The 72,089-nt window shown below is 38.7% G+C and overlaps 1 protein-coding gene and 1 long non-coding RNA gene across 3 annotated transcripts; one reads left to right on the forward strand and one right to left on the reverse strand.

Moving 5' to 3' along the window:
- Positions 1–10,388: 10,388 nt before the first annotated feature.
- LOC138755186 (uncharacterized) lies at positions 10,389–39,875 on the reverse strand. Of its 2 annotated transcripts, XR_011352090.1 has the most exons (4): positions 39,356–39,875; positions 20,048–20,188; positions 13,119–13,311; positions 10,389–12,776 (listed from the first exon to the last, which is right to left on the reverse strand). It is a non-coding gene; the product is annotated as an uncharacterized lncRNA (long non-coding RNA). The 2 variants fall into 2 exon arrangements; XR_011352091.1 differs by lacking the exon at positions 13,119–13,311.
- Positions 39,608–58,197, forward strand: otulina (OTU deubiquitinase with linear linkage specificity a). The gene is made up of 3 exons (XM_069920656.1): positions 39,608–39,835; positions 57,032–57,153; positions 57,609–58,197. The coding sequence occupies exons 1-3, from the start codon at positions 39,728–39,730 to the stop codon at positions 58,033–58,035; spliced, it is 657 nt and encodes a 218-aa protein (XP_069776757.1). The 5' UTR covers positions 39,608–39,727; the 3' UTR covers positions 58,036–58,197.
- The last annotated feature ends 13,892 nt before the right edge of the window (positions 58,198–72,089 follow it).

Consider the following 72,089-nt stretch of genomic DNA (forward strand, 5'->3'; position numbering starts at 1 on the left):
TGTCCCTCTCCCCCAACAATTTGTTCAGGCACCTGCCTACATTTTGTTCATACCTTCATGAAGAGCTCAACCCCCAAAATATTGGTATTCTATCTTAATGATATCCTTTTTTTTGAGTATTTTATTTATAGTTTTTCAGGTTTAGACACAATAATTTATAGATTGTCAGCAATAGTCATTACAAGTCAACATCAGTTACCACTTATCCATGTCATATCTAAAGAAATTTACAATCAAGTCCAAACCTAAGACCCCTAATCCTCTTTCCTCCTCCCACCCCATTCCCTAAACCTCAAATACTCAACACATGGATGAGTGGGTAACCAAAAGAGACATTTAAACATCAAAACATAGGGATAAATTCTATCAGGGAATTATGGGTCAGGTCTGGAGAAGCAGATAGGAACCAGGCCAATTTCCCTTTGTTCTGACTTTTTCTGGCTGGGCTAAGGCAGGCCCCTTGTTTAGGGCAAGATGAGCCCCAAGACAAGATTGTACTTTTCACAGCCGCACTCCTATGTGGTTCAGGTATGGCTAACAGATTTTTTGAAAGGTGCCGTACCTTCCCCTCGAGTTATAAGTAATCTTCTCCAGGGGAACACAGGCTTGCATCTCCTTCCTCCGTTGCGCAATGCTCAGGTAAGAGTCAAGATTTCCAGGTATCCGCTATGCACTTCTTGGCCACCGCCAATGCAATCATTACAAATTGAATTTAGAATTTGGACAGCTTCATGTTAAGTCTTAAGTCCATCATGAATTCTGAGGGAATTCTTTACCTATGATTTTCCCTAGGACTTCACCTAGCTCTGCCCAGAAGGGCCCCACCTTGGAACATGTCCAGGTCATGTGCACAAAGGTTTCTGTCTCAATGCCGCATCTGAAACATTGATCTGACAGTTCCGACTTGGACCTATTAATCCTTTGTGGCGTTAGATACAGTTGGTGCAAGAAGTTGTATTGCACCAGCTTGTATCTTACATTGATTACCGTGACCATGCTGATCCGACACAAGTCAGACCAGCACCGCTCATCAATTGTTGTTCCCAGATCTGACTCCCACCTCTGACTGGCTTTATGAAGACCACGTTTAGGTCCTTCCACTTGATGCAGGAAATACATTGGTGAAATGATTTTTCATGTGTTTCCCCCTTCGAATTCTGGTCTCTATATCATTGCACCTTGGGCAGGGCCATGGTTGGGCCTAGTTTGTCCTGGAGAAATTATCTTATCTGGAGGTAGCAGTGGAATATTTTATTTGACAAATTATATTTCTATTTAAGCTGCTCACATTTCATTAATTGTCCCTGCTCATAACAGTCCTCTATGCACCTGACACCATTCCTGCACCAAGTGTCTAGGATCTTGTTACCTACCATCAAAGTATTAAATGGTTTGGAGACAGCCCCAATTTTATTCCTAAATATCAGTTAATATCACTCCAAATGCAAATAATTTGTCTTAAAATGGGGCTGTCTGTTTTTCCAGATCATTTTTGGCATCTCATTTATAAATAACGTCATCTGCTACCCATTTTCAGCCCATTTTTTTCCAGCTGGTCCAGATCCCTCAGCAAGCTTTGAAAACCTTCTTCGCTGTCCACAACACCTCCAATCTTTGTGTCATCTGCAAACTTGCTGATCCAATTTACCACATTATAATCCAGATAATTGATTGAGATGACGAACAACAATGATCCCTGAGGCACACCACTAGTCTAGGTATTGAGTCTGAGAAGCAATCATCCACTACCACTCTCTGGCTTCTGCTGTATAGCCAAAGTTAAATCCAGTTTACTACTTCACCATGAATACCAAGCTTCTGAACCTTCCTGACTAACCTCCCATGTGGGACCTTGTCAAAGGCCTTACCAAAGACAACATCTACATTAACTTCCCTGGTAACCTCCTCCAAAAACTCTATTAAGACCTACCACACACAAAGCTACATTGACTATCCCTAATCAGTCCATGGCTATCCAAATACTTGTATATCCAATATCGTAGAACACCTTCCAATAATTTACCTACTACTGACATTGGGCTCACCGGCATTTATTTCCAGGGTTATATTTGGAGCATTTTTCAAACAACGAAACAACATAAACTATTCACCAATCTTCTGGCACCACATCCGTGGCAAAGGACATTTTAAATATTTCTGCCAGAGCCCCTACAAATTCTACATTTGCCTCCCTCAAAGTCCAAGGGAATATCTTGTCAGACCTTGGAGATTTATCCAGCCTTATTTTCTTTAAGAGAGCAGACACTTCCTCCTCTTTAATCTGTACAGGTTCCATGACCTTTCTGCTTACTTCCCACAAATCTGTGCCCTTTTCATGAGTGAATACTGTTGAAAATAAAACATTTAAGACCTCTCCAATCTCTTTTGGCTCCATACAAAACTGACCACTCTGATCTTCAAGGGGATCAATTTTGTCCCTTACTATCCTTTTGCTCTTAATATACCTGTAGAAACCCTTAGGGTTTTCCTTCACATTGTCTACCAAAGCAACCTCGTGTCTTCTTTTATCCTTCCTGGTTTCTTTCTTGAGGTTTTTCTTGCATTTTGTATATTCCTCAAGTATTTCATTTGCTCCGTTGCCTATACCTGCTATACACCTCTCTCTTCTTCTGAACCAGGTCCCCAATATCCCTCGAAAACCAAGGTTCCCTATACCTGCTAATCTTGCCTTTGATCCTTTCAGGAACATACAAACTCTGTACTTTTAAAATTTAGCTCTGAAGTTCCTCCACTTACCTCACACAACCTTGCCAATCCATGCATTCTAGATCCTTTCTCATTTCTCAGAATTATCCTTTCTCTCAATTAGAATCTCAACTCAAAGCCCAGACCTATCCTTATCTATAATTAACTTGAAACTAATAGCATTATGATCACTGGAACAAAAATGTTCCCTTACACACACTTCTGTCACCTATCCTGTCTCATTCTCTAATAGGAGATCCAGATAATACTTCTATATATTGATTTAGAAAACTTTCCTGAACACATTTGACAAAGTCCAAGCCATCCAGCCCTTTTACAGTACGGGAGTCCCAAATCAATATGTGGAAAGTAAAAATCTCTAACTATCACAACCTTATGTTTCCTGCAGCTGTCTGGTATCTTTCTACAGATTTACTTCTCCAATTCCCACTGACTATTGGGCAGTCTATAATACAACCCCATAAGTGTGGTCATACCTTTCCCATTCCTCAACTCCACCCATATAGCCTCAGTAGTTGAGCCCTCTGGTCTGTCCTACCTGACCACAGATGTGCTTTTTCCCTGATGAACAATGCCACACCTCCCCCTTTACTTTCCCTCACACCAACCCCCCCCCCCCCCCCACCCCATTCTATTGCATCTAAAACAATGGAAGCTCGGAACATTGAGCTGCTTGTCCTGCCCCTCCTACATTTGTTTCACTAATGGCTGCAATGTCATAATTCCATGTGCTGATCCATGCTCTAAGCTCGTCTTCCTTTCCTACAATACTACTTGGATTGAAATAGATGCACCTGAGAACATTTCCACCACATTCAACCCGGTGACTTCTAATGGTGCATTCAATTTTACATAATCTTTTCCCTCCTCCATTCCTCTATCTGCTATGCTAGTGTGGTTCCTTATCACTCTCCATAAGTGCCTTGAAATTTACAAAATTCTGATCATTATACCCAAGATGTTCCCCCTTTGGCACTTTCACTACTTAGTTGCCTTGTTACAGTTCCCAAGTTCAGTACAATGCCTTCTCTTGAGAATCACCCAAGTTTTGTGTCTATGAATACTCTTGAAAAGTTCTTCCCTTAGAAGCCTCTTGCATTAGGACACTTCAGGTCGATATTGGGAAAGTTAAAATCCCCCACCACTGTAAACCTTTTGCTTCTACAATGCTCTGTGATCTGTCTACATTATTATTCCAATATATCTTCCCTAACTACTGCCATAATGTTCTCTCTGATCAATATTTTGTTGCTCTATCCTCTTTTATATCCCAGCCCCATCCCCATCTTGTCTGAAACTTCTGCGCTTCTTTCAGCCATGTTTATGTCATTGCAATAATATTGTATGCTGACCAATATGTTAAGTTGACCAGTCTCATCTGACAGGCTTCTTCTATTAAAATAAGTCCAGTCTGCCCATGAACCTTGTCATGCCACATCTAGTCTGCCTATGGGACTTGCTTGATTAATCCTCTATATTTGACTCCACCTGCCCACCTGTTGTGCTACTTTCTTCATAACTTCTGTGCTACTGTTCTGCATCCCACATGTCTGCAAATCTCTCAACAGCATGAGTGAAACACCAATAATACAGGAAAATGGTTCTGAGATTGATCTGCCCTGCTCTTATTGAATGGCAGTAGGCTCAAGGGGTCCAGATAGCTACTCACACTCCCATTTCTTTTGTTCTTATTTCTATGTGCTTATTACTGTCAGTCATTATACATACTGACTTCGGAAATATTAGCTCAACACAGCTCTTTTTTTTCCTGATTTTTGAAATAACACATTATTCAAATGGCGTAATCATAATGCAGGAGGTCATTCACCCCACGATATCTCCATCAGTTCTTCTAATTAATTTTTTAAAATATGATTTGTGACTGGGTCCATGCATTTACTGGCACCACTTGCCTGCATTCTCACTTGGAAGACTTATTCAGTTAGTTTCACACCCTTGTTCTTACCTTATAACATGGTCACAGTGAGCCAACAGGTCTCTTTTTTTCTTTAATCTTATGATCAGCCTGGAATATATTTTCCCCTTGAAAGTTATGAGTGAAACTAATTGCACTGCTCTTTCAGGATGTGTGTTTCAGATTATAAGAATTCCGAATCAGGTTGATTGTCATTGAAATGTGTTGCTTTGCAGCAACAGTAATGTGCAAAGCAAGGTGCAAAATTACTATAAATTACCATTACATAAATAAAAGATTTAAATGAAATAAACAAATAAATAAAGACAGATACCTGTAAATAAATATATAGATAAATAAAAAGAGCAAAATAAGAGAAAAGAAGAAGCTGGTTTTGTAATATTGAGTGGGTGTCTTCAGGCTCCTGTACCTGCTTCTTGATGAATACAGCAAGAAAAGGGAATGGCCTAGGTGGTGAGGGTCCTTAATGATAGAAGCTACTTTCTTGAGGCCCCACCTCTTTAGGGTGTTGAGGGTCCTTGATGATAGAAGCTACTTTCTTGAGGCACCACCTCTTTAAGATGTTCTTAAAGTGAAGACTAATCCCATGATGGTGTTGGCTGTGTTTTCAACCCTCTGTAGCCTGTTCCTATCTTGGGCATTGGCACCTCCATACCAGACAATGCTGTAACCACCCAGAATGCTCTCCAGGGTACACCTGTAGAAATTTGCAAGTCTTTGGTGATATGCCAAATCTCCTCAAACTCACAACAAAATATAGCCGCTGGCATACCTTCATGATTGCATCAACATGATGGGCCCAGGATTGGTTTTCAGAGATGTTGACACCAGGAATTTGGAGTTTCTTACCCTCTCCACTGTTGACCCCTCGATGAGGACTGGTTTGTGTTCACCTGGCTTCCCTTTCCTGTAGCCAACAATTAATTCCTTAATTTTACAGACACTGAGTGCAAGGTGGTTGCTGTTGTGTGTGCACTCACACAATTAAGACTCAGAGATGTGATATATATATATATATATCTATATGTGTGGAAGGGAGACATCATGACATGGGTGTCATGTGGGTGAGTTTATACCCAACATTCTTTCCACGCTCCCCCCCCACCCCCTGTGCAGTAAATGCTGGTTAGGCCCCTTCTAACTAATTAAATTGCATCTGGCCCAGGTCTACAATTGAGAATTCGAATACATCTCATAAAAGGGAAAGTATTAATAATAATCAGGGCACATAGTCCTTAAAGCGTTCGGGTTGTCTTCTTTCTCTTTTGGACCACCTCGGCATTGTTTGCTGTGCCCCAATGGGAAATATGTGATTTTGTGTGTCCAGGAGGCATTTAGAAATTTATTTGTTTTCATTGCTTTTTTTGAATGTTTGTACAAAACATTCTGCCTCCCCATTATTACTTGGATGATAGGATGTAGACAAAATATGTCTGATATTGTCATTGCGCATAAATTTTTTAAAATGTTCTGATGTAAATTAGGGCCCATTGTGCAGAATATTCTCTTTCCCACACCTAGAGCATGCTGCCTCCTTGGCAAGGCAGCATTTCCTCAGGTGCTTGCCCTGCTCACAGAAGTAACATTTGGGGCAATCACCCACCACGGCTGTCGAGGTCAGGTCGCTAGAAGAGTGTGATGATGCCTGCAACCATTTTCTCACAACGCAAGATGGTCCCCCGTCTAAGTTAGTCGTCCTAACTTTGGAGGGCGACCTCCAGCATCTGTTAACTCAACTGCCTCTTGCAGGTCATGTACCTTCTGCTCCAGGAGCTGCTGTCTGATGTATCCAGTCCTGATTCCATCTACACAGGTGTCCTGGATGAGGTCCTCTGCATTCTGGGTGGCCATCTAGGCTTTGCAGTTGCATGCCCTGCAGAGGGCCCTCTGGGCTTAGGTACTCCGCGCTTGACACACCTGGTCACATCTCCTGGTGGCCAGGATATGTCATGCATAGACCTCATTCACCCTTCTGCGATACTCGACCTTCAGTGTACCCATGACCTCCATGTATGATTTGGCGTCGTTGATCGTTGGGAAGACCAGGGGTCCGACTCTTTAGAAGAGGTGCTTCAGTTTGTCCTCGTCCGTGTTAACAACATTCATGGTCATCATCAGGAAGTCCTCAAAGTGTAGCCAGAGTTCAAACATGTTCAGGGCGTCAGAGGATCAGGGTCTATGTTGAGTCAATAAAATTGATGCACCACCAATTACCACAAAAGACTGAGGTTGCAAAACTGATGGGCTTTAACTTACTATAGACTAGAGGAACAACCAACCTCCTCGACTAATCATGGCAGGAAGACTGGGGAGCATGCAAGGGGTAATGGGCAGGATCGGTCTCAGGAGACGTGTCCAGCCAGTGGTAACCAATCATAGTATAACAGCGGTTTATCAAAGTATGTGCTGGAAAGAGCAACAATTCTAATATTGGTAACATTGAACCATCCAACCTGAAAACATCCTCTTTGTTTCCTGTCTACAAGCAGACTTTATAACAGTTAACCACTGCCCCTTCCTTCATCTTCCATTTTGTTATTGTTAATTATGTGGCATGTTGTATATCTATATATCAATAACCACACTACTCTCATTAATTCTTTCAATTACAGCTGCAATTTCAATTACTCCAGCATTACACCTGTTCAGATTACAGATTTCACCTTTATAGATAGTATCCAAAAATTGGAGATGTGGAATAAAATTTGTTCTCACTCAATTGATGTTAAAAAATGCAAATAAACAAACATTTTTCTGTGCTCATTTCCTGGCACATGCTTTGTCTGAAGGAAAATTGCAACACAGACTTGCGGGGGTTGTCTGGACTCCATCAAAGAACTTAATTGGGTTAGTGAAATATTCAGACCATGTAATACTGGTTAGAAGCTATGTTTACAACATGCTACGGGTGCCAGGAAGAAAGGGAGATGCAAGGAGCCAGAAAGAAACCAATCGGGAATGTGTTTTCTCAACCTGCTGCACCTCCCTTTAAAAGAGTATTAACATGCCGTGACTCTCAAAGGGAAATAATTACAGATAAATATTAATTGCCATTTCCAGATGCTGAGAGATACTGATTCCCACTGCATTTTTGTTACTGCAAAACTAGACATTATTATGTTTCCCCTTCAGGGTTTTTGCAAGGAACAAAAGCAGATTATAGTGACATTGGTGAAGGCACGACATCTGTCTGTAATCAAAAGTTGACTGATGGACTGTTCTGAAGTATGGACAGGTTCATTCTATTCTTCAGAGTCTGATGCTATTTCTAGTTTCTGGATGTGGTAAAATGTACCATTGTGGAGATTCAATCATCAGCGTTCTGAGTGAACACCTCACTTACTTCCATTCATCAGTTCAGTTGGTGATTCTCAGAAAATGCTCTGCTTATAAATGACAAAAGTCAAGAATCCCACTAATAACACTGTTTAGCTCACCAGCTGAGCCCATTATGTGACACTAATTTTAACTACTGTTTACATATTTAGTCTTATTTAGTCTTTTTTTCATAGAATTACAGCCAGTTAATTTCTGGCCTGATGACAGATATTCAACTGAACATTTCAGCAATTCGATAATCTGATATTCAAGTTTATTGTCACATGTAACAAAAATGCAGTGATTAAAGTTATTTTGCGGACAGAATAACCTGGTTTACAAGACCTTGGATTATACAACCATAGTGTGCAAGGGAATTATAAGATTTAGTCAACCATGACTGTCTTATAACTTCTTAACAGCAAGTCCAAGAGTAAAACTTACAACCACTTCCTATACCCATCTCCACAAAAAGTGAGTTCTGCCACTGCTGGATGAATACAATCTTCAGTAATAACCCCTTTTTCATGCTTTCAGCAACTTGACTTCCATGTGCTTATTAGTGTCATCCATCAGGATGAGTGGTATTGGAAGTCAGTTTTGATTGCAGATTAAGGGTCAGTCTTTAAGTACAGTACTTGGCTGAGAGGCCATTTAGTGTAACTGTCGCTTTAAGCGTTGGTACAGGCTACAACCATTCACAGTTGTGGAGAGACTGGATGGCACCATCAAGTACAAATTATACCCAAAGATGATACTCTGGAAGAAGAGAAATAACAATGGTTGCTTATTCGGGAAAACAGGTGGTGAGAGAGTTATGTGAGTGGGACACTTAAAGAAACAGGATTTTCATTATAATTGATCTCCAGCCATCTCATGAACATGGAGGTGGAGTGACTCTGTGTGAAATAGACAATTTGGCTTATTCTCCCTGTCAGGGAAATTATTGAATCACCATGACCAAAGGAAAGGACACTTTGATTGACCCATATCTGCATTGAATTGTGACCAAGGTAATGGTCATTTTGACTGACCTGTGTCTGGGTTTTTCGAAGTATCATGGAAGTCACTTGTTTCATTTCCACTATACAAGGAAAAGGGGAGTTATGACAAACATTCGTCTGAAAGGATATTTCTCAGCAAGAAACTCAACAAGGATTCGTGAGTTTTCAGCAGTCCAGTCACTAAGTCTCTTCCACCTCCTTCGTAATTACTTCTGGGCATCAGTTTAAAAGTCTGAGTTTCAACTGGAACTTCGGAATGACCTCACAGAATTGTGCTTAAGTTGGATAACACACACACACACACACACACACACACACACACACACACACACACAGTAAGATGTTATATTTTTAGCAGTTATAAATAAAAATATGGTTTTAAAAGAAAAACAATAAGTCTTTTGGCAAATTTCTATTGCTGCTGGTCTGAGGCGTAACACTTATAAAAGGTAATTGGATGATTTGATTATGGTTTCTAAGATTTTGAAAGCAATTAACACAAACAGAGAAAAACAGAAAGATTAGTGGGGGAATCCAGATGAGGGATCTTATCCTAAAATCAGAACCTAGTAATTCACCAGTGCAGTTAAGAATACTTTTCCCTGCAAGGATTCATAGAAGTTTGAAGCATTTTCCTATGATAACAGTAAGAGATGCAAGGTCAATTAAAAATAGCTTTGAAATTGATAACAACTTTATAATTGCACAGTATCCTATGGTATTTTACAAGAACAATATAAATGGAGGCACTTTCAACATCAAACCACCTTAGATGTTTAGTCAAGGTAACAAGTTTTAAAAGCAACTTAAGGAGAAGTAGATATTTTAATAAAAATGTAATTAGTAATTATTTGCAAATTTCTAAATATAGAACATTTCAGCACAGTACAGCCCTTCAGCCCACAATGTTGTGCTGATCTGAGTAAACCGATTGCACAACAATCTAGTTTTTCCCTGCTTCACCCTCTATTTTTCATGCATCCATGTGCCTCTCTAAAAGTCTTTTGAATGTCCCCATTGTACCAACCTCCACCACCATCACCACCCCTGACAATGCATTCCAGGCACCCACCACTCTGTGTAAAAAAAACCACTTACTTCTGATGTATTCCCTCAACTTTCCTCCACTCACTTTAAACAGATGTCCTCTGGTATTTGCTATTCTCACCCCAGGAAAAAAGATTCAGCCCCTCATAATCTTATATATCTCTATTGTTACTCATCCTTCATCAATCCAAAGAGAAACGTCCCAGCTCTGTCAACTATCTAAATGGCCAAAATACAGCCAGTAGGCCAATTGTGGCCTTTTAGAACAGTCTCTCACAATGTACTGTATGTACATTACACTTCTTAGTTTCAACACTGATGCCGCTACTACGAGGCTACCATTGTACTTCCTTTTCAATATTTTTATTAATTTCATTTAACAAATGTTACATAGGTAAATAAACATGAATAGAACAACAGTCAAACTTATATACAAGTGATAGTAATGACAAAATCTATGTTGCATTTTCTACAAAATCAACCCCCTACCTACAGAGGCTGTTGGCAAAATACATAGACTTCTATCTGATAATGAAGAGAAAAATAAACAATGAGGTCAAAAATCAATTAAACTTACAAATTTGGGAAATAAGCCCACAAACAAATAAAATTTACATTCATTACAGTAATGGAACATCTAATTTTTTTTCTATAAAGCAAACAAGCCATCTTAACAGACAGGCATTTAGAGTGAGTGCAAGGGACACAATTGCACTTCTTAGTTACAACACTAGATAGCACTGCCGAGATTTAAAGAGTTTTATTGCATTCATTTAAATTTAAGGCAGAAATGCCTACTGTAATCTGTAAGCACATCAATACACTACTGTAATATCAACAGTTAAACTGCTCAGTAGTTATTTTGATAGAAAATGAATTTTTGATGGCACAGGATTTTTCTGGTCATTTCCTTTTTACTTTTTAAAATATTTTTATTGATTTTAATAAAGAACCCAAAGAAATAAAAAAGGTACAATTCAATAAGATCGTATGAACAGTTACATAAACTAAATAAGACATTCTGTATATCACTAACATACATAAATTGTAAATCATATCCATAATTCATATTCTAAATAGTATATACCTTTTTTAGAAAAAGAACTAATAACATTAAAAAAGAGGAAAGAAAATAGTAGAGAAAAACTCAAACCCCTTACCTAACCACATTGCCAGATTCTGTGACTAGTATTAAAAGAAATACTTCTACTTTATCTCAAACCCTTCTTTCACCCCTCCTTCTTAGACACCTCCTTCACCATTATTCTCCCTTTCTCCACTCCCTTCACATTTTCCTCTCCCTTGTTTTCTCTCTCTAATTTTTCAGTATTTTTTACTTTCCTCTTTCCCCTAATTCAAAGGAAACAGAGACAGTCAGCCTCTCCAGGTTTCTACTGTCCTTTGTGGAACCAACGATCAGTGAGAGGAACTGAAGATTAAGTAGCATCAGTTAGGTATGTGGGGGTTGGGGGTGGAGAAAAAGGAATTGACAACGTTTTGGATCGAAACCTTCATCAAGAAACCTTGCAATCCTTCGATGGAAACTATACGTTCATATTCTTTTTATTCTTTTTTTTCCTCTGGACTCAAGGGTGATGGAGGCAAGATCATTAAATAATTAAGGTGGAACTAGATAAATATTTGAAAAATTGAGGAACTGAGGGTTGTGGAGAACAGGCACATAAAACGAGTCTAGATCCACTTTATTGAAATCAGTGCCATGTAGCAAGAAGCAAATGTTACCATTCATTGCTTTAATGTTGGCCTGCAGTATCACATACTGAGAAATGATTTACACCTATTACTGTCTATGATATGCTGACCATGTGATTTTTAAGTTCACTCGTAAAATCACAAATTTTGCACTAACCTCAATGGCTGAATTCCTGGTGTATACTCCAGTTATGTTCACAATAGTACAGAGCATTAAAAACAAACCTGTCCACTAGGACAACATGTCAGATCTGAGTCATGCACATCAAATATGAATAAATGTCAAACTGTTCTGTCCTTTCCTTAACTGCATCTAATGTGTAACATGAAAAATAGTTTCATACCAAGAATGAACAGAAAACTTAAAGACAAAAATATTTGGCTATTGGTCTGGTGACAGAACCCCTTCTTTTCAAAAATAAAAACATTTTATATTTGTATCTGTAAGACCAAAACAAAGTACAGTTCCTCCATTGAACCAATGGTAACAGAAATCAATATTCTGTCTCTGTGGATCCAATTGTCAATCCATCATTCTACAATGAAAACTTGATGTGCACATCCTGGGTAGCACACATCAATAAATATTACTTTCAGTCAAAGGTTAGAAGCATTTGTGCACTCTAGAACTATCATCCTTCCTGTGTAGGATTGATGGTGGATCCTCAAAAGGCGAGTAATTTGGATAAGCAACCATTGGCCCCGTCACTGGGCATCATTGTTCTCCATAAGGCAACAAACTCACTAACTCCTCTATCCCTGTGGAAGCATAAGAATTGCTGGATACAGGAAGATCATTTCAAAAAAAAAGCACAGCTTGTTAACCATCATTGAAACTGTCTCCCAGATGATACAATATTCACAGAGCCGCGGACTAATCAGCAGTGAATAGCAGTCAACCCAGGACATTAATTCATAACAGATGCAGACATAATTGGAGAACCATAGACATTGTTTCTTGGAATATCAAGGATAATGAGGGTAGAGATGAGTTTCTTTCTTCCACAGTGTGTTGTAGATGGTTATCACTCCTGGTGAGAATCAGGGAAGAGTATTCTGTAAAAACACTGAAATGCTGGAGGAACTCAGCAAGTCTCATAGTGTCCAAAAGAGGTAAAGTTATAATACTGACATTTTGGGCCTGAGCCCTTCCTCAAGGAATGAGCAAAAAGCAGGTAGATACCTGTATTAAAAGGCTGGGGAAAATGAAAGAGTGGGGGGGGGGAAGATGTAGAGACCAACAGACAAAAGGTGTTAATTGGATATGATGGAGAACAAAAAGGTGAAAATTATTCATACTAAGACTGGAGGTCTTTTCAAAGTAGGCCTTTGCATGGAGGCTGGCTAAAAGCCAAATGAAAAGGTATTCTTACCGTTTCAGGCAGGCCCAGAAAAGTCTGCTTTAATGTCCCCTTTCAGCCTGGAGACGGCTAAGGCGATGATGCGGCGTTCAGGAGGCATGGCTGCTGGTGCCATCTCGCCATAAATATGCGGCAAGCAATGGCCGACTTCATTACCCATAATCCCCCACGCACCTGGAACTGCTCTGTCAATCAACGGTTCGAGCTGCATGGGAGAATATGGGTCACAAAGTCAGCCATTACTCTGCAAAGTGTCAAACGGCCCTGAAATGCCAAAGCTGTTCAACACGCGAGATGTGTGAGCACCAGCAATGAGAAATTTAAACTTTAATGTGTGTCTGCTTATTGAAGCAAGCTGCCAAGAGACTGTGCATGACAGCTACAGTATCTGGCTGCCAGTGTTTGGCCAGGAGGGTATGCTGAGCAGTGGCAGTGGGGAGGGCTGAGTGGCGCAAGGCTGTTGAGCGGTGGGGTGGGGAGAGCAGTGGGGGGGGGGGGGGGTGCCTGTGCCCAGCAGCAGTCATCTGCCTGCCCCTTTTGAACCACTCCAAATGGTTCCCTGCTCATAAATCCCTTATAGGGCCTTTGCCTTGACCCTAACACTAGGATCGGGGAGGATCGCTCGAGGTGCATTGAACGCGAACTTGTAAGTGGTACACTCACTCTTTTCTCCACCATGAAAGACCTTAGGTTGCCTCATGCTCATTTCTTCAATCATTCCATCAGGTCAATTAACTGGCATGGTTCCCAGAAGGAATCATGAATCTTCAGTGTGTTTTTGTTCTAAGCAACTTCTTGTAACTTATAACTTACTCCAAGCATTTTATCATCTCTTTTTTGCATCTCTTTTCCATAACGAAAGACCAGTAAAAATTACTATACCCATATTATGTAGAAAATGTCACAATATTTTTCAAAACAATGATTTTAGATCAATACCATCAATACCTATTGGCACCAGAGGATCACAGAGCTGTGCATTTCGTCACTTTACATGTGACTGTGTGGCTCTGTACAAATTAGCTGATGATACCCCAAGGTAGTGGATTGTATAAAAAGAGGTGAAGATGCAGGATGCAGGATGGAGATTGAAATGGTGAACTAACAAGAGCCTTGCATTCATTGTCACCAAAACCAAGGAACTGATTGAGGATCATAGAAAAGGAAAACCAGATATGTACAATCCAGTGATCATTTGAGGGTGAGCAAATTTAAATTTCTGGGAGTCGCTATCTTGGAGGGCCTTTCCTGGACCCAAAACACTAATGTCATTGTGAAGAAAGCATGCCAGCCCCTCCATTTTCTCATGAGCTTGCTGAGGTTTGGTATGACATTGGAAAGCTTCACAAACTCTATAGATGAGCAGTGGAAAATGTGCTGATTGGCTGCATTACAGCCTGGCTTGGGAGCACCAATACCTTTGAGTGGAAAGCCCTGCAAAATGTAGTGGATACAACCCAGTACATCACAGACAAAACTCTTCCACCAGCAGCAATCATCAAGGATCCATACCACCATCCAGGACATGCTCTGTTCTCACTCCTGCCATCAAGCAAAAGGTATAGGTGCTACAAAACTCATAGCACCATGTTCAGGAACAGTGGCTACCCATCCACCATCAGACCAACAAACTCAGAGACCAATTTCGGGACTCTGACTTTGCACATTATTTATTGCTGATATTTTTTCTGTACTGCACACTCAATTTGTTTACATTTCTTTCTTTCTTTGTATTTCTATCTTTTCAATACATATCTTTTCCTGAGTAATTTTTTTTTGCACTACCAATAAGTAGGAATTCTGCCTGGTCTGCGGGAAAATGAATTTCAGGGTTGTATGTGATGTTATATATTTGTTCTGACAATATATCTTAACCTTCTACAGGCAAAGATGAATAGAGGCACAGATGCTTATTTTTTGAGAAACTTTCGAAGCACAAATAGGTTTTGCATTGTTTATTGTTAATCAGATTTTAAGAAGAATCAGAATTCTTCATTGATCCAGTTTATTAATTTCAGGACAGATACTAACCCACTAAAAATATATGAGACAACATCTCCACTTTAACTTGGAGGAGCTAGTCTGTAAACACCATATCCTGCAATGTCCTGGCAAGCATTAAAGGAAATGACTAATCCTCAAATTTCACCAGAGATAAGCAATCTATGCATTTCATAATCAAGACTTCATTCTGCAATGTTACACTTAATTTCCTGCTGACATCTTCATGGAAGCTTTTTTTTATTCTTGTTTCTCAGTTTTAGTTTCTTCATTGGCTTTTATTTTCAGTTTGACATCATCTTAAGGTCAGCTAGAACTATAATGCCCAAATATTAAATGGCACCATCTCATTCATCCATTAGTTTTGTGGATAGTGAGCATTGGTGACTCATCAAGTGAATCAATCTTACAATTGTCATCAATTTTTCAAATTTAAGGTAAAATTCACCTTTATTCCACAGTTTCCATCTCTTCTTTACTTACTCCTGTTTTGACTTCACCCTTTCCTACTTAGGGTTAAGAAAGGGACCCAGTTGACTGACTATTTCTATCCATGGATGCTCCACAACCTGCTGAGTTTCTCCAACATCTCCTTGCTCAAAATTCTAATAATTGCTTTCAATTCCCTGCTGGGCCTGTCCCCCTCTGCTTCAATAACTTCTTTCAGTCCTGCAGTTTTCTTAGAACCTTGAACATCTCCACATAATTTCTGCATTTGACAGACATGCTTTCAGCTGCTTTGGTCTCAAGCTCTGGAATGCCATCTTTGAATTTTTCTGCCTGTGATCTTTATCTTCTGATTGTGTCACAGTATTAATATTTGGGGAGAATTTATAAGATTTAGAGTAGGTCACATACATACACACATTTTAAAACAGATCTTATTTGAAAGACTGAAGAATTCACATTGCAAGAGCTCTGGAGAATGTAAGCACCTTTCACAAGTAGGTGTTAACTGAACTGATGTCATAAAATGCTTGACCATTGTCTTGCTGGAGTCATGCTGTCTATCAGTACCCTTTCTGCAAAGTGCTCACAGAAAGGTCAATTCTGGATTGTTTACCTAAGATAACAACAGATGGAGCAGAAGAAAGAACTCCTGTTGTTTGCTGGAGAAGGTGGGGGTTTTGCAAGACATGAGTCACATGCTCTCTTTGGAGTTTCAGTTGAAAAGAGAAGAGAGTTGAGTTAACAGCTCAGTCACTCAGTCAGTGTGTGGGACACTGACAAGTAACTGAAAAGTGCAATCCAGGGAAAACAGTTTGAAACTGATGAAAGCAAGTTTCAGAGCAGTAGATGGCTGGAAGTGCTATCTGTCTGATCTCTTGAAATAGAGGAAGGAATGGAACTCTATGGTAGCTTGAAGAAAGAGGTTACCATCTAGAAGACCCTGATGGGGCAAGTTTCATCAGCAAGACGCTGAGGTGACTAGTGGTGGTACCTCAGTTGTGGAAATCCTGAAACAACAAATATCTCTCTGCAAATCCTACAAGAACCTTCCTAAGTGGCAAACATTTACCTTTCAAGCACCAAGCCTGGTGAACTTTTTACATGTTAAATTCTGTACACAGTATGGTGATTACCTGCAACCAGAGAACTTGGAAGAAGGAGAAGTGAGGTTGAACTGTGAACCAAAGAAATTTTCTTGAATTTGCACACACATTACATACACATGCACTTAGAATTAGAAGGGGTTAATTTGGGTTAGTATAGAGTATAGTATAAGAATAGAGTTGTTAAATTTTGATTCTATTTTCATGTTTGAAGTTGATTAAAAATAATTTTTGTTTTTGAAATCCACTTGTCTTGGTGAATGTCTATTGCTGCTCGGTTTTGGGGTCCTTTGGGCTCATAACAATTGAAAAAGAACACTTCTTACAACTTAATTCTTACTCCAAGCATTTTGTGTTCTGTCCTAATATCCATTGAGCCTAGTGTTAAATTTCATTTGAACATTATAAAATGACATTTTTAAAGGTAATATATTGATGCTGTTGTCAGTGAATGACTACCTATTCATTTGCTGATGGAACCTCAATGGCAGTAAAGGAACTCCATTGGTGGCAAATAAACCTTCAACAAAAATTACAATGCCATGGTGAAAAGATTACAATTGTAATTTTTTTTTTCAAAAGAACTTCATTTTCTGTGGAAAATATTTGCTTTGAGAGCATTCTTGAGACTTCATAAATTTGAATCTTGTAATTAAGAAGGTTTCTGAAACTCGCATGATCTTCTTTTCTTGAGGAGGGTGAACAAATCGATTACCTCGTCTTTCTCTTTGAGACACTTGAGGAAGAGCTATTGTTTCCTTCTGGACCACTGTGCAAATTCATCTTCTGTGCTTATAGTGGAATCTGGACTTGAAGATTTTTATCTCATTCCTCTTGACCTTAGTGAAACTTTTGAATTTTTCATTCTATTATCTATCCATCAGAAACACACCCAATTTCTGGAAACGTAAGAGGGAAATCTCAATTCAGTTAGTTGACTAAACTGAATGAAACATGCCAAATGGACTGCCCGTTTTTGGTATCAATTACTTCAAAATTTTCCTTAGGAACCACTGGCATCCAACAAATTAGCAAGGCTTCAGTCATTTGTGATATTTTTATTCTCTTGTGCACTGGAATGCTGGTGGCTGCCTTGAATTCTGTGGGGATAGTGGACTGCTGCAGTGAGATGTTAATTAGGATTCCATCAGCTGGGCCACAGTCCTTCAGCACCTAACCAGGTATATTGTCTGCTCTTGCTGCTTTGTGTGGGATCATCCTGAAAAGGATCTGCTTCACCTCAGGTAGAGCTATGCAACATATCAGCAACATAAAGAGTTCAATGGACTACATTACCACACAAAGGAACAATTGTTACAATGGACATGATGGGCTTAAGGGCCTCTTTCTATGCTGTATGGTTCTATGATTCAATGACTAGATGTAAAAGGTGACTTATATCAATGACTTGGTCAGTGGCACTTGTGTCTACCGTGATGAAGAGCTTTGTTTGTTTCATCAATGAACTTTGAGTTGGTAATGGAACAAGTCAACTCCTGGACCAGAAGGACTGGACCCACTTCAATTCACCTGTTAATCACAATAGGCAATAGCAGATGCCATCTTGCTGGCCCTCCATTCTTAGATCGCCTAGTTGTTCATTAACTACAATTTGATATTCAACACCATTATACCAGCAAAACTCATGACCAAATGAAGTGATCTTAGATCACTGTGTCTCCTTCCTCAACGTCCTCATCAGCAAACTCGAATCAGGGTGGATCAGTAACAATACCATTATAGTGCCAGCAATCAGGACCCAGGTTAATCCCACTCTGCCTGTTAGGAGTTGGTACGTTCTCCCCGTTTCTGCATGGATTTTCCCTAGGGCTCTGGTTTCCAGTCGAAACGTCAAATTCTCCATCAAACTGTTACAAGCATACTGTGGAAAGTATACTGACGTTGCATCATAGCCTTGAGTGATGATTCATGTGCTCAGGAACAAAGAGGGCTGCAGAAGGTTAAAAAAAAATAGCCAAGTCCATCATAAAACAGTAACATCCCACCCATTGAAGACATCTTCCTGAAGGTAGCATCGCAGGTGGCCAGGGTTGTAAAGAAACCTTTTGGCGTCTTAGTCTTTATAAATCAAAGTATTGAGTAGAGGAGTTGAGATATTATGTGGAAGTTGTTTAAGACATTGGTGAGGCCAAATTTGGAATATGGTGTGCAGTTCTGGTTGCTTAACTACAGGAAGGATATCAATAAGATTGAAAGAAGTAAATCACAAAATTCTGTAGACACTGTGGTTGAAGTAAAAAACACAAAATGCTTGAGAAGCTCAGAAGGTCACACAATGACCTTTATGTAACAAAGATAAAGAAACATAATCAACGTTTTGGGCTTGAGCCCTTCATCAAAGTATGAGGAAATGCCAGCAGGGTGCGGGAGGGGGGGTGACAAAGGCAGGAGATGATAGGTAGAGAAAGGAGGGAGGAGTCAGCAGCAGTGAGGGGGACGAGGGATGGCTGGGGGGGGTAGAAGAACTGGAAAGGCAGGAAAAGGGGGAGGGGAAAGAAAAGGCGAGTAGTTTAATGGAAAGCAGAGAAGTCAATGTTAATGCCATCTGGCTGGAGAGTGCCCAGATGGAAAATAAGGTGTTGTTCCTCCTATCTGCAGGTGGTCAGGTTGGGATAGTACACAAGGCCATGGATAAAGATGTGAGTGCAGGAGTGTGGCTCAGAATTGAAATGGTTAGCCACTGGGAGATCGCTGTGATTGCGAACAGAGCGGAGGTGCTGACCTAAGCGATCTCCCAGTCTGCGACTGGTCTCTCCAATGTAGAGAATGCAACAAAGGGTGCACTGGATGCAGCGATAAGTACTCTGGATGAACAAGTGAAGTGTTGCTTCACTTGGACAACCTTCTTTGGGGCTCCAGACTTGGTGAGGGAGGAGGTGTGGGTGCAAGTTTAAGATTGAAAGAGTGCAGAGAATATTTACTAGGATATTGCCAGGTCTTCAGGTGTTGAATGGCCTGGTTTCTGTGCTGCAGCATTCTGTGGGTCTATGTGAGGCACTGCCTCAAGAAGGAAGCCAATATCACCAAGGACCCCATCACCCTGGTCACATTCTCTTCTTGTTGACACCTTCAGGATGAAGAAAGAGAAACATGAAGACCAGTACACTAGTGTTAAAGTGCTGTAATAAAACAACAGCAGAACCAAAGTGTACAACTAACTTCACTGTATTATGCTAGTGGGAGTGAGGGGTGCAAAGGAAGGTAAACAGTGTAACTCATTCTTTGCACTGATCCCCACTCAGAGCACACAGCATCCTTGCACACCTTATATAGTCCTTTAAGCCCCTTTCACACTTGTAAGTGATCTCAGGAATCAAATATCAATCGGCATTTAAAGTGGCAAGTATGAAAGCAAAATCAGCTTACCGGCGTCAGATGACGTCATCTCACGCTGGGGATTGATGGCCTCGACCCCTAGTACAATCCCTGGCGTCTGCAGATGCTGGCGTTGCAATCAGGAAAGTGTGAAAGGGGTAATTTCATTGTGGGATTGAAATGACCTAAGTGCTTGCGTGAAAGCAGGAAGAAAAGATTAAAATTAAGGTATAAATTAGCTGTGGGAAAGTTGCAGTAGGGGAGAGAGAGAGAGGAAATAGCAATAAACAGCAAAAGTGGACCATTTTTAAACAGCGTGGGAAAATTGGTTGCACTATAGTACACAATTTATAAAGACCATGGCAAAAAAGCAATGGCGGACCTGACTTTCCTGAATGCCGTGCTTCAAAGAACCCCTCTATGAATGCTCCTTGTATGCATATAGCCCTTTCCCTGTTGCATGGAATTCTGGGAGGGCAAGTCCACCATCGCTTTCCCCCCTGGTATTTATAAATTGAGCGCTATAGCGCTATGAACTTTCCCACCCTGTTTAAAAATTGTCCGCTATTACTATTTATTGCTCACACTTTCCCACGGTCCCTTATAAAGGTTTATATAGGTTGGCACAACAACAACAGGAGCTGAAGGGCTCATACTGTGCTGTACATAAAGCTTAATTATGTTATAATTATGCATGATTAATTTTGTTCAAATATATTATTCACAATACATTTATTGGGATTTAGGGCAGGTTCACCATTGCTCAATGTGTCATGATGTCACCAGTAAAAGGTAGAACAGTCCTAACCCCGGGATGACTCCTTGCAAGTGTGAAAGCATTCACTGACCCAGTTAGGAGTGGTCAAGTGTGAAAAGCCAAACTCCCATTCCTATCCCAGGATACTTAACAGCCAATTTAGAGGGATGAAAGGGGCTTTAGCCAGATGCCAATATGCAGTTTTCTATATTTTTTACTATTGGCAATCTAACTTTTTGCTATTTCTATCCTTCACAGTTTCTGTGACTTAAGCCCAGCAACTTTCTGATAAGCCATAATCTCTTGCTTAATATTCCCATCCAATTCTAGTCATGCTCTGCTCTATCTACTAAAGCATTATCTCTGTTGGCCTGCTGACTCCAGCAGAAGCCCCTTTCCCAAAGTTCTTTACACTGGCACAACAAAAAGAACCTCTGCATTATTTTCATACCATTTTTTTGTTTTGTACTCTAGCAACTGCAAATGTTTATTATCTGTCCTCTGTATGTTTTATCTCATTATATGCTAGGAGAATTGTTTTTTCTTTGGCTGCAGTAAGTACAAATCACAGTGCACATGCAGATCGTACAATATACGACCATAAAATCATTATTACCATTAAAACCAACACACTAAAAACAGTTTAATTTCACTGACTCCAGTAATTATTTATTGCAGCACACAGATCAACTCCAGTAAAAAAGTAGACAAATCTGCACCCCGACATACTTCATACAAACTAAAAGCTGCTATGTGTTGACTTCAAATGCCTAAGTAACTGATTATTTCTACCTTTTGGCGCAGCCTAGCACGTGGGACCTTGTTAAAGGCCTTGCTGACATCCATATAGATAATGTTCAATACCCTACCTACACTTTTGGTAACCTCTTCAGAAACTATCAGGTTTGTGAGGCTTGATTTCTAATGCATATTCATGCTGACCTTCCCTAGTCAGTCCTTGTCTATCCAACTGTTAATAGATCCTGTCCCTCAGCATCACTCCAGTAACTTACCCACAACAGATGTCAGGGTCACTGGCCTGCAGTTCCCTGGCTTGTCCTTGGAGCCTTTCTTGAATAAATGTTCAGACTTTGCAAACCTCACCATGCCTATAATGATGCATATCTCTCTGCCAGGGCCCCAAGAATTTCTTCCATATCTTCCATCCACATCAAAAGATACATTTGTTCAGATTCTGAGGATTCACCCACCTTAATATATGCTCTGACTGCTAGCAACTCTTATTCTGTAAGGTCAAAGACATATTTGTTCCAATTTTTTTGCTTCCATGACATTTTCCACAATAAATATATTCATTTAAGCCTGCATCCATCTTCCCATGTTCAAGTTTATTGTCACATGTATCGAAAATGGGGTGACAGAGGTTGTTTGGCGAGCAGACTACTAGACATCTCATACATAGTACAACAAACATGACAGTACAAAAGTGAAGAGTAACAAAGAATGATCAGTTGGTATGGAGCAAAGGCAACATCATTTCACTATTTTAGGATTCCTTCAGTCATGAGTATGATAATGGCAGGAAAGAAACGCTTGAACCTGGCGGTACATTAAAACTGTACATGAACAGATGTCGGCCCGGGAGTGGGACACGAAATAGAGACATGGCCTCATGCACTACCAACAGCTAATATTCAATCTAGGCATTCTCCAACTGAATGGCATTAACATTGACTTCTCCAATTTCCTTATGGGCACAACCCTGTTTTCCTATCTTCATCCCCCTGCCTCCTTTCCTCCAGCTCTCTATCCCCTTCAGAGAGCTATCCCCTCCCCATTTCACTTCTCTTGTGCCCTCCCACTCATATCTTGATTGTGGGCCTGTGCTCCTCACCCTGCTCCTACCCCACTCTTTTATTCAGGCACCTGTCTGCAATTTGCTCCTACCTTGATGAAGGGTTCACCCCCAAAACATTGGTTATGTATCTTTATCTTTGCTACATAAAGAACACTGAATGATGTGCTGAGTTTCTCCAGCATTTTTATGTAATCTACAATCACAGTGACTAGAGATTTTCTTGTTTAACTTCACAAATCTGTCTATTTAGTGACTCAAAGAACCTCTTGCCCAAGGGATTCCAGTCAGCCAAAGTGCTATATTAAAGATGTTCCTTTAAATTGATGCCTGCTCATTTTTTAAAAAGTAGTAATACTTGAATTTTCTCTTCCAAACCTTAGACAGATTAAGTGCTCCAAAAAAGGATGTTAATAGTTGCCACTAATAATCCTGCTACTTTAATTAATGGAGACTGAAAGAATATTAGACTGACTCATAGCAGTATTACATGAGAAGTTCAATTCTGGAAAGCTTTCAACAGTTTTTCAGAAGAAACTTTTCCTCAGTCATTAATTAGTTCAGTTATAGCACTCCTACATCAGTCCAAGATTGTGAATTCCACTCCCATTTCAGCAAGGTGTTATTCAAATAATACATGAAATACTATCAAGTGAATTAAAAAGGATCAGTCCAGTATTTTGAAGAGCAGGGGAATTACTCCCAGTATCCTGGCCAATATGTATCCATTAACAAACATCACAAAAACAGATTGACTAGTCATATGCTCATGCCATGGGACTTTACTACATTTCCTTTTCTTGATGTATAATTGGTGCACCATTCATTTATATGCACCCAAACATAATAGTCTTCCTCCATCTCCTGTTGCAGCCTGAAATAACTTGGGGAAGAAATCAAAGCTGATATTGTTCTTTTGTTACCTCTGGCCACCAAAGCCAGATGCAGTACTTCAGGAACTAATAATCTCACCATCTGGTCCCAATGCTCCTCTGACAGTTCAAGGAAGCAGAACCTTTTGACTGCTTCCCCATTGGGGTCTCCTATAGCCAATTCCTTTTTCCAAAGTTCATCCTAACGCAATTCAACTTAAATATAGAAAAATAAAGATTTCCTCTCCTCTTTGAATTACAGGAAAAGTGAATAATACAGGATCTAATGATGCAAGAGGAAAACTGCGGCCCAACAGTGTAGATCTACCGAGTAAATGGGTTAATCAAAACCAAAATATGAACACCAAAAGTTCTCTCCTCTCTCATACATTTTGTTGCTTCCATACTCTAAATCTCCTGTGCTATCTCCTTACATGGACAATATGGTTCAGAGGCAATTAAGTACGCCACCTTTCCCAATGATGTTCACATTCTATGAATGAATTTTTGAAAAAACCTTAAAACAGTAAACTGTAATCAACCCTTGTTGTTGGCTCGGGAAGACAAATGTTTATGTTGAAGCCTGGAGAGGGTTTGATTCTTTGCCCTATAAAGAAATCAGGTTCAGACTTTTTCTAGAAACAGGTCAACAGGCTCCTGGGGCCTATGGGGATGGAATCCATAGTCAGCAGAATGGTGAGAAGGTAAGTCCTGATGGACGAAGGATTTGGATAAGTGAAAAGGTTAAGTCAATCTCAAGATACATTTTGAGGACTGGGATCATTGCTGATTCTCTGGATCCACTAGATTAACATTCTGATGGGTAGGAAAGGTGATGAGGTCCTGCAAAGAGAGTTCAGGGCATTTGGCTCAAATTTGAAGGACAGGACCTCTAGACTTGTGTTCTCAGGATTGCTACCCATGCCACATCCAAGTGAGGTTAGAAATGGGAGGATAATGTGGCTTAACATGGTGCAGGAGGGAGGGAGAGCTTCAGGTTTCTGGATCATTGAGCTCTCTTTCAGGGAAAGTGTGACCTGTGCCAAAGGGATGGTTTCCATCTCAACTGAAGGGGGACTAAAATCCTTGCAGGACGGTTTCCTAGTGCTGCTTGGGAGTGGGGTGGCGGAGGGGGGTGGTGGAAGTGAAACTAGATTAGCAGAGGGATAGGAAACAGACTGCCAGAGCAGATAGGGGAGTGAAAGAGGGAAAAGATTATGTTATGGCGAGTGATGCAGTGAACAAAGCACAACAGAAGTCGCCTGTGAGCTGAACCAACAGAATTGTTTAATGGAACTTTCGCAGGAGTTTAAATAAATACAGTTGGCGGCTATCACCATCACCTGACCCCGGAGGTCACACCCCACCCCCAGCCAATCCTGTGTGGGCCCACAACTACAGATGCCGATTCGATAAAGGAGTGAAAATGTGAAAATTGCATGAACTGTTAGAATTCAACCGGTTGTATGTGGTGGAAACGTTATCATCTTAATGCAAAAAGTGTTGTAAGAAAGGCAGACAAGCTTAAGAATTTGGATTGGCACATGGAATTATGACATTGTGGCCATTAATGAAACTTGGTTGCAGGAGGGGCAGGACTGGCAGCTTCTATTGTTTCAGATGTGATGGAGTGGAGGGGGGGGGGGGTGATGAAAGGAGGAGGAGTGGCATTGCTTATCAGGTAAAATGTCACATCTGTGCTCAGGCAGGACAAACCAGAGGGTTTGTCTACTGAGACTATATGAGTGGAACTGAAGAATGGGAAAAGTATGGCACAGTCACGGGGTTGTATTATAGACCACCCAATAGTCAACAAGAATTGGAACAGCAAATCTCTGGAGAGACAGCAGACAGCTGCTGAAAACAAGGTTGTGGTAGTAGGAGTTTTTAAGTTTCCACAGATTGACTGGGACTCCCATACTGTAAAAAGCCTGGATGTCTTGAAGTTTGTCAAATAGGTTCAGGAAAGTTTTCAAAGTTAATTTATAGAGGCCCCAACCAGAGAGAGTGCAATACTGGATCTCCTATCAGGGAATGAGAAAGGACAGGTGACAGAAGTATGTGTAGGTGTTATATTTGGATTGTGGGGGAACACGTGGCCTCCCTTTCTGGAACATTGTGGATTGCAGATGGCCACGTCACCTCCCTGCCTGAAACTTATTTGGAAGTCACATTACCTGCCAATCAAGGTAGGACTTCGGCCACTTATTAGTGCAAACCTTACTGTTGACTAACTTAAATGACTTAGTGTTATCATTGGCCAGATGCCCAACTCAGAACAGCATTAAACATTGATGCATACCACATTTCTGTCTCTCTGTCCTTTGGTTCCAGTCCTGGACATTGCTCCATGCCAGGTCACTACTGTGGACATCGCTGGAGGAGTCGTGGCTAAAGTGTGTTAAACTGTGTTGTAGTTTTGCAATACATCAGTGCTTGCAGAGAGCTGCACCCCCATTGGTACAGGGAATGGGGAGTGTGTTTGAAAGTCTCTGTCTGTGAAGTGTGTACATGTGCGGGAGCACGTAGAAGATAGGTGGACACTGGTATTGATATCTGATGTGAGCGTCTATATAGTTGTTTAGTAATAGAGTAATTTAGTATCATTTGACGTCTTCCCCTGTTTGTTCCCATGTGTTCAATAAAGTCTCATTTGATTGTAACACTTGTGTCCAGACTTGTCTCTCTGTGAACCCATTGAACCTGATACTTTTCCAAACATAACAATTGGCTAGGGTTCAGACAGTTTTTGCTGGACACACGTGGAGTACTAACCATATGGGAGATTGTGCTAAGGTTAGTGTGTGTGTGTGTGTGTGTGTGTGTGTGTGTGTGTGTGTGTGTGTGTGTGTGTGTGTGTGTGTGTGTGTGTGTGTACCTGCTCACCAACAGGGGCAGCAGGAGGCAACCCACAGCTCGTTTCAGGAAACCTGGGGACAGAATATAAAATCCATGGGTGGACCACCGACTGCCAGGGGTCCAGCTATTTGGAGGCGTGGCTGCCATGCCGTCGACTAGATCGACAGGCTGGACCCCCACAGAGAAAAGAAAGGGTACCACATGGTGTCCCTCCTTGAGAAATCAGAATTTCCAGAGACAAAGGAGTGTTATGGGAAGGCCCCTTGGCTTATAGTGTCTCTCCTGAGACACCAACATGAAATTGCAGGAGAATTAGGCCAAAAGGGTGCACAGAAAGATAGGGAGATTGAATCCCTGCACCATCACTGTTGTGCATGACAGAAGGCAGTGCAGACTGCCCAAGTGCGAGTGACCAACCTAGAAATGAAAGTCATGGAGGCAGTTTCCAAGCTGATTGAAATGCAATAGCTGCAAGCAGCTCACTGGTCTGGCTGGCAGCTTTTTTTTAAATTTTTTTATTTTTCACACTATAGATCACATTATTCAAGATATACACATTTCCCCTTTCAAATATATGCAGTGTCGTTTTCTCCCCCTTTCCCTCCTCCCCTCCCCCCCCCATCTCCCCTTCCATCCATTCAAAACTCTGAGTCCAAGATACATCAAACCCATCAAACAATATTGTCACTCAACATTAACGAACAAAAACTTCCACTGAGTCAATTCTTTCCATTCTCTTTTCCTTTTGTCATTTTAGGTGATAGATGTCCCGGTAGGTTTTCTCTATTATATTCCATGTACGGCTCCCATATTTGTTCAAATAATGTTATATTATTTCTTAAACTATATGTTATTTTTTCTAATGGAATACATTTATTCATTTCTATATACCATTACTGTATTTTCTAATTATCTTCTAATTTCCAGTTTGACATAATACATTTTTTTGCTACAGCTAGGGCTATCTTAACAAATCTTTTTTGTACACCCTCCAAATCAAGTCCAAATTCTTTATTTTTTATGTTACTTAGGAGGAAGATCTCTGGGTTTTTTGGTATATTGCTTTCTGTAATTTTATTTAATATCTGGTTTAGATCTTCCCAAAATTTTTTCACCTTTTCACAAGTCCAGATTGCATGAATTGTTGTTCCTATTTCTTTTTTACAATGAAAACATCTGTCAGATACTGTTGGATCCCATTTATTTAACTTTTGAGGAGTGATATATAACCTATGTATCCAATTATATTGTATCATACGTAATCTCGTATTTATTGTATTTCTCATAGTTCCTAAACATAACCTCTCCCATGTTTCCTTTTTTATCTTTATGTTTAGATCTTGTTCCCTCTTTTGTTTAGTTTTATCATTTATTTCCTCATTCTCCTTTTCTTGCAATTTGATATACATGTTTGTTATAAATTTTTTAATTATCATTGTGTCTGTAATCAGATATTCAAAATTGCTTCCTTCTGGTAACTTCAGACTACTTCCCAATTTATCCTTTAAATAGGATTTCAATTGGTAATATGCCAGCACTGTATCTTGAGTTATATTTATCCTTCATTTGTTCAAAGGATAATAATTTATTCCCCGAAAAACAATTTTCTATTCTTTTAATCCCTTTTTTCTCCCATTCTCTAAAAGACAGGTTATCTACCGTAAAAGGGATTAGCTGATTTTGCGTCAGTATTAGTTTTGATAATTGGTAGTTTGTTTTATTTCTTTCTACATGAATCTTCTTCCAAATATTAAGCAAATGGTGCAATACTGGAGAATTCCTATGTTTTACCAATGTTTCATCCCATTTATATAATAGTTGTTCAGGTATCTTCTCCCCTATTTTGTCTAGCTCTAATCTAGTCCAATCTGGCTTTTCTTTTGTTTGGTAAAAATCTGATAGATATCTTAATTGTGCGGCTCTATAATAATTTTTAAAATTTGGCAGTTGTAAGCCTCCTTGTCTATACCATTCTGTTAATTTATCTAGTGCTATCCTCGGTTTCCCCCCTTTCCATAAAAATTTGCTTATTATTTTCTTTAACTCCTTAAAGAATTTTTCTGTCAAGTGTATTGGCAGTGCCTGAAATAGGTATTGTATCCTTAGAAAAATGTTCATTTTAATACAGTTTATCCTTCCTATTAGTGTTAATGGTAAGTCTTTCCAATGCTCTAAATCTTCCTGTATTTTTTTCATTAGTGGATAATAATTATGTTTATATAGATGGCTGAGGTTTTTATTTATTTGTATACCTAGGTATCGTATTGTTTGCATTTGCCATCTAAACGGTGATTCTTTCTTGAATTTTGAGAAATCCGCATTATTCATTGGCATTGCTTCACTTTTATTTGCATTAATCTTGTATCCCGACACTTCTCCATACTCCTTCAATTTCTTATGTAATTCTTTTATTGATGTTTCTGGTTCCGTTAGGTATACTATAACATCATCTGCAAATAAACTGATTTTGTATTCCTTGCCTTTTATTTTTATCCCTTTTATTTTATTTTCTGTTCTTATCAGTTCTGCAAGTGGTTCTATGGCTTTTCTTTTTTTTTTCTTTGGCTTGGCTTCGCGGACGAAGATTTATGGAGGGGGTAAAAAAGTCCACGTCAGCTGCAGGCTCGTTTGTGGCTGACCAGTCCGATGCGGGACAGGCAGACACGATTGCAGCGGTTGCAAGGGAAAATTGGTTGGTTGGGGTTGGGTGTTGGGTTTTTCCTCCTTTGCCTTTTGTCAGTGAGGTGGGCTCTGCGGTCTTCTTCAAAGGAGGCTGCTGCCCGCCAAACTGTGAGGCGCCAAGATGCACGGTTTGAGGCGTTATCAGCCCACTGGCGGTGGTCAATGTGGCAGGCACCAAGAGATTTCTTTAGGCAGTCCTTGTACCTTTTCTTTGGTGCACCTCTGTCACGGTGGCCAGTGGAGAGCTCGCCATATAATACGATCTTGGGAAGGCGATGGTCCTCCATTCTGGAGACGTGACCCATCCAGCGCAGCTGGATCTTCAGCAGCGTGGACTCGATGCTGTCGACCTCTGCCATCTCGAGTACCTCGACGTTAGGGGTGTGAGCGCTCCAATGGATGTTGAGGATGGAGCGGAGACAACGCTGGTGGAAGCGTTCTAGGAGCCGTAGGTGGTGCCGGTAGAGGACCCATGATTCGGAGCCGAACAGGAGTGTGGGTATGACAACGGCTCTGTATATGCTTATCTTTGTGAGGTTTTTCAGTTGGTTGTTTTTCCAGACTCTTTTGTGTAGTCTTCCAAAGGCGCTATTTGCCTTGGCGAGTCTGTTGTCTATCTCATTGTCGATCCTTGCATCTGATGAAATGGTGCAGCCGAGATAGGTAAACTGGTTGACCGTTTTGAGTTTTGTGTGCCCGATGGAGATGTGGGGGGGCTGGTAGTCATGGTGGGGAGCTGGCTGATGGAGGACCTCAGTTTTCTTCAGGCTGACTTCCAGGCCAAACATTTTGGCAGTTTCCGCAAAGCAGGACGTCAAGCGCTGAAGAGCTGGCTCTGAATGGGCAACTAAAGCGGCATCATCTGCAAAGAGTAGTTCACGGACAAGTTTCTCTTGTGTCTTGGTGTGAGCTTGCAGGCGCCTCAGATTGAAGAGACTGCCATCCGTGCGGTACCGGATGTAAACAGCGTCTTCATTGTTGGGGTCTTTCATGGCTTGGTTCAGCATCATGCTGAAGAAAATTGAAAAGAGGGTTGGTGCGAGAACACAGCCTTGCTTCACGCCATTGTTAATGGAGAAGGGTTCAGAGAGCTCATTGCTGTATCTGACCCGACCTTGTTGGTTTTCGTGCAGTTGGATAATCATGTTGAGGAACTTTGGGGGACATCCGATGCGCTCTAGTATTTGCCAAAGCCCTTTCCTGCTCACGGTGTCGAAGGCTTTGGTGAGGTCAACAAAGGTGATGTAGAGTCCTTTGTTTTGTTCTCTGCACTTTTCTTGGAGCTGTCTGAGGGCAAAGACCATGTCAGTGGTTCCTCTGTTTGCGCGAAAGCCGCACTGTGATTCTGGGAGAATATTCTCAGCGACACTAGGTATTATTCTATTTAGTAGAATCCTAGCGAAGATTTTGCCTGCAATATTTTCTGTTCTTATCAGTTCTGCAAGTGGTTCTATGGCTAACGCGAACAATAAGGGCGATAGTGGGCAACCCTGTCTTGTTGATCTGCTTAAGTTAAAATGTTTTGATACATATCCATTTACTGTCACTCTTGCCAATGGCCCCTTATATAATGCTTAAATCCAATTAATATATTTCTCTGGTAAACTAAATTTTTGTAGTACCTTGAATAAATAATTCCATTCTACTCTGTCGAAGGCCTTCTCTGCATCTAAAGCAACCGCTACTGTTGGAGTTTTATTTCCTTCTACTGCATGAATTACAAATATTATCTGTTGTTCGTCTTTTTTTTATGAATCCAGTTTGGTCTAGACTTACTATTTTTGGTACATAATCAGCTAATCTGTTTGCTAATAATTTAGCTATTATCTTGTAATCTGTGTTAAGTAGAGATATTGGTCAATATGATGCTGGTGCAAGTGGATCTTTCCCTGCCTTTGGTATTACTGTAATTATTGCTGTTTTGCACGAATCTGGTAAGCTTTGTGTTTTATCAATCTGGTTGATTACTTCCAGGAGGGGAGGAATTAATAAATCTTTAAATGCTTTATAGAATTCTATTGGGAGACCATCCTCTCCTGGTGTTTTATTATTCGGCAGATTTTTTATTGTCTCTTGTATTTCTACTATTTCAAATGGTTCTATTAATTTATTTTGTTCCTCTGTTTGTAATTTCGGTAGTTCAATTTTAGTTAAGAATTCATCTATTTTGCCTTCTTTCCCTTCGTTTTCAGTTTGGTATCATTGTTCGTAGAATTCTCTGAAATTTTCATTAATTTCCGTTGGATTATATGTGATCTGTTTGTCTTTTTTCCTTGATGCCAATACCATTCTTTTAGTTTGTTCTGTCTTAAGCTGCCACGCTAGAATTTTGTGCATTTTTTCTCCTAGTTCGTAATATTTCTGCTTTGTCTTCATTATATTTTTCTCCACCTTATATGTTTGAAATGTTTCATATTTTATTTTTTATCTACCAATTCCCTTCTTTTAGTAGTGTCTTCCTTCCTTGCTAATTCTTTCTCTATATCTGCTATTTCCTTTTCTAACTGTTCTGTTTCTTGATTGTAATCCTTCCTCATCTTAGTTACGTAACTTATTATTTGCCCTCTGATGAACGCTTTCATTGCGTCCCATAATATAAACTTATCCTTCACTGATTCCGTATTTATTTCAAAATACATTTTAATTTGTGTTTCTATGAATTCTCTAAAATCCTGTCTTTTAAGTAGCATGGGGTTTAATCTCCATCTATACATTTTTGGAGGGATATCCTCTAACTCTATTGTCAATATCAAGGGTGAATGGTCCGATAATATTCTAGCTTTATATTCTGTTTTCCTAACTCTATTTTGTATACAAGCTGATAACAGGAATAAATCTATTCTTGAATATGTTTTATGTCTATCCGAATAATATGAATATTCCTTTTCCTTTGGGTGTTGTTTCCTCCATATATCCAAAAGTTGCATTTCTTGCATCGATTTAATTATAAATTTGGTTACTTTATTCTTTCTGTTAATTTTTTTCCCGGTTTTATCTATGTTTGAATCTAAATTGAGATTGAAATCCCCTCCTATTAATATATTCCCTTGCGTATCTGCTATCTTCAGAAAAATATCCTGCATAAATTTTTGATCTTCTTCATTAGGCGAATATAGATTAAGTAAATTCCAAAACTCCGAATATATCTGACATTTTATCATTACATATCTTCCTGCTGGATCTATTATTTCCTCTTCTATTTTAATTGGTACATTTTTACTGATTAATATAGCCACTCCTCTAGCTTTTGAGTTATATGACACTGCCGTTACATGTCCTATCCAATCTCTCTTTAATTTCTTGTGCTCCACTTCAGTTAAGTGTGTTTCTTGCACAAATGTAATATCAATTTTTTCTTTTTTCAGTAAATTTAGCAGTTTCTTCCTTTTGATTTGGTAATGTATTCCATTAATATTTAAAGTCATATAGTTTAATGTAGCCATTTTATACTTTGTTTATCTTTCCCTTCCGTTTCCTCATCATCACCTTTCCTTCTCGTCCATTTCTGCTTTCTTTCTTTGAACAGTTTATAAGACAACATTTTTAACACATCAAACATTCCCCTTATTCTCCTACCTAATATTTCTTTAACCCCATTGTCCCCTCCCCTTCCTGAGTTGCCCATTATCCCTTGTCGGGCAACCACATCTCCCCTCTCCATTTGGATTTGCGAATTCACTCGCAAGCGTCAACTGATTTTGCAGTGACCGTAATTTCTTCCTACCCAGCCCCCCCCAGAAAAGATTTCAATTTTTATATACAACAAAGGTCACTCTCTAAATTCCCTCTTTACTCCTCTCTTCCCCTTTTTTTCCCTCATTAATTCTTCTCTATACACTATATATTTTCTTTTAAATGCACATACACTTATGTAATATATGTATTATATATGTATATAGTCCTGTACACACGTCTTTTTAGTTCGCAGTCTTTTGTACTCTCGTTACACGTCTTCATCTCTCAGTCTATTTTGTAATTGTTCTGCAAATTTTCGTGCTTCCTCTGGATCCGAGAATAGTCTGTTTTGCTGTCCTGGAATAAATATTTTCAATACCGCTGGATGCTTTAGTATAAATTTATACCCTTTCTTCCATAAAATCGCCTTTGCTATATTGAACTCCTTTCTCTTCTTCAGGAGTTCAAAACTTATATCTGGATAAATAAAAAATTTTTGCCCTTTGTACACCAGTGGCTTGTTGTCCTCTCTTAATTTCTCCATTGTTTTCTCCAGTGCCTTTTCTCTTGTAGTATATCTTAGGAATTTTACTAAAATGGATCTTGGCTTTTGTTGTGGTTGTGGTTTAAAGGCTAATGCTCTATGTGCTCTTTCTATTTCCATTTCTTGCTGTAGTTCTGGACATCCTAAGATCCTGGGGATCCAATCTTTTATAAACTCTCTCATATTCTTGCCTTCTTCATCTTCTTTAAGGCCCACTATCTTTATATTATTTCTTCTGTTATAATTTTCCATTATATCTATTTTCTGAGCTAACAGCTCTTGTGTCTCTTTAACTTTTTTATTAGATTCTTCTAATTTCTTTTTTAAGTCCTCTACCTCCATTTCTACTGCTGCTTCTCGTTCTTCCACCTTGTCCATTCTTTTTCCTATTTCTGATATGGTCATATCTATTTTATTCACTTTCTCTTCTGTACTGTTTATTCTTCTTCTTAAATCACTAAATTCTTGTGCTTGCCATTCTTTAAATGAATCCATGTATTCTTTAATAAGAGAAAATATATCCATTGTCTAGCCTTTCCCTTCTTCTTCCATTTCACTGTACTCTTCCTCTTCCACTTCTTCTTCCTCTGGGTTGGCCATCTGTTGTTTCTTTGTTTTCTTTTTCTTCTCTTCTTTCTTGTATTCGTTGTCTTCTATGTTCTCCTCTCTTGCTGCTGCTGTTCTGTAGCTGTCATTGCCGGCTGTGGAGATCAATTCCCCAGCTGGTCGCCCCTCCCGTCGGTGTGTTTTTTTGCACGCGCGGTTGCGCACTTTTACTCGGCTCAGCGAGCCATTTTTGTAGTCCACTTTCTACCGACCTGAGGGAGCAGGCTTCTCTCTCCACCGCGGGCCTCTTCGAACAGGTAAGGCCTTCTCCTTCTTCTTCCGTTGTCTTCTCTTCCTCTCTTCTTATCGTTGGTTTTGACTTTTCTTTTTTCGTCGCCATCTTCTTTCCACCATTATATTCACTTTACTTTAATTTTTATTTTTGTGCCTTTGTGCTTTCCTTTATTTTTTTCAACTTTTCTGGAGAGGGCTGGAGTTCACCGTCCGGCCACTACTCCATCACGTGACTTCCTCGTCTGGCTGGCAGCTTGACCCAGGCAAAGTCTGAGCAATTGTCCAGCAGGGGAAGGGAATCGACATGTGGTTGGGGGATGGGTATGTGTGGATGGATGGTGATGATCATGAGGAAACTGAGTCCCTTGACATATGTCCTCCCCCTGTGTGCCTGAGACTTTGCAAGCCTGACCAGTGATCACGTGGTCCCAGGTCTGCCTCAAGTGCATCCCACCAACCCTCCAAAATGGGAGGTGACTGAAAATGGGGAGACCTTGGGTGGCCATCTATTTTGTCACTGTGAGATAATAATGGAGACCGAAGACTACTCCATCAAGGAGCTAACCAGGCCAGGGGACCAATTCCATCAGTGGCCAGGTGAACAACTAGCTGTGCCGCTGCCAGGGCTATGGGATGAGGGGAGGGGACCCCCAATGTCTGCCCATCTCATCAGGAAGTGAGCACCTTGGGCAGTCTGTTTGAACAACAGATGATTGGCAATGCCTTGCGGGCACTGCCAGAAAGGGTTGATGACAGCACTACCCGATGGTAATGAGTGGTGACTGTGGTCTGGGCAGGTTCCCTACCCACGAGAATGGGCCTACATGGACAGCTGCAGTGACACACCATTGACATGAGTTGTTAGGGAGTGGGTATTGATTGTATATATCTATGAGGGGGGCCCGCGAGCACCACTTCCCAGGGAGCATGTGCCTTGGCGGGCTATTTAGTCACCACCACTTGCCCCAACCTTCAAGGGGTGGTCTTGCTCCTCGTAGAATTGGCGGCTGGGAAAATCATCCAGGAAACCACTATCATCCTGGAAGGATCAGAATGCACAGAGCAGGGAGCAACTGCTCAAGTTTGCAGGGCTGAGGCAAAGTTCAATGACATCACCCTCCCGGTGACTCACAGAGACCTGTATACTCTCTGGAGGTAGCATTACAGGAGAAACCCCATGAGGATGGAACTTCCCATGCACTTCCCATATACTTTAAGCTACGAACTGAACCAATCTCCCCTTTGGTCCTCCCACACCAGATGTGGCCCCTGACTAATCTATCTTGTGAGCTCTCATAAACACCTCCCTTCCCTTCAGGCTGTTCCTCTTCTCAATGTGAGGGTCTATGAAATGCTCATAAAAACAGACTGCTGCATTCCCTTACTGATTCAAGCCATCCAAACCAGTTCATTTAAGCAGCTGTTATCATGAACTATGCAGAAAACTTTCAGCAGATGGCACCAGCTGTTGCCATGGACACACCCTCACAGGAAATTCCAGCTTAACACCCTTCGTCATGGACCTACTAATTATTTATTTATTTTTATTGGTAGTCCTTCGAATTGAAAAAAACACACTGTTGTGCAGTTCATCTGTGAACACGAAGGTGACTGCAGTCCCAGTCTAGAAGCACAGAGTCTAGCACAATCAAGGCACTGGAAGTCTGTTGTTGTAAAACTAAGGTTGCTGCTTTGTGACGCTGTTCACAGTTTTCCATCAGCTTTTGGCAGCGCCTGTCTTCAAAACTGGTGTAGGCTTCATAGCACAAGACTTGCCAGCAAGTTCTGAAAGCAGCCGCAGCTTCTAGTTCTCTTGGCTAGATGAAACAGGTGTAAGGTTTCCTTCAGGGTCTTTATAATGCTTGCATGGACAACCTTGAAGTGTTCTTCTGGTCTTCGGTTCACCATAGAACAGCTGGTGAGGCATATGGTGGTCATCCATTCTGATGACATGTCCCATCCACCACAACTGAGTTCTGATGATCAGGGACTCAATGCTGGTGGACTTTGCATGACCCAACACCTCCAGGTTGGAGATACAGTCTTTCCAACGGATGCCAAGTATGGAACAGCATGTGGAATTTCTCCAGTTGTTTGATATGATGTCGGTACAGAGTCCAGGTCTTACATCCACATAGGAGAGTAGAGATGACCACAGCTCTGTCGACTTTCAGCTTTGAGGAGATTCTTGGCACACAAAAACAGTGACCTACAGTTAATACTGAACAAATTCTCAAACACTGCAATGCTCTTTGGCCTGACCATCAACCTGAACAAGATTGAAGTACTCCCATCAGTCCGCGTCAAACACCAACACTATAGAACCAAAAATCACTGTTGAGGACACCCAGGCAACAAATATAACAGTTTCAAATACTTGGGAAGCATCATCTCAAGTGATCAGTCGAAGAAATTGACTCCAGGATGAGCAAGGCCAGCCAAGCTCTGGGGAAGCTGCGTACCAGAGTGCTCAATCAATACAACAACCTTTTGATTACAGCCTTTCTAATGGACCTTTTTAATTGAACCCTGAGCTGTAGTAATTACTCTTCACTATTGTCTCTCAGCATACTCTCAGGAAATCGTGTTTCAGCCTTTAATTATAATGTTGCACATCATCCATTAGCAGGAAATAATGTATATATTTTGTAACCACTTCGTAATGACAGCATCCCTCCAGTCCTCCCCAATAATAGAAACTAATTTCTCATGGGGTGGGTGCTTCAGGAGTTTTTATTTAAAAGCTTATAGCAGTCTGCAGATGGACCAGCCCACAAGATGGCCAACAAATGTGGCGACCACACAGACCTAGAGATGACACCGACTGTCATCCTTCTGCACGACAAGAAGACAGTGAACTATGGAGGGAATGCCAGCCAATCCCAGGCCGGTGCTCCAATGACAGAGCCCTGACGTCAACACCTGAGGTCTATATAAACGCAACAGCCAGTGCAATAAACCAATCTCGACTTCAAGGTTTTGGTGTGCGTGTTGTTCTTTTCCATGCCTACGTAGCGCAAACACCACAAACTAATTTGGCCAAATTTCAGACCTGACCCTTTCTGGCTGTTGTTACAGAGAGCTAATGCAGGCATATGTGGCACCTGTTTAAAGGAACAGTGACCTGGTGTCAGGCAACAGCCCATAAAAATGGGGTGCTCCCACGAGAATACGGATACATGCTAGACACATGCCTGCCAGCCTGCTTCACCATGGGATCGGAAGGCAATGGGCTCTGTGCCGAGGGAGCACCCAAATATGAAGCCAAGGTGTGGCATGTGGTAGCCAAGAAAGGTGTGGCATGTGGTAGCCTTGTGGTAATCAAGGAAAGTCAGGAAAACAAGCAGTGAGGTCACCTTATGGATAACCCTGCACTGCCTGTTTGCAGACATTGGTGGTAAAGATGCACACATGTGCCAGAGAAGCCAGAGAAACAAGCCAAGTGATTCAGTGAACAGACAATTTTCTTTCTCTTCCCTCCCCTCTCACACTGTGCTCCATTGGGAACACAATGACCCTATTTAATCAGTGCAGGGGTGGGGGACCTGGTGAGGCATTTTCATTGAATTTGATAATGTGCCTTGTTCATTGTGCAGAAGCCACTTGTGTATACATATCCCACTTGATATGCATCATTTTCGACATGTTTTTACAGTGATAACATGTGACTTCAATTTTATTCATTGTGTTTGTAGTGATTGGCAAATGATGTGACTTCTGTGGGGTGGAATGTTATATGTGGATTGTGGAGGAACATTGTGGATTACAGATGGTCATGTGACCTCTGTCTGAAACTCATTCGAAAGTCGCATAACCTGCCAATCAAGGTTGGACTCCAGCCACCTTTCCCACAACTTCTCCAGCAAATGTACCAACCAGAAAGGATACAATACTGGATCTCCTATTAGGGAAGGAGACAGGACAGGTGATAGAAGTATGTGGAGGGGAACAGTTTGGGTCCAATGATAATAATGCCATTAGCTTCAAGTTAATTATAAAGGATAGGTTTGGGCCTTGGGTTGACTGAGGAAATGGAAAAGGATCTAGAATGTGATGACTGGGATATGTTGTTTTCTGGCAAGGATGTGTGAGGTAAGACCTTTAAAGGAGAAATTTTCAGAGTACAGAGTTTGTATGTTTATGTCAGGATGAAAGACAAAATTAACAGGCATAGGGATCCCTGGTTTTCAAGGGATATTGGGGATCTGATTCAGAAAAAGAGAGGTGAATGGCAAGTAAAGGCAACATGGAGCAAATGAGGTATTTGAGGAGTATGGAAAATGCAAAAAAGAAAACAGAAAAGCTAAGACACGAGATTGCTTTGGCAGACAATGTGAAGGAAAATCCTGAGGATTTCTACAGGAATATTAAGAGCATAAGGATAGTAAGGTACAAAATTGGTCCCCTTGAAGATCAGAGTGGTTGGCTATGTATGGAGCCAGAAGAGAGGGCAAGATCATAAATGGGTTGTTTGCCTCAGTATTTACTCAGGAAACTGGCAGTCAAGGAAAGTCAGGAAAACAAGCAGTGAGGTCATGGAACTTGTACAGATTAAAAAAGGAGATGCTTGCTGTCTTAAAGAAAATAAGGCTGGATAAATCCCCATGGAATGACAAGATATTCCCTCAGACCTTGAGGGAGGCTAGTGTAGAAATTGCAGGGGCTCTGGCAATAATACTTAAAATGTCCTTAGCCATGGGTGTGGTACCGTTGTTTTAAAAAAAAGCTCCAAAAGTAACCCTGGAAATTAAAGGTTGCTGAACCTGACATCAGTGGTAGGTAAATTATTGGAAGGTGTTCTAAGAGATTGGATCTACAAGTATTTGGATAGCCAGGAACTGATTGGGGAGAGTCAGCACGGCTTTGTGCGCGGGAGGTCGTGTTGAACCAATTTGATAAGTTTTGAGAGGTTACCAGAAAAATTGATGGAAGGAAAGACTGTGGACGTTAAATTTCTGCACATTTTCCCCTTTTCATGCGAAATATCTTCATTGAGAGTTTAAATTATTTCCAGTATTTTAATAAATGAATAAGGGAGACACTGAGACAAAGCAAAATAACTGATTAATTGCGAATAAGCCTCCTTTAGCTCACCCTGTGTACTAATTAAGCGATTCAATTTGCAGCCTGAACAGGTTCCAAGGAGCAGCACGTTGCACAACCCAAGTCACTCATTCCTCGGTCTTTGGGAGGGTGCCGTCCCACATATGCTTGAACAATCGTGAGCCCTCCCTCGTGGAACTGGGCCACAGCACTGTCACACTTTCAGGTTTTTTTAAAATGTATTTAACAAGCATCCTGATGTAATCCTTACTTTTCTATGAAGACGCTGTCCTCAAATTTTTTTTTAGTTCTAACCACGGTGCCTGCCGAACGTTTTACATGTAATTCCTTCTGGTCCGTCAGGAAAAAAAAATAGGCGGGAATTTGAAAGAAGCCCCATGAGCCTGTCCCTTCCGTACACACGAAAGGGCTTTGCACCTCGCGCGGACGCCACGAGGGAAATGACGCTTGATTGTCCGGGGTGGCCAGCTCCTGCGCAGCGTCACGGGCGCGCGACCTGCCGCGCACCCAGAACGGTGACGTGTTACGGCCGGGTCACGAGGCTGCTAGTCAACATTCGGCGGTGGGGTGGGTGTCGGCGGCCCGCACCCTCCTCCCCCATTCTCGTCTCGCTGCTGGTGCAATGTGGCGTGTGAAGGCGAACCAGAGTGATGATGTATTCGATGACGAAGCGGACGAGTTGAGGCTGTCACGGAAGGAGTGGAATAATTGCATGAGACGGAGACTCAAGGTACGGAGACACCAATCATTGAGCGCAGATCAGGCCCCAGTGATGAGACTCCGTATGCAAATGCGCAGCAGAGAGCGAGCTGCATTCGCTCTCCCTTGTTCCTTTTTCGTGGTGAAATTGTGATGTAATTGTACGGATTCTATTTAATACGTGTCTATTGGTATCTCCTTTTAATATTTATCGAGAAGTAATGTATTATTTTCGACAAACGTAAAATATTTATTTTTAATATTTGCTCTCGCCACTGTTAGAGTTCTGGGGTTGCAACAAATTAAACGAATCTAGTTTTGATTCATTCATGCTGGTGATTTATTCAAGCATTCAGGGTACATTTAATTTGGTTATTGGTGTTTGGAAAAGTCCGTTAATTTTCATTGTTTACTAAAATTTATATCATTTACTTACACTGTCACCCTTTGCAAAATATATTAGTTACCATTTCTGTGCTACTGGCAAAACTGTTTGTCAGATCTCGGAGCACCCCCTAGTTTCAGCTTTTGGGGAAGTAGAGTTGTTATCAGCAGAAGCTGAAACAAAAAAAACGCTCGGAAGAGAAGGATGTGACAAGGACCATAATAAAATAAGCAAATGGACACCTTGGCAAACTGTTGTACGAAAGAGTGTTGCATCAAGACTTTCCTGAACATCTTTTCAACTTGTTCAAATTCATTGGCTGATGTGATGTGTTTGTGCATTAATTCTGCACATTACATGCTGAAGGTGTTTTGTAATTTCAAAAAGCATGTGCGTGACCCTTGCCCTTTGTTATTTGAGGATACAACAGCAGGCTTTAACTCTCATTTTCAGGATGTATTGGTATGCTTACTGATAGCTTATTCAAATGGAGGGTTACGGAATGGGTGCAATAGATCAGCTCAGACTAGAACCAGTTACAATCAACCAATAATTGACTTTAGCACTGGTAATCATCTAATCAGCCACAATGGCTTTGATTTTATTTTATCAAGGCCATGAGTGGCATCATTGGATGCAAATTTCCTGCTTGGCAAAACAGCCTTTAGTGTGAAATCCCTCAGGCTGAGCAACTTTGGCAAAATCTTCATTTTCATGTGGTAATGCACAACCATTTTTTTTGCCCATTTGTTTCATTTTTCCCACCACTTTCACTGAGAGTAGAGAATTTCACAGAAAAATAGAATTGGTTACTAGAAGTTTGTTTATTTAGAAAACAACATGCTACATTCTGAAAACACCATGTCAATTCAGCTTTGTTTTAATTTATTGCCAACAAAAGGTTTTCGCAATAAAAAGAAAAGAAAATCTGTCCGCTCTGTCTCTTTTTTAAGAAAAAAGTTCAATCCCTGCTAATACTGTGCTTTAAACGAAGAGTTTTGTTGCACACAGAGCACTGCGGGCAGAACCTTTTGACTTTATCAAAAAGAATTTCAGTAGTTAAAGGAAATTCTCACTCCAAAGGAAGTTTCAGTTAATTCAGAGGGCAGTTGAGAATACTCATTGACTGCAGGATCCTGGGACCTCCTGACTGGCAGATGAATGTCGATCAAATAGTGTCTTGAACTCGTTCTGTTTGGAATTGGCCCAATGTCTCTGTTCCTACAGTTAGTGGGAGGCAGGGTTAGCGAAGTGCGCGGTGCCAGTGATTGGGACCAGAGTTTGAATCGTGAGCTGTCTGTAAAGAATTTGTATGTTCTCCCTGTGTCTGCGTGAATTTTCCCAGGGGCTCCGGTTTCTCCCACCATTCAGAACGTGCTGGGGTTGTCAGTTAATTGGGCGGCATGGGCTCGTGGGCCAAAGGGGCCTGTTATTGTGCTGTGTCCACATTTTTGAAAAAAAAAATTAAAATAAATCCTGCAAAAAAATGTTTGTTCTTCCCATCCAATGTTGTCTGAATGCAATTTGCTTATTCTCCCTGTTGTAATGTGGATGCTCACTTCTTCCTCCATTCCAAATGCATGCTAGCTATTAAATGAAGAGAAACACAAACTGAAAATGCTGGAATCTTAAGGAAACATCACTGCTGAAGGATCTCCAGCATCCATTATTTGTACCATTAATGAAATACTGTATTTGGAGGAGTCAAGTGACGGAGTAGTGGCCTGTAGGAGAATACCAGCCCTCTCCAGAAAAGAAGAAAAAAAGTGAAGGAAAGACAAAGCTCAAGAAACACAAAACACAACAAATAAAAAAAGTGTGGAGAAAAAAAAGAAATTGGTACCTAAGAAAGAAAAACCAAAAACAATGGGGGGAAAAAAGGAAAGACGCCGGAAGAGAAAGGAGAAGGCCTTACCTGCATGAAGAAGCAGGGACCCGCCATGGACAGAGGAACCCGCTCCCTGAGGTTAGTGGAGACCCCGCAGGGTTGCGACCTCCCAACTGCGGGACAGCAAAAATGGCTCAATGAGCCAAACAGAGGTGCGCAACTGCACATGCACAAGGAATCACACATGCGCAACAAGAGAAAGGAGAACACTGACGGGAGGGGGGCCCAGCTGTGGAGTGAACATACACAGCACGACCAGCTGAGAGATGCCTGACAGCAGGGCTCTCGGCTGGAAGAAGAGGAAAGCAACGGGAAAGGGAGTGATAAGAAAGAAAAACAGCAACAGGAGGCCCAACAGATAACTAACCCAGAAGAAGACCTACATCAAGAAGCCATGGAAAAAAAAACAAACTGGGGCAAGCAGCTCAACAAGAAAGTTAGAAGAGACACAGGTACAAGGAAGAGAAGTAGAAGACACAAACCCAAGAGCAGACACAGAAGAAGAACACAAGCTCTGCACAGAGGAATAGAAGGTAAAATGAATGGACAGTACATAGATAAAAAAAATTTCAAGAACAAATCATTAAAAGAATGGTTGACACTAGAATTTTGTGAAATGAAAAGAGAAATGAAAGTACAGAAAAAATAAGTGAGTAGAATAGAGCTGGTCATAACAGATGTAGGGAAAGGATTAGAAAATGTGGAAGAACAAGTAACAGCTGTAGAAATGGAAGTGAACAACTTAAAAAGAAAATTGGAAGAAAGTGACAAAAAAGTTAAAGAAACACAGGAGTTGTTAGCTCAGAAGATGGATATAATGGAAAACTATAGTAGGTGACAGCATCGAGTCCACGCTGCTGAAGATCCAGCTGCGCTGGATGGGTCACGTCTCCAGAATGGAGGACCATCGCCTTCCCAAGATCGTATTATATGGCGAGCTCTCCACTGGCCACCGTGACAGAGGTGCACCAAAGAAAAGGTACAAGGACTGCCTAAAGAAATCTCTTGGTGCCTGCCACATTGACCACCGCCAGTGGGCTGATAACGCCTCAAACCGTGCATCTTGGCGCCTCACAGTTTGGCGGGCAGCAGCCTCCTTTGAAGAAGACCGCAGAGCCCACCTCACTGACAAAAGGCAAAGGAGGAAAAACCCAACACCCAACCCCAACCAACCAATTTTCCCTTGCAACCGCTGCAATCGTGTCTGCCTGTCCCGCATCGGACTGGTCAGCCACAAACGAGCCTGCAGCTGACGTGGACTTTTTACCCCCTCCATAAATCTTCGTCCGCGAAGCCAAGCCAAAGGGAAAGATAGTAGGTGAAACAGTATAAAGATAGTGGGCCTAAAGGAAGATGAAGAAGGCAAAGATATGAAAGAATTTATAAAAGAATGGATCTCAAAAGTCCTGGGAATGCCAGGAAGGAATGGAAATAGAAAGGGCGCACAGAACACTAGCCCCGAAACCACAGTCACAACAAAAACCAAGATCCGTTTTAGTAAAATTTCTGAGATACACAAGAGAAAATATATTGGAGAAGGCAATGAATAAAATTAGAGAAGACAAAAAAACCATTGGAGTACAAAGGTCAAAATTTTTTTTTAACCCAGACATAAGTTTAGAGCTCCTAAAGAAGAGGAAGGAGTTTAACGCAGCAAAATCGATCCTATGGAACAAAGGCTATAGATTTATGCTTAAAATACTTATCCCGGGGGAGCAAAGCAGACTGCTCTCAGATCCGGAGAAAGCATGAGAATTTGTAGAACGCCTACAGGACAGAAAGAGAGATGAAGAGATGTAACAAGAATGAAGAACGACGACAAACTACATATAAAGGTGTAAAATAATGTATAAGTAAGAAGGGAAGAAAAGGGAAGTAAGGGAGAAGGAAAAAAAGAGGGGGAAAGAAAGAAAAGAGGGGGAGCTTTGTTTTAATGTGAAGATAAAAGTTTTCTGGAGGGGGTTTGGTGGGAGAGAATAACAGTCACTGCGAAATCAGTTGACACGTGTGAATGGGTTCACAGTCCAAATGGAGAGGGGAGTTGTGGTTGCCCGACAAGGGGTGACTCAGAGAGTGGGGGGGGGGAAACACTTGGGGTTGAAGGAATTTTAGATGTGGGAGTGGTTGAGGTATTTTATGTTTTAGAAGTGTTGTCATATATTGAGTTCAAAAAAGGAAAACAGATGAAAATGGGGGGAAAAGGGGAAAGTTGGTGGTGAGGAAGCAGAAATGAGGTATAAACAGAGTATGAGATGGCCGGCCATGTTGAACTATATGACTATAAATATTAATGGAATACATAACCAAATCAAAAGGAAGAGGCTATTAAATTTACTGAAAAAAAGAAAAATTAGATATAGCATTCGTGCAGGAAACGCATCTAACTGAAGTGGAACATAATAAATTAAGGAGAGACTGGGTATGGCATGTAATGGCAGCATCATATAATTCAAAAGCCAGAGGTGTAGCTATATTAATCAATAAAAATGTACCAATCAAAATAGAGGAGGAAATATTAGATCCAGCAGGGTGATATGTAATGATAAAGTGTCAGATATATTCAGAATATATATGCTCCTAATGAAGAGGATCAAAAGTTTATGCAAGATTTTTTTTGAAGATTGTAGATACGCAGGGGAATATATTGATAGGAGGGGTCTTTAACCTTGGACCCAAAGATGGATAAAACTGGGCAAAAGACTAGCAAAAAGAACAAAGTAGCCAAATTTATGGTTAAATCAATACAGGAAATACAATTTTTGGATATATGGAGGAGGCAACACCCAAAGGAGAAGGAATACTCATTCGAGTAGACATAAAAACATACTCAAGTGTTGACCTGTTCCTGTTGTGAACCCATATCCAAAGGAGAGTTAGGAAAACGGAATATAAAGCTAGATTGTTATCTGATCACTCACCCCTGTTATTAGCAACAGAACAGGAGGACATCCCCCAAGAACATATAGATGGAGATTAAACTCCATGCTACTTAAAAGACAGGAATTTAGAGAATTTACTGAACGCCAAATTAAAATCTACTTTGAAATAAATATGGAATAAGTGAAAGACAAATTTATATTATGGGATGCAATGAAAGTCTTCATTAGAGGGCAGATAATAAGTTATGTAACCAAGATGAAAAAGGACTACAATCGGGAAATAGAACAGCCGGAAAGGGAAATAGTAAGTACAGAAAAAGAACTAGCAACAAGGGAAGATACAACAAAAAGAAGAGAATTGGCGGACAAAAAAATAAAATACGAAACATTACAAATGTATAAGGTGCAGAAGTATTATGAGCTATGAGAAAAAACGCACAAAATACTAGCCTGGCAGCTTAAAACAGAACAAGCTAAAAGAACTGTATTGGCATCAAGGGAAAAGGACAAACAAATTACATATAACCCAGCAGAGATCAATGAAAACTTCAAGGAATTCTACGAACAATTATACCAAACAGAGAATGAAGGGAAAGAAGACAAAATAGTTGGGTTTTTAGCTAAAATTGAACTACTGAAATTGCAAGAAGAGGAGCAAAACAAATTGGTAAAACCATTTGAAATAGAGGAAATACATGATATATTAAAAAAGCTACCGAACAATAAAACGCCTGGAGAGGACAGACTCCCAATAGAATTCTATAAAACATTTAAAGAGTTATTAATTCCTCCTATCCTGGAAGTAATGAACCAGATAGAAGAAACACAAAACTTGCCAGATTCATGTAAAACAGCAATAATTACAGTAATTCCAAAGACGGGGAAAGATCCACTAACACCAGCATCATATAGACCAATATCTCTACTTAATTCAGATTGTATGATAATAGCAAAACTATTAGCAAACAGATTGACCGACTGTATACCAAAAATAGTAAAACTAGATCAAACTGGATTTATTAAGAAAAGACGAACAACGGACAATGTCTGTAAGTTAATTAACTTAATCCATGCAGTACAAGGAAATAAGATGCCAACAGTGGCTGTTGCTTCAGACGCAGAGAAAGCCTTTGACAGGGTAGAATGGAATTATTTATTCAGAGTATTAAAGAGGTTCAACCTACCAGAGAAATATATTCATTGGATTAAAGCATTATATAAGGGACCATTGGCGAAGATGACAGTAAATGGATATATATTGAACCAATTTAAATTAATCAGGTCAACTAGGCAAGGATGTCCACTATCTCTCTCACTGTTCGCTTTAGCAATAGAACCATTGGCAGAACTGATAAGAACAGAAAATAAAATAAAAGGGATAAAAATAAAAGAGAAGGAATATAAAATCAGTTTATTTGCAGATGACATCATAGTATACTTAACAGAACCAGAAATATCAATAAAAGAATTACGTAAGAAATTGTAGGAATATGAAGAAATATCGGGGTACAAGATCAACGCAAATAAAAGTGAAGTGATGCCAATGAATAATACGGATTACACAGAATTTAGAAAAGAATCACCATTTAAATGGCAAACACAAGCAACCCGATACCTAGGTATTAGATTAGATAATAATTTAGGCCACCTAAACAAATTAAATCATCAGCCATTAATGAAGAAATTACAAGATGACTTAGAACATTGGAAAGAATTACCACTAACACTGATAGGAAGGGTAAATTGCATTAAAATGAATATCTTCCCAAGGATACAATTGTTACCAATTCCCTTAACAGAGAAATTCTTCAATGAACTAATGAGAATAATAAGGAAATTCTTATGGAAAGGGGCGAAACAGAGGATAGCACTAGATAAATTAACAGAATGGTACAAACAAGGTTGTTTGCAGCTACCAAATTTTAAAAATTATTATAGAGCAGCATAATTAAGATATCTATCAGATTTTTATCAAACAAGGGTAAAACCAGATTGGACCAGGATAGAGCTAGATAAGATGGGGGAGAAGGTACCAGAACATATACTTTCTAAGTGGGATGAAAAACTGGTGCAATATAGAAGTTCACCAGTACTGCACCATTTACTCAACATTTGAAAGAAGATTCATGTGGAAAGGGAAAAAAAAACAAATTACCAACTACCAAAATTATTATTGACACAAAATCAACTAATCCCTTTCACAGTAGATAACCTTTCATTTAGAGAATGGGAGAGAAAAAGAATTAAAAGAATAGAAAATTGTTTTTTTTGGAAATAATTTATTATCATTTGATAATGAACATGTACATCAAGCTGCAAGAGAAAGAAAATGACAAAATAAGCTATAAACCCAAACAAAAGTGGGAAAAAGATCTAAACATAAAGATTAAAAAATGAAATATGGGAAAAGTTATGCTCTGGAACTATGAGAAATATAATAAATACGAGATTACACATGATACATATAATTGGTTACACAGGCCAAAAGTTAAATCACACCCCAAAAGTTAAATAAATGGGATCCAACATTATCAGATAGATATTTTCACTGTAAGAAGGAAATGGGAACAACAGAACATGTAATTTGGGCATGTGGGAAAGTGAAAAAGTTTTGGGAAGATCTAAATCAGGTATTAAATAAAATCACAAAAAGCAACATACAAAAAATCCAGAGATCTTTCTAAGTAATACAGGAAGTAAAGAATTACACCTCAAACTGGATAAAGCGCAAAAAAAGATTTATTATAATAGCCTTAGCTGTAGCAAAAAAATGTATAATGTCAACTTGGAAATCAGAAGAAAGCCTGAGAGTACAGCAATGGTACATAGAAATGAATAAATGTATTCCATTGGAAAAAATAACATAAAATTTAAAAAATAAAGTCACATTATTTGAACAAATTTGGGAACCGTACATGGAACACAACAGAGATGGCCTACTGCAGACCTCCACCCCCTAAAATGATAGAATGAGAAGAAGACAAAATGAACTGATTCAGTGTGTAAAAATAGATGACACAATTTTCTTATTTTCATTGTGTGATGACATTGTTTAATGGGTTTATTGTATTGTATATGTTGAATGTTTAATGGGTTTGGAGAGGGGAGGGAAGGGAGGGGGGGAAAGGGGAGAAAATGACACTGTATATTCAAGAGGGAAATGTTTGTGTATATTTTGATTAATTTGGTTCATAGTGTGAAAAATTTAAAAATTTTATAAAGATACATATACAAAAGAGAGAAATGTAAACAAGAAGGGCATGGAAACTAACTGCAACACAGAAAATACATATTCAGTAATAAATAATATGCATAGTTAGAGTCCTTTAAAGAAAAATGAAGTACTGTATCTGTTGGACAGTTATAGTCAATAAAAATGTATAAAGTTCCACCTTTATCCTGACATCTAGGTCCACCCGAGAACAATTTCTGATAAATTAAGATCTAAGGTCAAAATAGTTGTCTGAAAATCAAAGTAGACGGAATAATGTTGATTGTTGGATGTAAAGAAGATTTTGGCATTTTTTCAAATATGAATTTGTGGATTCTTGGGAGGAGAAAATTTTCCAATTGGAAAAGGCTCATAGAGCTTTACGGAGGATGCCAATGTCAATGATATCAAGACAGAGAAATTGTAAGATTGGTGATCTTGAAAGCAAGGCAGAACATGGGACCTATAGTTATTGATGGAAGTAAAATTTTCTTTTATTTAGATTTAAGTAATAGAAGGAAACAAATTAATCCAGTGAAGGTGATTCCTTGGAAGAAAGGCTATAAGTTTAATTTTAGATATCTGTTGAAAGTGTTTTTGGTGAATGAATGAACTAATTTCTTTATGGATGAAGAAAAAGTACAAAGATTTACAAACTCACTTCCTACTATTAAGGAAGAGCAGCAAGAAAATCCTCAACAAGTTTAAGTCCTTAATGAGAAATTCAGAGAGGTGCTGCAGATCCAAATTGCGCTGAAGAAAGCTGTATTGAAGCAGACTGTAAACTGTCAGAAAGAGTCTTGGTTGAGGCCAAAAACTCAGATAGAAACATCTTTAATCGATGATGATCAAGTTAATGTGGACCTTGAAGCGGTGGGCGATTTATTATTTCCTAATGTGTAATTAATTTTTCCCAGGAGGGGTTGGTTGGATGTTCTTCCTTGCTCGCTCAAACTATTATGTGCCATAAGTAATATCTTTTTTGTTTGGTTATTACTGAATTGTTCCTTTTTGATATTTTTCTGTTTTCTTAAGGAACAGATGTACATCGGAGTTGATTAGAGTTGATAAAGAGACCTGAGAGAACAGGATTGGACAAGATTTTGATTTGGGGATAATGGATGATAAAAATGTTTTTTTTTTAGTTTTAATGTTAATGAGATAAACAGTACAATCAAAAGGAAAAGAATATTAAGTTATATGAAAAAGATGAAGGTTGATATTGCATTTTTACAAGTAACTAATTTGACAGAAAAAGAACATACTAAATTGAAAAGGGATTGGGTGGGCCAAGTAATCGCTTCATCTTTTAATTCCAAAGCAAGAGGAGTAGCTATATTAATTTTTAAAAAAATTACCATTAAACATTTTTGATACTATAATTGATCTTGTGGGGAGATGTGTTTTGATTAATTGCCAGATTTATTCTGAAATGTGGACACTTATGAATATTTATGTAGATGATGAAGATATTATAAAGAATACCTTTTTACTCTTAAAGATGTTTCCAATGGTGGGGGAGTCCAGAACCCGGGGCCATGGTTCGAGGATAATAGGCAAACCATTTAGAACTGAGATGAGGAGGAATTTCTTTACCCAGAGGGTGGTGAATCTGTGGAATTCATTGCCACAGAGAGCAGTAGAGGCAGGTTCATTGAATATATTTAAGAGGGAATTAGATATATTTCTTCAGTATAAGGGAATTAGGGGTTACAGAGAGAAGGCGGGGACGGGGTACTGAACTTTAAGATCAGCCATGATCTCACTGAATGGCGGAGCAGGCTCGAGGGGCCGAATGACCTACTCCTGCTCCTATCTTCTATGTTTCTATGAAACCTCTGGAAAAGCTTATAATTGGAGGTGATATAAATGGTCTCGATTCATTTTTGGTTAAATCAACTAAAACAGTAATAAGAGCTAAAGCAACAAAGGCTATATTAAGCTTTATGAAGTAATTAAATTTAGTTGATATTTGGTGAAGGTTTAATCCTAGAAAATAGGATATTCTTTTTATTCTCTTGTTACGAGCCTAGAGGACCCCAAAACCTAGCATCAACACGTATTCACCAAAACAAATGGTTACTTAAATAAAAGTTGCTTTTAATTATCTTTAAACATAAAAACTAGGATCAAGCTCTAATTCATTACTATTAACTTACTTAACCCCCTTTAATTCTAAGCGTACTTGTATGTAATGTGTGTGTAAGTTTAGAAAAGTTCTTTGGTTCACAGTTCAATTTCACTTCTCCCTCCTCTAAGTTCACTGGTTGCTGGCAATTCTTATACTGTGCACAGAATTTAACATTTATGAATTTCACCAGTCTTTGGAGCTTGAAAAGTAAATGGTTACTGTTCAGGAAGGTTCTTGTCAGTTTTCAGAGAGAAATTTGTTGCTCACTGGACGCAAACTGATCCTTTAAATCAGCTGATGAAACTTCCCCCATCAGGGTTTTCAAGAAGATAACCTCTTTCAGGTCACCAGAGTTCCTTTAATCTCTTATTTCAAGTGAAACATTAGACAGCCAGTCCTCTCTTCTTGTATGGACCACAATGGCTTTGACTAGGCTAAACTTGTAACCTGTCTTCAGAATGTGATTTTTCCACAAGCTTGCTAGCTTGGCCTGTGCCACTCCCACCTGCTGCCACTCCCTCCCTCCCTCTTCTCCCCCCCCCCAGAGAAAAGCCTTTTATTTTCTCTCTGCTTGCAAAACCACATGACCCTCCTAGAACAGCAAACTTCACTCAGACAGCCTGCAGCTCCGAACCTAATCCTCCGAGTTTTTTCATATGTTGCTTTTACAAACAACAATCCATTAGTGAGGTCCCTTTTGGCACTCCCCAAAGCTTTTGCAAAGGAACTCAGAGCAAGCCTGTCTGGCTTGAGCAAAGATCCAGTATTTTAAATGAGATCTGTTTTGGTGTTTGTATGTGATATACACTTAAAAAAAAAACCTTTCACAATTTTGGCTTTAAATAATATCTATGTACAATATAAAACACAGCCTAATCTGTCACATCTCACAGGCATGACTCTTATTTGAGATTAAAAAAAAATTTATTATCAGCACAGTTACAAGGAAGGATTAGTAAAGTTGAGTATAAAACAAGAATACTTTTTGATCATTTGCCACTTTTATTGATATGTTCAACTTTAGAGGAAGAAAAATGTACCTTAGAGTGAGGTTAAAGACTGAATTTATTAAAAATAGAAGATTTTTGTTATATATATATATAAGAAAGCAAATTCAGTTATTTTCAGAAGTTTATTTTAATTCAATAGATAATGTATTTGGATGTGTTAAAGCATATATGAGGTCAAATAATAAGTTACTCGGCTAAAATTAAAAAGGAATATATAAAAGAGACAAATCAATTAGAACAAGACATAGGTAAGTTAGAAAAAGATTTACAAAATAATCCTTATGAAGAAAAACAATTAATCAAAAAAAATTTGATTATAACACTATTCAGACATATAGAACAGAAAAATTAATCCAAAGAACTAAACAGAAATTATGACTTAGAAGAAAGAGCTCATAAAGTTTTAACATGACAATTGAAAGCAGAACAAACATCTAGAGTGATTAATGCAGTCAAAAAATCTTTGGGGATTATTACATATAAACCACAAGAAATAAATGATGTATTTAGGGAAGTTTATTTTGAATTATACCATTTGGAATCAGTACATTATGAAAATAAGATTGACAAGTTTGTAATAGTCTGAATGATAGGGAGCAGAAAGATATGGATAGATTTACGGCAAGGGAAATTAGTGAGGTAATGAGTTCAATGCAAAATAACAAATCACCCGAAGAAGATGGGTTTCCTGTAGAATTTTATAAGAAATTTAAAGATCTTTTAATAGCATTATTTAGGGAGGTGTTAAATTGCGCTATGAAAGTACATTCTCTGCTGAACCCCTTTTTAATTACAATTGTTACAGTAATTCCAAAAAAAAGAGATCCAATGAAACCAGCATCTTATAGACCAATTTTATTATTTGCAAATAGATTTGCAAAATATTTACAGAAATTAATGTATGGATCAAACTGGATTAAAGGGTCAGAAATCTGCAGATAATGTAGCGAGGCTTCTTAATTTGATACATTTGGTTCAAAAAAAGTGGAGACCCGAGTGTGGCAGTGATTTTGAATGCTGAAAAGGCATTTGATAGATTAGAATGGGATTTCCTCTTTAAAGTTTTAGAGAAATGTAAATTAGTTTCAGTGTTTATAGATTGGATTAGAATGCTGTATATAAAAAATACCTATGGCAAAAGTTGTGACAAATGAACAGATTTCAGCATCTTTTGAATTAACGAGATCAAGTAGACAAGGTTGCCCATTGTCACCAACTTTTTTTTTAATCAATAGAACCGTTAGCTGAATTAATAAGACAAGATTCAAAAATTGTGGGTATTAAAGAGAAGCAAGAAGAATATAAAATAAATATTTGCAGATAATGTTTTGATTTTACAGACCCTTTAAATTCTTTGCAACAACTTAAAATTAGAATAAAAGAATGTGGAGACCTATCGGGATATAAAATTAATTGGGAGTAAAGTGAAATTATGTCTTCAGTTAATGGAGATTATCATAAATTTAAAGAAGTAATTGAATCTAGATGGCTAGATCTTGGAATAAAATATTTAGGTATTAGTGTGCAATCAGATTTGTCAAAATTATTTAAATTAAATTATTTATCTTTATTAAAGAAACTTAGAGAATTGAAAAAATGGAATATGATACCTATTACTCTGATAGGTAGAGTACATTTTTTTTAAGATGAATGTTTTTCCTCAAATATAATATTTATTTCAATCAATTTCAATTCCTCAAAAATTTTTTAAGGAATTAAATGTTTGTGGTGGAAAATTTTTAAGGAAAGGAAAAATGGCATGGTTTTCTTCGGAGAAATTGACATGGAAATATGATTTAAGAGATTTACAGCTCCCCAATTTTATGAATTGTTATAAAGCAGCACAGTTGAGATTTATTAATGAAATGTCTAAGTTAAATAATGTTCTACCATTGGTAAATATAGAACTTGATAAAACAGGAGAAACAGATCCACAACATTGTATATAAATGGAATGCAAGTTTGTTAATAGCAAATAAAGAAACACTCATGCTGAAATATTTAATTGAACTTTGGAATAAAATTGATAAAGAGATTGGAGGTAGAGGTTTAATGTCTGGAAGAAAACCTTTATTTCAAAATAGCCATTCCATTTTCTATGGAAAATAATTTTTTTTTAAATTTGGCAAAATTGTGGTATTAAGAAAATTAAAGATTGTTTTGAAGATGGGAAATTTATTACTTTTAGTAGAATGTAGGAAAAGTTTTAAGATTAGGAAATAAAAAATTATGTTGTTATCAAATTGAGAGAGTTTTTGTGAAATTTTTGATCAAGATTTATATTAACAGCAGAGACAGAAGTAAAATTATTAAGTGCTTGGGATATAAAAAAATCATTTTAGAGATGTATAAAAGAAGGTTGGGAAAGGAGGAGTTCATAAATCGAGACATAAATGGGAGGTAGATTTAAATAAGCAAATAGATGAACATAGATGTATTCAGATATGAAGAGAGAGTATGAAAAGTACAATAAATGTAAGTTATCGGTTAGTTCAATATAATTTTATTCATCAGTTATATTTAATACCACAAAAGTTACATAATATGAATTATATTTATTCAGATTTTTGTTTTAGATGTGAACAAGAAGTTGGTACTTTTTTGCATTTGATTTGGCAGTGTTCCACAATTAAATCTTTTTGGTTTGATTTGGGTAATTTATTAGAACGAATAATTGGAGTAAGATTCCCACAGGATCCAATGTTATTTTTACTGAGAGATGTTAGAGGAATTAAGCCTAAATTAAAACTGAAGGTATATATCAAGTGAAATTTGTTTAAATTGCCTTGGCATTAGCTAGAAAATGTATTGCTATAACTTGGAAGTCGGATATTGATTTGGGAATGATTTGTAGTTGTATTCCACTTGAGAAAATTACTTATAATTTAAGAGATGAATATCATACATTTTGTGAAATATGGAGCCCATAATTACAAACTGTTTGGTTCTCTTATGGGTCTCTATGGAAAAATTTTTTTTTTTTAAAGTTTGTAGGCAGTTGGGGGAAAGGGGTGGGAGATTTATAGGAGTTATTTCTTTCTTTTGTTTTTTTTACTTAATAAAATACCACATTTATTTGGATTAAATTTGAAATATTGTGATATGTTTGTTTGTGGTTTTATATTAAATAAAATATTCAACAAAAAAATAGTAAAGGGAAAAGTGATCAATACAAGGCGTCTTCATTTACACCTCATAGTAGCGAACTACCAAAATAATAAGTCCATCAGAAACAAAGCAGTCATAAATCTTCACTCTCTTTACTCCCTCTGAACAATTAGGACTTTGAGTGAACTCCTCCACTTCTGAATGGCTCAAAAATAACTTATTTCCTTTTCCCAGTATAAAGATCTTCAAAGTTGCAGGATGACGCAGAACGTACCTATATTCTTTCTCCCATAAAGTCTTCTTTACTGGGTTGAATCTCTTTTAATAAGTCTGCACTTATATCAGGATAAAATAGAATTTTAGCACCTTGATACTCAAGTGGGCCTCCTGTCGATTTCACCCTTGCACCTACCAGAGATGAAATATTCTCTTTATCTTTGTTAAAAGATCAAACCAGCAACCACAAAGAAGGCCTATCACACAGGGGTAAAGATGAACAATTACTTTATTAACAAAAATTCACCTTCAAACTTTAATTCAAAATTCCCCCTTTTACAACAATGCCCACTGGGTGCTATGCAAATTTCTATAACAGTGTAAAACTAATAAATTCCCCAGCCTAAATATAACATATGTAATTAAAGTTATATTTCCAATCAGCCCACAGAAAAACTTAGACATAAAACACACAAGACTCACAAAACTTCGATCTCAACTGAAGCAAAGATCATAAACAAAATTCAGTTTGTTTGGTAAACTGAAGTCAAACGATCTTTGAGAGAGAGAACACAAAATTCGAAGTTGTCTTGTGTTGCTTGCAGAGAGAGGAACAACTGGCTTGGTCTGGATCCTTCTGCCTGCCTTTGGAATGTTCATCCTTTTTGAAATCCCAACATTCTAAACTGTTCTCCAGACCATGACTCATGTTTTGGGCCACCTTCCATTCCACAGCACCACCCGTGGTGGTTTATTGTCCAAGTCCAGAAATTTTTAGATCATTTTCTGCACATGCTCAGTCCGTCTCCCACTCTCTCAGCAGTCCACTTCACCTTGGCTCTTAAAGCCAAACTGTCACTTTTTAACATAAAACCACACAACACATAGGTCAATACACAACACCGAACTCTGTAACAATTTTGGTACCAGAGAAATTTAATTAATATCATGGATTTTGATTTGGAGATGGTTTGAGTCTGAAAGCCCTGCCTGCTCTTTCATTCTCTATAGGATGGTCAAAATGTTCAGCACCCAGCATATCAGGAAGCCATTCCAGGAGAAAGCCAATCATATCTTGCTTTTCCAAATCTTCTTTATGACCCACAATTTTAATATTGTTTCTCCAACTAAAATTTTCTAGAGCATCCACTTTTTGCTGAAATTTCTTATTCTCCATAGTTAAAGCAGTAGTAGTCTTCTACAGTAGTCACTCTATCCTCTACTTGCTGCATATCTTCCTGCATTCTTTTCATTGAACCTTCTAACATTTTTTTCTTTATTTTATTAACAACCTCAAGTACTTTACTTATTTCCCCCTTTACATTTGCCCACATTTCATTATTTGATATGTCCTTTGCCTTAGATTTAAATCTAGTTGCTACATTTCTCGTAGATTTTATCCTCTTTACATTCTTCTTCTGAATCTTCATCTTCACTGCTCGATGTCTGTGACTCCAAGTCATCTTCTGTCAGCATTGCTGAAGGCCTTTGTTGTTCACGCATACGTGCTGCATCACTTTCAGTTTCCTCCTCTTCGACACCATCTTTGTCGCTGTGGGAGAGCAAAGATGAAAGAGGAATCTTCAAGAGGATCACTCACCTCAGGAGTAGCGCGAGCTCCCTGCTTCTCTCCAAAGATAGGCCCCTTTTCTTGTTTTCTCATCGTGATGGGCTCCAGGTAAGGCAGCGACAATTTTTTTTCTTGAAGACCTTTCTAGTAGTGTAGTGTAGATGTTTAAATGTACTTTAGACAACTTTTAATCACTTAAACATTATTTAGTTGAACTATTTTAGTTTTCATAGGAGGATTAGTTTCCATGTCATAACCCTATTTTCTAATTTTTGAAATTCCAAACAGTTACTGACTAAAAACATTCATGAGCAAACACAGCTTACTTTAGCAATTGGTAAGTCTGGGATCAGGGCATCTTTTTCAAGACTGCAGCCATTGCTTGTTCTGAGACTTCAGCCACACTGAAGTATTGGAAGCAGAACTCTTGGTGGAAGGTTCTACTGGGGCCACATTGAAACAAGCAGGATGGCACAACTGATAATGACTAGAGTTTTAGGACAGTGGTAGATCTTATTATCTCCTCAGGAAACACTTTGGTATATTTCTCGACATTAAAAAGTATGATGTGAATGGACACTGTTGCTAGCTAGGCCTTGCTGAATTTAAGTTTAGATTTCTCAACAGATTCAGTATGTTCTGCATTTTTTATCCAGTTCTATTAAGTTGGTAGTCCAGCAATAACATCTCTCCTCTCCAATGAGCTGAAATTATTCTGTTACTGATTACCGGGCAGAGCATTTATGGGTTTTTCATGCATTACAGATGTTTGCCATTAAATATAGATAGTGACTAATTTCATCTTTACTTTCAACTATTTATATTCTAGGAAGGTTATCGTGATGGTCTAAATGCTGGCAGAGAATCAACTTTACAGCATGGGTTCAATAAAGGTTACCGAGAAGGTTTAAAGAAGATGCTGATCCCTGGCCAGATGAAGGGGCTTCTGAGGTGAGTGCACAGAAAATATGCAGCCTTGCTTAGTGATAAGGCATGGCTTTCTTCTGTGATACTATGATTCATTTATTCACGTGACACAATATTACCTTTACTAAATGCACAGATGAAAACCATTTCTCCAAACTTTCTGTTTCATTGAACTGGATTTTCCACATTCATTATTCCTTGACATCAAGATTTATTTTCAATGTCATTGATTTAACCACTTCATTGTTTTCTAGAAACATTTTTTATGCATTGAGGAATGGCTACATTGGAAAATGTGTGCTGACAAAATATTTTAAAGCAAATATTGTTCGACAAAAATAATTGTACACATTTCTTTGCATTAGCCCTTGTGTCTTGATTTCATCTGGTCATAATTTTACTTTTGGAGAATGTTTTTTTTTCCCCCCTCCACAAGGAATACTTTTAAGAATAAACCTGTGTATTTTCAATTTCTGCAGTGCACTGCTGTCATGGTGTCACCTCAATAGAAATGATCCTGATCTCCTGGCCAAAGTAAGTCAGCTCCTTGATGTTGCTACCCAGCAGGAGGAACTTGTTTTTAGAAACATAAATTCACCCCCTGAGAAAACTAATGTCACTGATGTAATGGAATGCATTGAGGATATGGGATTGGACACTGAACCAGAACAACGAGATATGGATAAACCCAATATTGCCAAAAGTGAAAATGACTGCCAAGCTGTCAGTGAAATAAAAAATGATGAAACCTTAATGAACAGTACTGATTTAGTGCACCTAAGATATTGCAGGACTGCATCAGGAATTGATGAAGCAGAAATGGTTAATCAACTCTATAGAGACTGTGCCCTCTTGCTGAAAGACTATGAAATACCAATGGATATGGCATCACATTTTCACTTGTAGCCATAATTTTGTCAGTAATGAGTGCAATACGTTCTTGGTTTTTTTTTAAAGATTCAGAATGTACACTATCTGCTGAGATATTTGTTTAAATATTTAATAAACAGAGTTGTTTCAAATAACATTTGGGTATCATGCTCAATAAAGAAAAGCACTCATGCCATATTTACTGTCCATGCCTCGACTGATTATTTGTAACACTCCATCCCAAGTGTCTAATAAACTTACAAATTAGGAATAGACCCACAAGCCTCTTCTGCTATTCAATAAAATCACAGCATATCCAATTGTAATTTCAACTCTGCATTACTACCTTTCTGCAGTACGTAACTTTTTGCCTTAAATATTTGCAATCCTCCTACAACCTTTTGAGAAAGAAAGGATCAAAGATTAGTCATCCAAAAAAAAATGCTGGTCTTAAATGGGCACCCCTTGCTTCAACTAGGGGTAGTGATATCTAGTTCTGGATTCTCCCATTGGAGGAATCATCCATCCTGTCAAAGTCGCTCTATATCTCGTGTTTTAACCAAGTATCAACCCATCCATTCTCCAATAACTGAGTTGAGTGAACAGAGAGAAGCAGGAGGGATTTGGCAGGTCAGGCTAAAAATGGTCAAACTATGTTTCGGGATAGGGAACATTTTCAAAGATACAGTAGGAATGGGAAATATCAGATATGGAAAGTGGGGAAAGGTAATCAAGCGATGATAATAAAAAGTAACTGTCAACTTTACTAATTACACTGAACAAGAATTTTTTTTTCAATAGGTTGGCTTCCTGTGTTCAAGCTGAACACAAATATAATTTCACATAGGAAGTTGGAGAAACATAAAATTAACTTTTATTGAATTTAGCATGTTTAATTGCATAATGATGCTGATACATTGCATTAGTTCAACTGACCTAAAAAATGTTTTGCCACTGATTTTCATTTGTACTCAGCATCTGATGCTTCTTATGTCAGTGTCCAACAATAGTTGACCAGTGTTGATGGATTCCAGTTGCCCTGATACCACTCTTCCATGGTCACAATGTCCTGGTGAAACCTTTCGCCATGTTTGTCTCTGATCAGCAGGGAAGAAGTCCAAGTGAGAATGCAGAAAATGAATTTTCAATGGTTTTGTATGTTTGAAGTAGATTTAAAATATGACAAGAAATCACAAAAATAGGTTACATTTTTTTTTAAAAGTATGAAGGGAAAATATTAAGGTTATTTTCATGATCAGCACCCCATAATCCATAAAATATACCTAAAAGTTCAGGAAGCAAAATCTTTATTGCCCAGTGTTATTTGCTATACCTGCTTATTAAACTCTTACAAATCATGTAGTAAGATACCCTGAAATCTGTTTATCCACTGAGTCTAAAGAGTAAATAAAGTCTTTTGGATAAACCTGCCCTTTAGTCACTTACAGGTGCTGGCATAAGACAGGAACTTCCCAAATTGAATACTTTGGGAAGGATTATGTCTTGTGTTTAGAATGATTTGATCACCCCACTTCTTGATCTTGCGATAATCTTGGAATGAAATCTATCATTAGTCCTACCTTTGATTCTATTTGAGGAAAATGAAACTTCCCAATACCTTACATCACTAATAATTGCTTTCTACATGAATCAGATTCCTTCTAATAAAGTTATCACTTTATTCCTTCTAAATAAAGTGATAACTTTATTTGACAAAGACTTAAAACTCTGAAATTCACTCCCTGATTTGCTCTATCTCTTAACATGCTCTTCACAATGTAATTCTCGTCTCTCCTTACTTTGCTTGTTGTCATTTTATTTGATTTTGCTCCTGTGTGGCACTGGGGAGTGTTGTGCTGCAGAACCAACTGGCTGGAGTTTTTGCAGATATTTTCCCCCTCTCACTGCAATGGTTCAAGTCCCACATTCCCACAGTAAGAGAATTAAATGGATATGATAAAGACAGGTAGGTGGAGATGAGCCTATCATCAGATTAGCCATGATCACATTGAATGGCAGAGCAGGGTTAATGGTGCAGATGCCCTATGCCTACTCATTCTCCTATTTCTTATGTTTTTATATGTTCAATCTTAAAATAGACATCCATTATTCTGGTGCCCAAGGAGAGCAATGTGACCTGCCTCAGTAACTGTCAGCCAGTAGCAATTATGTCCATGGTGATGAGGTGCTTTGAGAGGTCCTTTCTCTCAGGAAGGACTGAAACCCACTTCAATTTGCCTTTCATCACAACAGGAGATGCCTTCTCACTGGCCCTCCACTCTTCATTAGATCACCTAGACAACAAGAACAACTATGTCAGCAATTTTTATTGACCTCAGTTTGGCACCACCGTACCAGGAAAAATCTATGACCAAACTAAAGGATCTGTGACTGTTTGTCCCTCTGCCAATGGATCTATGCTTCCTCATAAGTAGATGCTGACCATCAACAGAGAGGCACCGTATAACTACATTCTCTATTCCCTGTACACTCATGACTGCATAGCCAAGTTCAGCTCCAAATCGATTTATAAATTCACTAATCACAGCACTGTTGCTGCCAAATAACTGGAAATTATGCATCTGAATACAGGATGGAGATCAAGAATCTTGTTGAGTGGTGCCAGAACAACAATTTTGATCTTAGTATCAAGACCAAGGAGCTTATTGTTGATCTTATGAAGGGAAGGCTGAGGGACCATATACCTGTCCACTGATGCATCAGAGGCAGAAAGATTAGTGCTTTCCAGTTCCTGGGAGTCCATATTTTGGAAGATCTCTCCTGAAGCCAGCACATTATGGCAACCACCAAGAAGGCACATGAACACCTCTACTTTCTAAGTCTAAGGAAATTCCAACCGGTTTTGATCATTTGATTGTCCAAAAGAGGCTGCAGAAGTAACAAACATAGCTGGATCCATGACAGCTATACATTGAAGACATCTATGCGAGGTGCTGTCTTAAGAAGTGGCCAACATTATAAAGGATCCCATCACCCTGGTCACAATCTCTTTTACCTTACAGATGAACAAACAGAAGCATGAAGACCAGCATCTCTTGGTTCAAGAACAATTTCTTTCCAATGTCTTATCAGGCTCTTGAACTCTCCTTGATATACTGTACTGATTATGGACTGCTCCGACACCACAAAAAGACTGTCCGTACTATCATAATGCTACTTTTCTTGCACTATAGTAACTGAATATTTCTTATCTATCTTTTTAATTTAATATGTACTATTCCATTTGGTTTTTTTTAATGAAACAAAGTACCTGCACATCTGCAACAAATAAGAATTTAGGTGTCATATACATTGTATGAACTCATTATCAATATCAGATTATGCAAGTGGCTGTTCAATGCCAAGATACTACATTAGCTTTATAATTTCATTTCTCAATTATTTGTGTACCTTTCTCTACAGCCTCACTCAAACCTAATTATCTTTACTGAAGTAGTAGTGATTTGGAGGAGGTAGAAGCTATGAAGAAAATTTTTATTTTGAACATAGCTGCTGATAGTTGGTTAAACAATATTTTACCAAAAAGCTCTTGTCCAAAAAAGTTGGGAAATCAAAGATGCCTGTTAATTTTTGAAATACGCTGGATTTCGATGCATGGTTTTCAAAACAATATAAACTCGTTCTTTCTTGTTAACATCTCCACTACAGTTTAGATTAATTGACTGATGGTTCCCACAATTTGATTTTGAATCTTAAGTGTTTCATTCCAATCAGCTGGCTATTTTCATGTTCTTGGTGACATTTTAAGATTTAACAGAATCTTACAAAAATCTCTGCGATTCCTTGTGCGACTCCAGGATGAGTTCAGTTTGACACTGCTGCATTTGGCAGCTCCATATGTTCTGTCTGCATTGAAGGAGGCCATTTAAGCCCATTAGATCTATTGTAGCTCCCATTCCCCACAAATTTTTCATGTAGCTTATTCTCTCCACATTCCCCATTAACTTCCTCCAGATTCTATAATTTTTTGCATGAAAAGTTTACAGTTGCCAATTAACCTACTAGCCTGCCTATTTTTGGGACTGGGGGAATGCTGAAATACTTGAATGAAACCCAAGAACTGACAGAGAAAAACTGCAAACTCCACACAGCACCAAAGATGAGGATTGAACCTCGGCCATTCAAGCTTTTAGCAGCAGCTCTATAACTGTGTCACTGTGATATCGTTTATTTGCTCAGTACGAAATCACTTAAAGATGACAACCTGCCATTACACTTATTAGTTTTTCCTGTTTTTGTACTCATTTCCAAATTATCTATACTTTTCCAGAGAGTCTATGGCATCTTTCTTCTTCTAGGTAGATGTCTTTGCTTACCACGGTAGTGTGTTGTTAAAAAAAGAGGTGATGAGTCAGCTTACGGTAGGGAGATTGAAAACTTGGCTGAATAGGAGGCATGCCACATGATGACGTGGGGTTAGACTGTGAATTCCTTCTCTCTCCATAAAAGTTCTAAAAGATGTTAATAAAGGTTGAAGTAGTTAAAAAAAATGGTTAAGTTGTTGGATGATCTAATAAACAGTACAAGATGTCACCAAAGAAGGACAAAGCAGCTGTAACGTCACAAGAAATTGAAGAAGCGAGAAAGACAGATAAGGAAGCGAGGCCTACCTTGAAGGATCCTGGAGCTATCCGGAAAGTAGGTGTCCACAGAGAAAAGCCTGGAGCTTGGGAGACCTTGGACAATGACCCTCTGCCATGGGAGAAGAAGTGACTCTGTGCATGCACAACTCCGCACGCATGTGCAGAGAAAAAAATGGAGGAAATTTTATTAAAAATCAAGGATGAAAAAGAAGAATGGGAATTACATCTAGTACAAGGAGTTAAGGCTAAAAAGACAGAAAAAATGGAAGAGATATATTTACAGCTGAAATGAAGAAATACATGGACATTTTTCAACAATCTTTGATGCAATTAACAGCAGAAGTTAAAAAGTGGAGTGAGAGTGTAGTTGAAAATAAGAATTTTACAAAGAAGGTGGAAGGAATGATGCAGCAAGTAGATAAGAAATTTGAAGTGGAAGAAAAAGTTAGAAGAAATGAATTTGAGATTCAAAATGTTAAAGAACAGATGAAAAAATATTCAAGATGCAACAAAGAATCAACTAACTCAAAAAGTTGACATTTTAGAAAATTTTAGTAGAAAAAATAAATTGAAAAATTGTTGGACTTGAAGGTGATGAAGGTCAAGATATGAAGAAGTTTATGCAACGATGGATTCCACAATCTTTGAGGGTAACTGAATTTCAAGGAGATATTGAGATTGAAAGCGCTGATAAAGTGTTTCGACCAAAGCCACAACCAGATCAAAATCCATGTCCAATATTGGTTAAATTCCTTTGCTATGAAGTGAGAGAAATGATCTTGGAACTGATGGCGAATCAAGCAAAAGAAAGACAATCACCATTAATTTACAATGGAAATAAGATCTTCTTTTACCCTGATATAAGTTTTAATTTGTTGAAAAAAAGAAAAGGATTCAAGGCTGTTAAAAATGTGTTATGGAAGAAAGGTTATGCTTTTGTCCTAAGGTATCCAGCAGTATTGGAAGTTTTTGTTCCAGACTGGGGAAATAGGATTTTTACAGAACCCAATGAGGCAAAGGTTTTTGCAGATTAATTGCCTGAGAAAGAGAGGTAAGAAGTGAATGGTTTAAAATTAGAGATAATACTGAATGATTATAGTTGATAATATAGAGAGAGAAAGAGCAAAGATTAATTTTTTTTGAGAGAGAATATTAGGGAGGAAAGTTTTAACCTGAAGGATCTATAAATAAGTAACAATTTGTAAATGGTAAAGATTATATAGATGAAATACAACAGGGACAGTACAGTAGTTCGAGAGAGTTAGATGGGAGTGAAGGACTAACTTCTGGTGTGGTTTTGACCACTACTCATATAGATCAGGGTTTATAAGAATATTATTAATTTGAAATGGACTGATCGAATTAAATATTTGGGTAAAGTAAATGGGAAGCGGATATTGGTTTTATTTTTTCCGAGGATGATTGGTTAGATATCTGTTATGATAGTGTTAGATTGATAAATGTACGTTATTGCCATGATTAATTACAATTTTTTACATCAATTATATTTGACACCTGAAAAATTTTAAAAATATGGTTTTAATGAATCAGATCTGTGTTTTAGATGTGGTGATACGGTTGGAACTTTTTTCATGCTGCTTGGACATGTATACATATACAATCTTTTTGGAAGAAAATTCAATCGTTTTTAAAATATCTGTATAAGATTAAAATAGTTTTAGATCCAACAGTATTTTTATTGGGTAGTTTGCAACCTTTGAAAGGCTTGGGATTAAATAAGTTTCAGCTTGCTTTTGTATATTTAGCTTTATCCATAGCGAAAAAATGTATTGCTAGTATGTGGAAAGATGCAAATATGATTGATATTAATAGATGGGATAATGAGATGAAATATTGTTTAATAATGGAAAAATTATATATGTTTCGCATGATAATTATAATTTTTTTATTAATAAGTGGCTATTATACTCAGAATATTTACATTTCAAGTTATATTGATTAGATTTTAATATGTATATTTAACTTTTTTAAAAATATCCTTTCTTTTTTCTTTTTTTATGGCTATCCTTAGGAGAGTTGGCTGAAGGGGGGGGCGATTTTTTTTCTTTTTCTTTTTTTTAATATATATTTAAAAAAATGTTCATGTTTAACTGCTGTATATGTCATATATTATTTGTTTTTTGAATGTATAAATAAAGTTTAAAAAAAATTATTTACTAAAATGTATATAAAATTACACTCTAAAACTAAAAAGAAAAAAGGTTCATATAAATCAAAATTACAATGGGAGAAAAATTTAAATATACAAATTCAGGAGGATATATGGTCAAAATTGTGTCGGGAGAGTGTTACAAATGCAGTTAATGCTAGATATCGAATGGTTCAATATAATTTTCTTCATCAATTATATTATACTCCACATAAATTGAATGGACTTAATTCTAATTATCCAGATAAATGTTTTCGATGTAACAAGGAAATAGGGATTTTTTAACATTTGGTATGGTCCTGTGAGAAAGTGGAACAATTTGAGTGTATTGTTAGGACAAATTATGAAGACAAAGATACAAAAAGATCCAAGAATATTTTTACTTGGGAATATGTATGAAAAAGATATTTATCAAGAAAAAATTAGTAAATATGCAGACGATACTAAGATAGGTGGAATAGTGGATAATGAAGAAGGTTTTCAAGGATTGCAGAGGGATTTGGGCTGCTTAGAAAAGTGGGCTGAAAAATGGCAGATGGAATTTAATGCTGATAAGTGTGAGGTGCTTCATTTTGGTAAGAAGAATCAGAACAGGACATATGTGGTAAATGGGAGAGCATTGATGAATACAGAAGAGCAGAAAGATTTAGGAGTAACGGTACATCGTTCCCTGAAGGTAGAAACTCACGTGAATAGGGTGGTGAAGAAGGCTTTTAGTATGCTGGCCTTTATCAATCATTGCATGGAATATAGGAGTTGGGAGGTGATGTTGAGATTGTATAAGACGTTGGTGCGGCCTAATTTGGAGTTCTGTGTGCAGTTCTGGTCGCCTAATTATAGGAAGGATATAAACAGAGTGGAGAGAGTGCAGAGAAGGTTTACCAGAATGTTACCTGGGTTTAAGCATCTAGAGTATAGGGAGAGATTGGACAGATTAGGTCTTTATTCTTTGGAGCGTAGAAGGTTGAGAGGGGATTTGATAGAAGTATTTAAGATTATGAAAGGGATAGACAGAGTGGATGTGGATAGACTATTTCCGTTAAGAGGAGGAAAGATTAAAACAAGAGGACATGAGTTAAGAATTAAGGGGCAGAGGTTTAGAGGTAACATGAGGGGGAACTTCTTTACTCAGAGAGTGGTAGCCGTGTGGAATGAGCTTCCGGGAGAAATAGTGGCGGCGGAGTCAATTGTATTATTTAAGAAAAGGTTGGACAGGTATATGGATGAGAAGAAGATGGAGGGTTATGGGTATTGTGCAGGGAGGTGGGACTAGAGAGGGGTGTTTGGTTCGGTGCGGACTAGAAGGGCCTAATGGCCTGTTTCCGTGCTGTAATTGTTATGTTATGTTATATAGCCATAGCGACTGAAAAGAAATGTATAGCGGTAACATGTAAAACTGAGAATTTGGTAAAAAAGACAGATGGCTTATTGAAATGTAAAATTATATATCTTTAGAATAAATTACATTCAGCTTAAGGAATTGAATTGAAAACTTTTATTAACTTTGGGAACCATATATGGATTTTATGAATAAAACTCCATCCACATCCTCCACTTTGCCCACTCCTCTCAGTTAGAAATTATAAAAAGTAGTCAATGAATATTATATATGTTAATAATATATATTTAGAAGTAGGTGTTCTTTTTTCTTTTTCTTCCTTTTTTTATGTTGAGGGAGGGGGTTGAGGAAAGTTGCTTAAGCATTAGAGAGCACCCCAGTAGCTACTCCTATTAGCAACAAATATATTGTATAAGATGATGTTGGGGAAGATGACCAGTCAGAGGTTGGGCCAAGTGAGCCAGAGGTGCAGAAAGGAAGGAAGAGGGAAAAAGTAGTCATTGTGGACTCCATCGTCAGGGGAACAGACAGAAGATTCTGTGAACCTTACAGGTATTCCCGCATGGTGTGTTGCCTCCCAGGTTCAGGGAATATCTTGGATAGGGTTCAAAGTACTACCATGAGCTAGGATGGAGGTTAAGAAGCAGGACCTCCAGGGTCGTAATTTCGGGGTTGTTACCTGTGCTTTGTGCAGGTAGGGGAAAAAATGAAAAAAAACATCAGGAGGTTAAATGTGTTGCTGAAGGAATGGTGCAGAGTGCAAGGTTTCAGGTTCATAGACCATTGGGATCTCTTCTGGGGGAGACAAGACCTCTACAGGAGGGATGGGTTACACCTGAATCCAAAGGGGGCCAATATACTGGCAGTAAGGTTGAATAATGCTGTTGGATATAGTTTAAACTAAATTGGCAGAGGGGTGGGAACCAGACTGATAGGGAAACAGATAGGAAGGAGAATATAGGGGTTGTTCCTATAGAATGTGAAATCATAAGGGCAGAGGGAACAAAAATGGATAGGAAAAAATGGGCAGATGCGTCAGATATCAAAGTAAAGAGAGCAGGGAGGAGCAGTTTAAGGTATTGTATATGAATGCATGAAGTTTAAGGAATAAAATAGATGACCTTGATGCACAAATGGAAATTGGAAGATATGATGTTATAGGAGTAACCGAGACATGGCTGCAGGAGGGACAAGATTGGAAAATTAATGTTCCAGGGTACACATCCTATCGAAAGGACAGAAAGTTAGGATGAGGAGGTGGGGTGGGTCTGTTGATGAGGAATGAAATTCAGGTGCTTGAAAGGAAAGACATTGAAGCAGGTAGAGTAGAGTCTGTTTGGATAAAGTTGAGAAATTGCAACAGCAGGAGGACCATAATGGGGTTCATATACAGGCCTCTGAACAGTAGCTCAGATATAGGAAGCAGTATAAATCAAGAATTGAAAGTGATACAGTATTTATGGGAGACTTCAACATGCAGGTGGACTGGGAAAATCAAGCAGTTGCGGGAAAGCAAGAGAGTGAGTTTATAGAATGTCTCCAAGATGCATTCTTGGAGCAGCTAGTGATGGAACCTACCGGAGGGAAGTTGATTCTGGACTTGGTACTGTGTAACGATGTGGAGTTAATAAGGGACCTTGAAGTAGGGGTGCCATTAGGTAATAGTGACCATAGATAGTCTGGTTACTTTTAATCTGCAAATGGAAAGGGAGAAGGAAAGGAAGTCAGAAACATCAGTGCTGCAGTTAAACAAACGGGATGATACAGCTATGAGGGAGGAACTTGCCAAAATACAATGGAAGGATATCCTAGCTGGGAGAACATTGGGAAAAAATGGCAGGTATTTCTAGGCATTTTTCACAGGATTCAGGACAAATTCATTCCAAAGAGGAGGAAAGGCTCTAAGGGGAGCAAATGGCAGCCGTGGCTGACAAATGAAATCAAGTGCAGTATCAAGTCCAAGGGAAATAAGTATAAGAGAGCAAAGCAGAGTGGGAGGTTAGAGGATTGGGAAACCTTCAAAAAACAACAGAGGGAAACTAAGAAAGTCATATGGCCGTGGAAAATGAAGTACGATAGTAAATTGGCAAGTAATGTAAAAGGGGATAGCAAAAGCTTCTCTAGTTATGTCAAGAGGAAGAAATTGGTTAGGACCAAAATTGAGCCTTTAAAAACAGAGAAGGGTGAAATTATTACTGGAAACGAGGAGATGGCTGAAGAATTTAACAGATACTTTGCATCTGTCTTCACCAAGGTGGATACAGTTTATGGTCAGATAGGGGGTAGAGGTCATGCAGCATCTAGGGACAATGAAATTTCCTAAGGAAATGGGGGAATCTGATGGATATCCAGATCCAGAAGCAGGTGGTTGTGGGTAAATTGTTAAGGACTGAGGGCTGATAAGTCTCCAGGGCCTGATGGGCTGCATCTCAGGGTGCTTAGAGAGGTTGCTCTGGTAATTGTGGAGGCACTGGTCGATATTTTCCAAAGTTCCATAGATTCGGGGGAGGTGCCTGTGTATTGGAGAGTGGCTGATGTAGTGCTGCCTTTTAAGAAGGGAGGGAGAGAGAAAGCAGGAAATTATAGACCGGTCAGCCTGACGTCAGTGGTGGGGAAGATATTGGAATCTATCATAAAAGGAGAAATAGCGGAACAGTTAGGCATAAATAATAGTATTAGTGCTAGTCAGCATGGATTCCTTAAGGGAAAATCATGCTTAACAAACTTTGTGGAATTTTTCAAAGAGGGTGGACTCAGGAGAGCCAGTGAATGTGGTGTACTTTGACTTCCAAAAAGCCTTTGATAAAGTCGCGCACAGGAGGCTAGTAGGCAAAATCAAGGAGCATGGTATTGGGGGTAAGGTGCTGACATGGATAGAAAATAGGTTAAGAAATAGGAAACAAAGGGTTGGGATAAACGGGTCATTTTCAGGATGGCAGGATGTGACGAGTGGGATACCACAGGGTTTGGTGTTGGGTCTTCAGTTGTTTATCATTTATGTAAATGATTTGGATGAAGGGATTATTAACAACATGAGCAAATTTCCAGATGATACTAAACTGGGTGGCAGTGTAAAATGTGAGGAGGATGTCAGGAAAACGCAGAGGAACTTGGACAGGCTGGGGAGTGGACGGAGGAATGGAAGATGAAGTTCAATGTGAGAAAATGTGAGGTTATCCATTTTGGAGGCAGTAATAAAAGAGCAGGGTATTATTTAAATGGAGTCAAACTGGGGAGTGGGGTAGTGCAAAGGGATCTGGTTGGACTCGTACACCAGTCACTAAAAGCTAGCATGCAGGTTCAGCAAGCTGTGAAGAGGGCAAATGACATGTTGGCTTTCATAAAGAGGGGATTGGAGTATAGGAGCAGAGATGCCCTCCTGCAGTTGTACAGGGCCCTGGTGAGACCTTACCTGGAATATTGGATCCAGTTCTGGTCCCCAAATTTGAGGAAGGACATACTTGCTCTCGAGAAAGTGCAGCGCAAATTTACAAGGTTGGTTCCCGGGATTACAGGATTGACATACGCTGAAACGTTGGAAAGACTGGGCTTATATGCAATGGAGTTTAGAAGGATGGCTGGAAGTGCTATCTGTCTGATATTTCTCTTGGAATAAGAGGAACAGAAAGGAACTCGTTGGTAGCCTGGAAAGAAAGAGGTTATCAGCTGGAGAACCCTGATGGTCAAGTTTCATCAGCAAGACATTGAGGTGACTAATGGCGGTACCTCAGTTATGGAAATCCTGGAACAACAAATCTCTCTCTGCAAACCCAATGAGAACCTTCCTGAGTGGTAAACATTTACCTTTCGAGCACCAAAGACTGGTGAACTTTATACATGTTAAATTCTGTGAACAGTATAAGAATTGCCTGCAACCAGAGAACTTGGAAGAAGGAGAAGTGAGATTGAACTGTGAACCAAAGAACTTTTCTTAAATTTACACACACATTACATACACATGCACTTAGAATTAGAAGGGGGTTAAGTTTGGTTTAGTTAAGTTAATAGAGATAAGTTAAAATTTGATTCTGTTTTCATGTTTAAAGATAATTAAAAACAACTTTTGTTTAAGAAGCTCATTGTTTTGGTGAATGTCTATTGCTGCTGGGTGCTGGGTTTTGGGGTCCTTTGGGCTCATAACACCTTAAATTATCCCTTAATTATCATCTATCCTGGCATAGGAAGCAATTTCTTTCCCGATCAAAACCTTTCATCATTAATACCTTGCTTAATCTTCTCTTCTCAAGGAGAATGATCAGATCTTCTCTGTGTCTCCTCAAAACTGAAAATGCAAACTACAAAGATTTTTACATTAAACAAAATAAACTTTAGCTTGAGGTTGTAAGTCATGACAACTGGCAGAGTAAATTTACAGAGGAAATATGCATGAAGGACAGCACTTTTCACATACCTCAATGAATGGAACAAAGGCATTGGATAAGTGCAGCATTCATTAAAACCCATTTATAAAAAATGCTATGCACCACAATATCAAACTGAATACATTCCAAGCAAAATCAGATAAGTCAGTAGGTTTATAAAAGGCAAGCACTATAAAATTTAACATTCTCTGTGAATTTGTAGGAATATAGTCTGGATATATTTCATTGGTGCAGATGAAGCCAAAGTTGTTTTCTCTCACCTTTTAAAATATTTTGCTCCAAACCATAATTCTCACTTTTAGTTTTTTTTAATAATTAATTCAATTTCAAATTGAAGTACTTAGATTTTGTGAGATGACAATAAATACAACCATTACTTTAAAAGTTTACATGAACCTTTCATCATCCTAATTATTCACAACATCTGATATTAAATAACTTTAACACATGAAACATCTACACATGATAGCCAGGTAAAACAACATGGTTAGCATAGAGTGGGACAGTTAGTGTCGTGGTTAGCACTACATTATTGCAGTGCCATCAACCTGAATTCAAATCTACCACTGTCTAGAAGGAGTTTGCATGTTCTCCCCATGGCTAAATGGGTTTCCTCCTCCATTCCAAAGACATAAGGGCTTAGTAGGTTCATTGGACACATGGGTGTATTTGGCATTGAGGTCTCATGGGCTAGAAGGTCCTGTTACCATGATGTATCTCTAAATTTTAAAAAAATTATACAATGAGACACTAAAATGGGTATTTGACCTAGTTCCTTCAAAATCTTGTCAATGAAGGGCACACATTTTAACAAAAATCACTTGAACAGCACAATTTGAAAGAAGTAATCGTTGCAATGATAGATGCACAGATAGTTTCAAAAATTCATAAGATGTAGAATGGTTCTTACAGATCGAAAGGTAGCACTTAGAACTGCATTATTTAAGAAAGGAGAGAGAAAACAGTAAACTATCAAAATCAACCTATTAGTCAAACATCACTAGTGGGAAAATTGCTGGAATCTTTGCAAGAAAGTGGTTACTGGGAACAGCAAAAATAATAACGGGGGAAGGCAAGAGTCAACATGAATTTACAAAATGAAAATGTTGTTTGACAATTTTTGAGGTTATAATTAGTCGAACAGATCAGAAAATTAACAGTGGATGAAGTACATTTGAACTTTCAGAAGGCCTAATATAAGATGCCACACAAGAGGACATTAAAATTAAGGAACATCGATCAATGTTGATGAAAAAGTGAAACTTTTGGAACGTAAGGGTTCAATCAGGCAGACGCAGCATGGTTTTAGAAAGGGAAGATCTTGTTTGACAAACTTGTTAGGATTCTTGGAGGATATAATGGGTGCGGTGGATAGAGGGGAACAGGTTGATGTTGTATATTTGGATTTCCAGAAAGCATTTGATAAGGTGCCGCACAAGAGACTTATCAGTAAGTTACAGGAAAGTGGAGTCCCGGGGAAGTATATTGGCCTGGATTGAAAATTGGTTGTCTGACAGGAGGCAGAGTTGGGATAAATGGGAGTTTTTCAGGTTGGCAGAGAGTGGTAAGTGGGGTGCCGCAGGGGTCAGTGTTAG

The sequence above is a fragment of the Narcine bancroftii genome, chromosome 2 (genome assembly GCF_036971445.1).
Source record: "Narcine bancroftii isolate sNarBan1 chromosome 2, sNarBan1.hap1, whole genome shotgun sequence".
In the NCBI taxonomy this organism is placed as follows: Eukaryota; Metazoa; Chordata; class Chondrichthyes; order Torpediniformes; family Narcinidae; genus Narcine; species Narcine bancroftii.

Bases quoted from the DNA above. Each gene is read 5' to 3' on its own strand.
- otulina (XM_069920656.1), top strand. From the start codon at position 39,728: ATGTGGCGTGTGAAGGCGAACCAGAGTGATGATGTATTCGATGACGAA. The intron at 39,836-57,031 runs GTACGGAGACAC...TTTATATTCTAG, and splicing joins GCATGAGACGGAGACTCAAG to GAAGGTTATCGTGATGGTCT. The intron at 57,154-57,608 runs GTGAGTGCACAG...CAATTTCTGCAG, and splicing joins CAGATGAAGGGGCTTCTGAG to TGCACTGCTGTCATGGTGTC.